Source organism: Pinus tabuliformis, chromosome J, assembly GCF_031772625.1.
Source record: "Pinus tabuliformis cultivar Carrire ecotype Pingquan chromosome J, CPIR1, whole genome shotgun sequence".
Lineage (NCBI taxonomy): Eukaryota > Viridiplantae > Streptophyta > Pinopsida > Pinales > Pinaceae > Pinus > Pinus tabuliformis.
In genome coordinates this window covers 1,048,778,650-1,048,850,738 of record NC_142295.1, presented here as the reverse complement: position 1 = coordinate 1,048,850,738, position 72,089 = coordinate 1,048,778,650, and the positions used below count along the sequence as shown (strand labels likewise).

The window sequence follows — 72,089 nt, the reverse complement described above, 5'->3', positions numbered from 1 at the left end:
AAACTTAAAGAGAGAGCCCTCTCTGATTACAGGTAGGCTAGGACCTATAATCCAAAGCTTGGTTAGTGGTTACCCCGGTCGTATTCCCTTGGGAGTCATAGGGAACAACCTGGGTGTTAACACAGACTTTGCATTTTAGGGGGCAATTTGTTACACATCATTTTGTCACCATGGCACTTGACTGTTAAAATGGATCTCTCGCCATTGATAAACATGTTCCATTACACTCCCTTAGAAGTCAAATAATCAAAAACCCTTGAAGAAGATGTGAATTTTGGGTAAAATGGCTTTATAGCTTATTTAGTATGACCTGCACGCTTTTCCTAGTCAATTTCCACGCATTTGCAGCATCTCTCCTTGAAACCTGCATAGAAATGTGCTCTGTCTTCCACTATAGACTGCACACATAATTCAAAGAAAAGTAAAAATAAAAAGTGAATTCCAGAAGCATTGTTGGGCAAATATATCCCAACTGAAAGCTTCTAGGTCATATCTATTCGAGCCATACCCCTCAGATCATGGAGCTAATTCCCTCTCATCAAGGAACCCTAATCCCCCAATTAGAGGATCTCATCCTTCTCTTTTGGATCTAAGATTCCTTCCTCTTGGCCTATAAATTGACTACACGCTAGAGGGATTAGGAGGTTCAAAAAACATAAACTTATGTTGTTGGATTTAGATTGGAAGGCTTATCATCTAAGGAGAGGGTTGGAGGCATTTGGGAGGAACCTCATGACATCAAGGCAGAGGTTGTAAGGCTCTTCTTTATCCTTAAATTAATACAAATGAATCCTTTTTTCCATTGTATTGTCTTATTGAAATGATGAATGATTTATGTCTCTTTTAGTATTCATTAAGATGATTTCAATTTCTAGTCTCCTTGATCGTTAGATTAAGCTTGTTTGAATTGTTATATTGCATATGCCTTTGATATTTCTTATGTTTGTGATTGCAGTTCTTTTTTAGAAATGAGACGCTGCATCGGGATGGAGTATGGATCTCCATCAAGCATTTTGCAAATAGGTAAGAGGCTTATTTTCCTTCTCTTGTATTTACAATTCAAATGAGGTAAGCTTAGGAAAAGAGTTATTTAATTGTTTGTTTGTTTCTAGTTTCCTTTAGGATCTAGGGAGATCACTCTTGTCAGCAAGAGGGATTTATCCACCTAACAATATGCCAACATATACTCACAACCCTTATACGCAATGTCATTGAATTCTTCTGATGGCTCTTCTTTGCATGTTAGCACCTATTTGAAGACATTCAAGGATGGTTGTCGTAAAACAACTTGAAATATACCAAAATGAAACCTTGAGTTGTTATAAGGAAATATTAATAATTACTCACAAAATTTGAAATCAACCCTTTCCTCCTTGTCGTCCTATTTTATGTGCTGAATGAGTTCCATCTTGTTTTATTTTCTGCAAGAAAATACTTGAAAATTAATATTTAATGTTGAATTGTTTTTTTAAATGTACAAAGTCAATCATGATTACATACATTTGAAGCACGTTGTTATTGAGATGGCTCCTCCTATGATGCAATTATGTCCATTCCTACTAGCATGTTTCACATATTAGCGCATTGACATTGATCTTTTGAGATTTTCATAATCTTCTTGAAAAAAGTAATAAAATATTTTTATAAAGATATATGAAAACTGAATATAAAAAAGACTATATTAATAAATTAATGGTTGGTAGAAATATATACATATAATTCTAGAAAATCATTTTATACAATTAGGAATATTACCTTTTGAATGATTCTTTTTTGTCGTTGTATGTTTTGGCTATTGCAAGTCTGACTTGTCTCACTGACCATTGCTCTGGAAACGCATCCTGTAGTTAAGATATAATTTGATTTTTAGAATCATTGAATTGATTTTTGTATTTTAAGTGGAAAGTAAGTCTATACGTTCATTCCACTAGATCCCCCATAGTTATGTAAAAAAATTATCCTCTTTCATTAACCTCTAGCACCACTCCAAATGAGCTACGGACCAATTCATTGTCATTTACATGTTCTATAATTTTTCTTTTCTTAGAAGGACATTGATCTTTTCCTTCGTTGTTGTTCCCTTTAGAATATTAAACATATATGAATTAATAGATTGTTTGAAACATGTTATCTAATATTCAAGTATATTATTAATGAAAATTTGAAAAAAAAATCATATTGAATAGTATTTTTTCATTCACCCGATTCATCATTTTGAAAATTTTCTATTAGGCTTTTATGCTCTTTTGTATTTAGATTAGAAATAATCTTATTGAACTTATTCATTTTGCGGCTCTGCATAACACACACCAATCAATACATATGAATTAAACTTACATATAGCACAAACATATTATTTTTGTAAAGAATTTACAAAGAACTTATCTTCTCTGCTTTTTTTTATGTGTCTTTTTTCCCCTTGGAAAAATCGTAATTTTCATTAATATAGGAAAATTACATATTGTAGATGTGATTCACATATTTTGTATGCAAGGCTGAGTGACTATCGAGTAAGAGAGTATCAAAATAGCTCAGTGCTCTCCACGCAGGGAGGCTCTGTCTTCAGTATTGTTCATAATAAAGATATGCAAAAAGACTCCTCACAAGGAGTAAGTATGTCTATCATATATATACGTCTGATAATTTAAATCAAAATACTATAAACATGTGCAAAAAGACAGGCTCCTGTTGAGCCATTTAATCTATATAATCCATATATGGATGGTGGTAATACTGATAATGGGCACTGTCCCTCTACTCCTGGATCAACCATGTGCCATAAGGCCAGATCGCAGCTTCCTTGGATAATTGGTCGGCAGTTTGGTTGTGTTCCCTGTAGATATGACGACAAACAAAGAGATCAAAATGTGTAATGAGTCTATGTGCCTCCTCCAGAATAGGTCTCAGTGTGTAAGCAGAACAATTTGTTGTTTTGTTAATCCAGTTGCAGACAATTTTTGAGTCCCCGAATATTTGAATATTCCTGCAATGTTTTTCCAAAGCAAATTGTATGAGATGTTTTAGAGTGATCAACTCTGCAAAGTTGTTGGTGCCCCTTCCTAGGCCCATTTGAATTTTATAGTGGTGGGAATTAGATAGGTATAGAATTGCTCCTCCCCCACACCCAACGTCTTGTGTTGAGCCATCAAAAAAAGCCCAGGGATGTTCTCGGTTGATGTCTTCAGGAACAATATGCCTGTGGGGGGGGGGTGTAAGGCGTCCGGGCAATAGTGCGATGGGCGCCGGGCGAAGTCGCCATGCACGAGGGTGCGGGCGGGCGCACGACGGGCGCGCGCTGAACGGGCGAGCGCACGACGGGCGCGAGCTGAACGGGCGAGCGCACGATGGGCACGCACTGAACGGGCGAGCGATGTTTCTGCGAGCTGAAATGCGACAAAACGATGAACGTGTGCGACACTTGAAAAAACAATGGAACGATGGCACCTTTATACAACGACTTGGAGGAGGATTGCGCTGAGGCAAGGCCGACTCGTAAAGGAGCGTTTTAAGGGTGCGTTGAAGCTGTTTTGGGGGTCGGCCAAGGGGCTACCACCCACATGTAACCCACACGAAAACGTATAAGTGTATGAGCATTGGAGCTCATAAGGCATCAACGCATTCACTCACACATCTTCGCAAGGGACAAGAAGACAAGTGCGCAGTTAAGAGGGAGTTGCGCATATCTCATGCGCACTGCTCTAAGAGGATTGTATGCTTGGGTGTAGTCTTGGAATTAAGTCGAAGGTTGGGCAAGTGTGCTCGGGGTGGATTCTGAAGTACGGTTTTGGTGTAAGACTTGGCATGGGATTTTAGGTGGCTCGGGTGAGCACCGTCCTTTGTGCAAGAGGTGCACAAGACTGTTGTAAAAGGCAAGTTTGCCTCTCTTTGTAAATTTGGTTAAGTGTGAGACTTGGTTCGGCCAAGACACACTTGTATGTTGTAAACTGATATTCTTAATATATTGTCGGGCAAACTCACATTACGGGGAGTTGCCCCTCCCCTTTATACTTGTTGCAATTGTTGATGTTCTTGTTATAATTGCATGATGATAATGAATGAGTATGGGCTTCATTAAGTATAAAGGATAATTGCATGTTTACTTTGTTGCGAAACACAAGCTAAGTAATTTTAATCTGAAAGTAGGCGTAGTCCACGGATGTTAGTATTGGTGAAAAGAAAGCGTTCGGTGGTGCCGCACCTTGCTACAAGCGGTTGGAAGACTACCGTAGGTGTAGGGGCGTGACAGGTGGTATCAGAGCTCGGTCTAGAGCCGGTGAGCAGGGTTGCTCGTGACAGGTACTTGCAGGTGAAGGAAACCGTTTCACACAAGTGGAACAAGGGTTGGTTCAGGTTGCAGGTGACTCGGTGAACATGGAGAAGGCTGAAAAGGCAGTAATGGTAGATGAACCTACGAAAGGTGAATCTAGCCATAGTGCAGTTGAAGCTCTCCAGTACGAAGTGTTGGAACATATGAGTCGATGGAGTTCTAACTGGGTTTCGATGAAGGCTGAGAATATGAAGATTTGGGAGAGCTGTTCGGAACTAAGGAGGGAACTTGAAGAACTCAAGAGCCAATGCGGAAGTACGACAGATGTTGAACTCAAGGAACTTGATGAGGAGATCCAACGAAGTGGTCTTGATCTTCAAGAGCTCTTTGATGAAAGAGCCCGGTTGAGGAAGGAAAGTGCCAGGGTGGAGGCCGAAATCAAGCAAATTGAGGAAGAGATAAAGAAGAAGCTTCTTGGTAAGAAGGTTGTTGTGATTGAGCAGGAAGAGCTCGACTACATTGACAGGTTGGGAACTCAATACCGAGAGCATCCAGAGGACATTCAGAAGTTTAGTTCTATGAACTTGGTCAATGGACACTTGGTTGGTGCACTTGAGCAAGATGCGATGAAGGGCAAGCTTGAAGGGAGTCAAGCTAGACCAGGATCGAGTTGCCTAGAAGAGCCAAGCAAGGAAGTGAAGTACCTTAGGAGGAATGTCAAGGTGGAGCATGAGCCAATTGACACTTCTGAGGCCGAATTCTTGAAGAAGGTTGTTGATGTAAGGCGCAAGACAAAGCCAACAAAGGAAGGTGATTCCTTGAAGCTAAGTTTTGTGCAGGTGACCGTGAAGGGCAAGAGATTTGCAGCTTTGGTGGATACGGGGGCTACTCATAGCTTCTTAAGCAGGAAGGCAGCAAAGTCTTTTGGGAAGAAAGAAAAGATGGAGAGGGAATGGAGTGCTTTCAAAGCAGTCAACTCTACCATTAGAGCTGTTGATGGGGTGTTGAAGGACACTCAGGTGAAAGTAGGATCGTGGTTTGGAAAGTTGGACTTGAGAGTTGTGGACATGGATGATCATTCTATGGTGTTGGGGCTGGACTTTATGGAGCTTGCACAAGCCATACCAATGGTGGACCGGGACATTCTCTTGATCACAGCTGAAGGGAAGACCATGATGGTACCGATGAATAGAAGAAGTTGCTTGGGGTATAGACCAAGGATGGCTTCTATGACTTTGTATCCCAAAGATCCGAATGTGAAGCATGAGGATGTGGAGCAAAGAGGACTTGGGAGTGTGACTCAAACAACGAAGGAAAGGAAGTTGGTTGACTTCGTTGCAAGAGCTGGAAAGAAGGATAAAGGAAGTGAGAAGACAACCTCACGAACATGGAGACACTTGTTGGGAGCATCTTCTACTAATGATCTTCACGATGGAGTTGCAAATGAAGGGAGTCCGAGTACTACTTCAGAGGCAGTGGTTGATGAGGATTATGGAGGTAGAGATCCTGCTGGGATAGTGGACTTTTGTAGATATGCTATGGGCATATATGACTTTCATTTGACAAGGGACAAGCTAGGTTAGCTTGGATGTACATGTGAGGAGATTGAGGCTGTGCATAGATACTTGAGGACACAACATCAATCTGACACATGGGTGGATGAGAGTCAGGGAGGAAACTTCCTGGCCTTCCTTTCTCTATAGATAACCTTGGAGGAAGGTTGGTGTGGAGGCCTTGGTAGGGAGGAACCACACCAACTTTGAAAGGGGCCTTGGGGAAGGCTTCTTTATGACAGATTGCAGACTTGGATATAGATGGCCAGAGGTTGGGATGGAGTCTACATGGGTTGGACATCATGGACAACTAGAGTCATGAACATCAGGTTGATTATGTGGAGCATGTTGCAGATGGGATGGAGTTTCCATGGACCTAAGCATGGAATGAGTGATAGATTCTTGATGAGTCCGAGATGTAGCAGAAGTCAAGGAAAGACTTGTGATGGCATAAGGATGTGCATTCTTATGGTTTGGGCATATGGTTGGACTGATCACCCGACTAGTTCGAGTCATGAGGGGTACCAATGTGCAGAGATATGTTGGCATTAGTCGAGACATGGTAACACATATGTGTTGGCATCTGACAGGGAGACTACATGGAGGAGGGACACATGATGAGGTCGACACGAGATGTTGCAGTGGAGATTGTGGCAGAGGGGTCGATGATCATGGATCGAGATGATATCTGATGGAGAGCATACCGTTGAGGTGCATACCTTGGTATGGTGAGCTTGGTGGCAGTTGGTCACTAAGTTGAGGCATGATGGAGATGAGGCTCTACATATGTTGCAGGGATGTTTGCCTTATGTGGAGAAGTCAACATCATGGATGGTGATGATCTTGGTGGATGGCTACCAAGATGGTATGTTGTCGAGGACGACAATGATTTCAGGTGGAGGAGGATGTAAGGCCTTCGGGCAATAGTGCAATGGGCACCGGGCGAAGTCGTCGTGCACGAGGGCGCGGGCGGGTGCGCGGGCGCACGACGGGCATGCGCTGAACGGGCGAGCGATGTTTCTGCGAGCTGAAATGCGACGAAACGGTGAACGTGTGCGACACTTGGAAAAACAATGGAACGATGGCACCTTTATACAACGACTTGGAGGAGGATTGCGCTGAGGGAAGGCTGACTCGTAAAGGAGTGTTTTAAGGGTGCGTTGAAGCTGTTTTGGGGGTCGGCCAAGGGGCTACCACCCACATGTAACCCACACTAAAATGCATATAAGTATATGAGCGTTGGAGCTCATAAGGCATCAACGCATTCACTCACACATCTTCGCAAGGAACAAGAAGACAAGTGCGCAGTTAAGAGGGAGCTGCGCATATCTCATGCGCACTGCTCTAAGAGGATTGTACGCTTGGGTGTAGTCTTGGAATTAAGTCGAAGGTTGGGCAAGTGTGCCCGGGGTGGATTCTGAAGTACGGTTTTGGTGTAAGACTTGGCATGGGATTTTAGGTGGCTTGGGTGAGCACCGTCCTTTGTGCAAGAGGTGCACAAGACTGTTGTAAAAGGCAAGTTTGCCTCTCTTTGTAAATTTGGTTAAGTGTGAGACTTGGTTCGGCCAAGACACACTTGTATGTTGTAAACTGATATTCTTAATATATTGTCGGGCAGACTCACATTACGGGGAGTTGCCCCTCCCCTTTATACTTGTTGCAATTGTTGATGTTCTTGTTATAATTGCATGATGATAATGAATGAGTATGGGCTTCATTAAGTATAAAGGATAATTGCATGTTTACTTGGTTGCGAAACACAAGCTAAGTAATGTTAATGTGAAAGTAGGCGTAGTCCATGGATGTTAGTATTGGTGAAAAGAAAGCGTTTGGTGGTGCCGCACCTTGCTACAAGCGGTTGGAAGACTACCGCAGGTGTAGGGGTGTGACGGGGGGGTGGAGGGGGGGGAGGTTATCATCATCTTCAGGTAAGGAGCCATAGTCTTCCAGAAGACGGGAAGTGATTGAGGGCCAATGAGGTATGATGTCCTGAAAAATGCAGCGATTACGGGCAATCCAGATCGCCCAACAAATGAGGAGAGGAAGATTCCTAGCCTTGGTCGGGGTCGCGGTGGTCCACCATGTGGTCCAAGCTTCCATTACTGTCAAGCCCTGCCATTTGCATTGGGGGATGCTTGTTGAAAGGATGGATTTCCAGAGGTCCTGAATGACCGGGAAGGTAAGAAAGAGATGATCTATTGATTTGGAGTTGTTCTTACAAATGCAGCACAAAGTAGGTCCATGTTGAGCTCTTTTGATTAGATTGTCTCCCGTGGGTGCCTTATTTCTTAGAACTGTCCACATGAATAATTTAGTTTTGGGTGGCGCCTTTAATTTCCACAGGTTTTTCCACCAGTGTTTAATAGCCCGTGGTCTATGAACAATAGCTAAGTAGAGATATCCCTCCTTAGGAGAGTATACCCCATTTTTAGCATGCGCCCAAATTATCTCATCATCCCCTTCAACAATTCTGGTGTGTGATTCTGTCAGTGCTATTGTATAATCTTTCCATTGTTGATGCCAGATCTGTGGGATGTGTAGTCTATGAGCAGATTTCCAGGCCTGATAAAATAAGGTGGTGTGCTCCAGATCTACAATGTGACTGATATGTGTGATGCCCGAATTAGTAAGGTGTAGCATGAGGTCCTGAGGTAGTCTGTGGGCATTACCGCATCCTATCCAAGGGTTTAATCTGATGCAGACTGATGTGCTAGATTGGATTTTCCATGTGATCCCTTCTTGGATAATAGGCATGGAATTTATCGCAGCTTTCCAGATGATTGAGATCCCTGTTTTGTTCTAGATTAGCTGTCGGAGCCAGTCCATCAGATTTAGGGGGGATATGTATTTTGAATAAGCCACCGTTGTCCATAGGCTGTTTGTGGTGTGTTAGTGTCAGTCTTTGCAGCCTTCCACCAGTGATCAAACATGCTCTTACAAAGTGGTCTTAGGGTGTCAAAGTCAAATTTTGTCATTTTAGTGAGTCTTCAAGTAAAATTTGGTTCCTCCTTGTCCCATTGGGTGGTTTCAATTCACTTTCAATTGCATTGTAAATTCCTTCAAGCTAAACGTGGATGCATCCCAAGATGCCAAATAACTTGAAATTGACCCAAAGGAATCCATTGCAGGAAGTCTTCCAACCATCCATATCCACAACCACAATGTCTTGAAGGAATCCACACACTTCATGAACAATGTATCCCACTCATCCAACAAGGTTCTTGTACCAAATGCAAACTTCATTGCCCAAAATGCTATGTGGGAGCACCCATGTTGTTGTTGAGAGTCAACTATAGAGAATGCAAAGGTGAGGTGTTTGGTCCATCGTTTGACCATGCAACATGCATAACCAATTCAAGTGCCTCATGCCTTACCCAAAACTATGGAAGCCCATGTATCCATCTCAAAGCCCATGAAACAATTGAGTCATGCGATCCAAATATATGCCCACTAAAAACATGCACATTGGTTCATTTCTACACTCATCCAAGTTTCATTTAGGCTACCAACAAATGATCATAAAATCATACCACTGGATTGGGCCAACTCATTCAATATGCAACATTGGTAGGCTAGTTCCACTTAGTCACAAAGGCCCTTACAATCTCCCCCCCCATCTTTTTGTTCACCACCCTTGGTGAACATAATTGAAGCCTCTACATAATTATGTTATTTTGCTTAGACACACAAATGTACCATTCCTTTGGGAAGTATCGGTGCCACAAACCCTGAAAAACTCATATGATCAATTAGTTGCATTATCAATGATTTATTCACTAATAACCTTCATTGAATGGGTAACTCAACCCTTTCATTTAAGCCATGGAGATGCATAATTCTCATGTTCGTTCAACACCAACCTTGCATATTCTATTAGGCCCACATGAGTTTGTCACTACACCTTTCCATTGCCACACCTTAACAATGAACATGTGTGTCCATCTTCCATCTAATACAATACATTATCATTTCATTGGCACACCATCTACAATACACTTTTAAACTTGCCTATTTATTTGTCCATCTAATACCATGCATTACTATTCCATTAACACATCATCAACAATAAAATTTTGAAACAACTTGCTTACTTGTTCATCCAAGACAATATATTGTCATTCCATCAACACATCCTCAAAGCACCACGGGACAAATTGAGCTCTCTAAACCAATAAGGTGATCTATCCTAGACCAACCTAATAAAGAGTCACTAAGTGTTCATCAGACTTAGGCAACCATCCCATACTAGTTCCCTAAGTGCATCGTCACACTTCTATTGGTTTGCCCAACCCATCCATGTTCCACACACCTCCAAGGATATCCTTTTTTACCATTCATCATTCATCACTTTTTTTTGGTCTCTTCATACATCTTGTCCAACTTTGGTGCACAAAGGTATCATAATGCTGGGAAGCTCTACTAGGAACCTTGCCTTAATCAACTACGGAAATTTGTGCACCATCCAAAACTACCCCTTTTGTTGGCCCCATCCATTAAATGTATTCCATTAATTTTACTATAGGAACACACCAATATCCATTTTTTATTCACTGGTTTTGTCCTAACCTGTTATAGACATTTTTGTGCCTTACAGCATGAAGCATGAAATGTCAATAATCTAAGGGATCCAAAGTCCCTAAACATGTTGTTCTTACCCCTAGAGGAACAAGGTCAACAAACCACAGCACTTCAGATCAGTTCTCCACCTGAAAACACTCAAAAACAAGCAATTTCAGGATCATGTCAACTGCTCCACTGAGCATCTGCGCTGAATGTCAACTGCTCCACTCTGTACCTGCGCTGAATGTCAAATCTAATGAAGGCTACCTGCACTGGGCGAGATTGGCCAAGTGGCACAGTCATTCTGCAAGGTGTCAGGTGCCCAGGAAGCTTCTAAAATGACACTTGGATCAGCAAATTCGCCCTATGATGAGTAAGAGGTCCTTAAACTCCAAGTGGAAGCTAGGATCTCCAAGTGGACTCAAGAACTGGAGTATAACTGAAGAGGGAGAGGACACAAGTCAACTTCATGTCAGTCTCAAGCTGACTCATCCTTTCTCCAAATATCCTATATATAGAGCTCTCTCATGAGGTCTAAGGGGGCTGGAATTTTGTGAATGTAAGGAAGTGCTGTTGGTTTGTGTATAGAACTATTGGGTGATTGCTTTGAAGGAGGTGAAGAGGAGATTTCTTTCTGCTGGGAGGTGTTGCTGGATTGGGCCTCTTATGGTTGTAACACTCTCAGAACTTTACTTCTTCCATTAATAAAGCATTTGAGGTTCTTCTATATGCATGTGTCTTTGTGGCGTATTGATGCTTGTATATTTGATTTATTCTAATCCTTGAATCAATTATGGATGTATGCTTCTTGTAGTTTCCTTTTCTTGTGCTTTTGCAGGATCTTTGTGTAGCTGGGCCAGTGAAAGAGCAAGGAGCTGGGAGTAAGCAGCAAAGAGGGAAGATTGGATCAACCATTAGCGGAAGATAACGGTTAGTGGATCTCTTCCTCCTCTCTCTTACATCTCATAAAGAAGTAATCTTGAATAGCTTTGCATTCAGTTGTTGCTGAGGTACTATCACCCTTAGAGTGGGATAGGGTCATTCCGTATTGGATACTTTTCCCTACAACATAACCTTGCTTAAATTGCACCATCACTAGGATCACCTTTTACATATCATCGTGTGCTCAAATCATCACAACCATCTCATCGTGCACTTAGCTTGCCTCTATTACACTTTGGATAATCGCAAACCATCTAAAAAGTCTTGGTTCTCTCTTGTAAGTCCAAAATAACAACCATCTATCATTGTTTCATTTCCACATCTATCCATCACCACTACAATAAATCCACCAATCACATCCATCCTTCATGTTGTTCCAATAGCCACCACCTTTGCTCCACAACTATGTTCATCACTTTAACTTCGACACTCTAAATCCATTAGTCAACACAAATGTTCTCAACATGTAGCTTCCACGTGCAATGTCACTCAACCAACTAGTTTGACCATCAAATTGAGCCTCCTCACCAATGACATATACCTTTGTTGTTGCTAAAATAAATGTTTCAACACCATGTCTCACATGAAACACTTTCTTCTACCAAATTCTACACTAATTCCACAAAGGCGGCAATTGTGAAAAAAAAATCACTTAACTCTTTTTCTCCTTTGATACCACCTGCCACAGAGATGACAATGGTGAAGATCAACCCACACAAATCCTTTTTACTTAGTGATGATACCACTTGCTACATAGGTGTTAATGGTGAAGAGTAACCATCACAACTCTATTTTCTACTCTCATACCTCTTGTCATGGGTTTAGACAATTGTCTAGTATTTTTCCCTTTTTCTTGTCTAATTCCATGTGGCATTTGCTAGTTGAGTCAATCTGAGTAGCTCATGGACCCCAATCCACCAAATTATGCCCACTATGGGCCCCACACTTCACTGAAAATCCATGTGCACTAAGTTACATCAACAAACACTTAGATAACTATCCATCATAGTAGTTAACCATTCCATTACACAAACATAACTTAACCAATATATGTTCCAATGACGATTTGCTAATATTAGCTTAGTCATTCATGAGTAATAATTCTGCCAAATCATTGTGTATTAAAACATGAACCAATGACAATACAATATATGACCATTTATAGTGGGAATTTATTGTTTCATCTAGGGGGAAATTTACTCGAACCATTCAATAATCAAGTCCATAAATAATTACAGTAACTAAGGTGTTGGCCTTTGCTCAAAGTACACAAAGGCCAAGATTTCTTTACAACAATAAATAAACAATGACTTGAACATACTCTGCCAGAAGTTAAATGGTTGTTGCAACAATATTTCACATAGCTAACAATGTTTCACAAAACAATCCTATACAACAAGTATGTACCTTGCTCCAATGAACACAATTCATTTGATAAAGGAACTGTTGAGGATCGCCATACCCAAAACTCAATCTTAACTCTATGAAAACCTTGCCATACACTTAGCCCATCTCGTGAAAACTTCATTCAACCATTTAATGCATTATCCATCACTTGAACATCATCTCCACTTCCTCCATCCAATTTACAAAAGAACTCTTAGTCCACTACAAAATGTGGATATCCATATGTTTTTTCCCTCAAAAATGAACTAACCCATATGCTTTGCTCAAAGCATGCCAACTTGGTTCCTCTTTAGCCCATTCATAGGCCCTCGCCTACTTTCAAGCGTATAGTTTCCTTGAAGTCAAATCTTGACTTGTCCCAACAAGCCCAACATCATGGCGCTGACTCCAACGATGGTGCTACAAGACATTATCTAATTGCTCGCTCCACAACTACAACTCCAAGGAAGCAATTGACAACAAACACAATGGATCCTACTCATCCCATCGAAGAAGGATCTTACACCCAAGGCAAGCCTCCTTAATATGTTAGGTGGGTGTGCCCAAGTTATTGCTGAGAGTTGCCTAAAGCCATAACCATAGGTTAAATGTTTGATCCATTGTCCAACCATGCATGCATCACCAAGTCATGTGTATCACAACTTAGCCAAAACCATGGCAAGGCCAAGCTTTTGTCTCAAAACCCACGATACAAATATCTTGTGTGGTTCTAAGGACCACCTACAAAAGGCATGCACATTGGTTCCTTTACATGCTCATTCAAGTTTCATTTATGATGCCAACAAATGCTCACAAAGTTATCTCACTTCATTGAGTCAACTCATTTAACATGCAACTTCAACCAACTAGTTCCAGGTGGTTATAAAGGCCCTTACAAGGAGGGAGAGGCCAAGCAAGCACACATATTAACCTTGTAACTAGTCAATTATTATATTGATAAGGGGGGCACCACCTTTATAAACACTCATTGACATAAATATCATAATATATTAATACCTATATAATGCAACACACCACCATATCAAATTGTGAAACATGTTTAAGTGCTATTGACAACTCTCTATAACTAAAAAACCCACAATGTGTAGAGTAGTTGGGTTGTCTGGGCTTTAGTCCCTATTAGGCCATTGGTTCAAATATAATGGGGACGGGTTGAGTGTGGGAGCTACATGTGGGGGATAAAAACTATCTAATGGGGCATCCAAGCTCAACTGAGTTTTAGAGAATACTAAAATGTTGCAAGTGGGTAGATTGTTCTTCTATGCAACACCGGGGTCGTCCGTGACCTAGGCTTAGCCTAGTTGAAAAACAAAAACAAAAACAAGACAACTCTCTATAACAAATCCTCTTTTACATTAAAATAATAAGGAGACTAGTATGTATTGCTATCACACTGTTATATGATTTAAAAGTTAAAATAATGCAACACAATTAATTTTGTATGATTAACTCATACATATTGATTATAATATTTGTAAAATCAATATCACTCATTTATATATATATATTAATTTATCAAATATCAAAAAAGATTAAATATAAATTATATTTAAAATATAAAAATTTATTAAATGTTTTTTTTAATCTCCTTTCAAATTGATAAATTATAGGTTAAAATGAATCTAGATAAATGCTATCTCATTGTTTAGTCATATCATTTTTTTTAAATAACAAAAAGTATTTTATTATCATCCACTTAAATCACTTTGACTTGTATAACACCTTAAACCCAAAGGAAAACAAGTCCTTTTTAAGGTTATAAGTTTGAATTTGTAAACATAGACATTAATGGAATGAATATACAAAAGAAATCTTTGTTCTATAACACTAGGTTTAATATATAAATTTGATGTTTTCTTACTTTTTGTTTTAAAATTAAATTATTATTATTAAAATATTAAATTAATTTAAATATTATTATTATTATTTTATTATTATTGATATATAAATAAATGAATAATATTTTAATGTTTACGGAACTAAAAATAGTTTATAAAACTAATAATCTTTTTTTTTTTTACAATAGTATATAGTTTTAAATATTGCGAGTTTTATGGAACTAAAAATAGTTTATAAAACTAAAAATAGTTTATAAAACTAACAATCTCTTCTTTTTTTACAATAGTATATAGTTTTAAATATTGCGGGTTTCATGATTATCTCTGATGAAAAAAATTACCTATCATGAAAATGATCATAGATGAATGACTTACTTAAATCAGTTAAATCCCAAAAAAATGATATCTAATATATAGTTTGTGTTATTTTTACAATAGTATATATTTTGTGTTTAATTAAGAAAAAATTGTAATAATATAATTATACTTGTCATTAATTAATTATATTATCATTTTTAAATTAAATTCAATAATTCGTGTACAAATCTTAATATTTCATAAGTCGATTTCTTTTAGTGACACAAATGCTATTATCGAACGTGTTGAAAAGCGCCAACAGTCTTGATTCAAACCTCCTCCTATCAGGGAATCTTCATGGTCAAGATCTTGATTCCAACGGCTATATCTAACGTATGTAATCCTTAAATTCTCCTCTTTCTCTCTTTTCAACCAAATATTATATCAATCAAACAAATTCGAACGCTTTGATCCTCCTTTCCCTCTCCTACCAACACATCGCTGAAAGTTCTGCAGGACCTTATACCCTGTTCCGAGTTCGCTTAATCTATCATGGCTGATGCCGGTCGCTCTAAATCCAAGTCTCGCAAAAGGCTAAGAGCATGCACTACACAGAAAAAACAGAATGCCAACACTTCAGAGAAGGTAGACATCCAAGAACGAAGGAGATCCGCCAGGATTTCGGAGCGTGGTGCAGAGCCCAGTAGTGATAATAACAATGAGGAGATGGAGCCTGGTTACTTTGCAATTTCGGAGATGGAGCCTGGTTATTCTGCAATTTCGGAGAGACCAAGAGCAGCCATGAATTCTTCCCCAAGCTCACAGAGTCTTAAAGCCCAGAAAAAAACAAAGAAGAAAAAGAGAAATACGGTTATCATAAATGCGGTTTCTGAGTCGGATTCCGAGAAAGAGGTAATAGAGGTAGCAGATGAGGGCGAGTGTTCGAATCCCGGAAGCAGTGATTTAGGCAACGGTGGGTCAACGAATAAAACACGAGTGAACAAAGGCGTGCCGCTGCTGGGAGGGACGAGCTGCAAGGGATGGACCAAGGATCAGGAGATTGCACTGCACAATGCTTATTACACAATCAAGCCAGTACCCAACTTCTGGAAGGAGATAGCTAAGCTGGTATGCCCAAATCTACGCAGTGCCCTCTTCCTTGCAAATTTTTTTTTGGGGGGTCTTTCGTCTTTACCCCATTTTTGTTCATGGGGTGTGTGGGGAGCGCTTATAATCTAATTAATAATTAAAAAAAAAAATTACACCTGGCCAAGAAAAACTTAACCAACAGCTGAAACTTCTGCCGGACCTTACTCCCTGTTCCGAGTTCGCTTAATCTATCATGGCTGATGCCGGTCGCTCCAAATCCCAAGTCTCGCAAAATGCTAAGAGCATGCACTACACAGAAAAAACAGAAGGCCAACACTTCAGAGAAGGAAGGCGTCCAAGAACGAAGGAGATCCGCCAGAATTTCGGAGCGCGGTACAGAGCCCAGTAGTGATAATAACAATTCGGAGATGGAGCCTGGTTACTCTGCAATTTAGTATAGACCATGGTTAACTTTACTGCTGAGATGCTCGAATAGATATTTAGCTAGTCTTGTAAGCACTATTCATCGTCCCTCATGGTGATCCTTACATACAATCTGCATTTGTTTAGGTATGTCTTCAGGGACAAGCTTCCATGTTAAAGCTCAAATTTCAGCTGGACACTTGGTGGGGTCCTTGTTATACTGATGGCACTTCCTCAAGGGAAATGCTATTTCCAACATTATAGCAAAGTTAGTCATCACTGCGGGCGTGTTATATCTGGGTATCGAGCGGCCATGTTAGGCCGCATTAACTTTGCTATAGGGTTGGATATCCGCATTAACTTTGCTATAGGGTTGGATATCCACATTAACTTTGCTATAGGGTTGGATATAAGAGTCGCCCTTCCTCGATTTAAACTGTGGTCAAATTCATTGTGAACTTTTATCATTTCAATGTCCTGCTCGATACCCCGATATAACACGCCGTTTTTTTCCCTAGTCATCACCGCGCGTGTTATATCTGGGTATCGAGCGGTCATGTCAGGCGGCATTAACTTTGCTATAAAGTTGGATATAGGAGTCGCCCTTCCTCAATTTAAACTTTGGTCAAATTCATTGTGAACTTTTATTTAAACTTTGGTCAAATTCATTGTGAACTTTTATCATTCCAATGTCTTTTAATACCACTAGTTGATTTATAAGATATATGATTATTTTTATTTAACATTATTTGTTCTGCAGGTTCCAGGCAAATCATCCAAGGAATGTTTCAACAGATTTTATTCAGCCTATCCTACCCCACCTGTTACTCAGCCACGTTCAAGAATGAATAGGAAAAATTGCGACTCTCCTATCAGGTCAATTGCAAATGACTTCAATACATTGCTGAAGTCAGCTGGGTCTAGTGGTGGAAGGTCTGGCAGCAGTAGACAGAAAATTTTGCATGCACGAAAGACTGTGAGGCAGATACTAAGGCAACATAAGAAGGCTGATAAAGGGTATGAAGCTGACTTATTTTCTGCAATAGAAAATGTTGATCCATCAATGCAGTCTTTCTTGCTTCCAACTACTACACCTGTCACACCAGATGGTGATCATCAGGCTGGTGGGCATTCAACGTCTGACCAGACTCTATCATGTTGTAGGCCAAAATCATTGTCTAGATTTTCAGCAGATTCCCACCGGCAACTTCAAAAGAAGCTTCTGAGCCCTGAAGTGCTGAAACAAATAAAGAACCCTGCTCTTCATGATAAGTATATTGATTTGTTACATTCTAGGGAGGCTGCACGGAAAAAGGCTTGGGCCCAGAATACAAAATTCCAGTCAAATAATGTCCAAACATTGCCACAAACAGATGCCGTTGGTGCAGCAAAAGCTGCTGTAGTTGCCGAGGCTCAACAGGTGCTCCGACAGTCACAGACTAATGAAAAAAAAAACTGGTTAGGTATTCAATATCACACATGCGGTGAAAACGGTGAGGAAGAGTGTGAGGAAGATAATGAAGATGCTGATGAAGAAGAAATGGAAGATTTGGATAAAAACTGGTTAGGTATTCAATATCACACATGCGGTGAAAACGATGAGGAAGAGTGTGAGGAAGATAGTGAAGATGCTGATGAAGAAGAAATGGAAGATTTGGATCTGAGTTAAAGATGTATCATAAGTTCTACTGTACTTTATTTGTAAATGGAAGATTTGGATCTGAGTTAAAGATCTATCATAACTTTTACTTGTACTTTATTTGTATTGGTCTCCGACTAACTTTTTAACCAATCCAGATTATTACTGGCCATCGTCTAAAAGGGGCAAAGCTAGGTCAATAAGATTTTTAAATTGAAAAAATTTAACTTTAGTTTTCAAAATTGAGCAAATAATAATTGATATATTAAATTTAAGTTTTTTAGTGTTTTGTTTAATGTTTTTAAATTTTTACATATTGCCAAGTTTTAATGTAGAAGACTGTCTTGCAGTATAAGATTAGTTTTTTGTCTATTTTTGTGTCATGTGGCAAAATGAGGTACATTTTCAGAATTTATGCTTAGATTATCATAGTGGAAGACGTTGTCAGTGAATGTCTCGAAGCCAATAACGAGATTCAAACGTCACCTGAAAATGTCTTCCACTGTTCAAAGCATAAATTTTGAAATAAAATGCCCTGTAGTTGGGTATTACTTGAGATTGTGCTTGCCATCAAGTTTTGGGACAATATGCTCCCAAGTAGTGAACTTATTTTCTTGAGCTTTGATGCAATTCTTACATATCAATCTAAAATGTAGTGCTCAAGTTGAAAATAGTATGCAATGCAATTACATAATTTATATGAGATAGAAGCAATCAATCACCCTACAATTCTGAAATAAAATGCCTTGTAGTTGGGTATTACTTGAGATTGTGCTTGCCATCAAGTTTTGGGATAATATGCTCCCAAGGGGTGAATTTATTTTCTTGAGCTTTGATGCAATTCTTACATATCAATCTCCCTATACCTAAAATGTAGTGCTCAAGTTGAAAGTAGTATGCAATGCAATTACATAATTTATATGAGATAGAAGCAATCAATCATCCTACAAGACCCCTCGAGTTTGGTGATAGAATATGGCTATCAACAATTTTCCCATGCAACTAAAACTGGCATTGCCACTTTGATGTTCATCACTTCTTCACATGTAATCACAATTCGATTGTTTCAGCTCATTATTCCACGGCTCAACTAACTTACCATATCTACACTCACTCTAATGTAAGTTTGTCCATAAAAGAAATAACTCAATTACTAATCATTAGAGGCTCTATAATATTTGAACATAAAATTATATGGAAAAGAAATTCCATCATCTATCCAAATGTTCTCCTTGTAGCCTCTCAATATGCAATACTATAAGATTATATATAAAAAAAAAATCCATCATCTATTTGAATGTTCTCTTATAAACTCTCAATATGCAAAACTATAAAAGGGATACAAATGAACTTTGAAGGAAATGAACTTAACAAAAAAAATACAAGGTTAGCATTTAATGGAGGTTTTCAGTGTTCAAAAACTGCACAGTGGTATTTTCAGATAGCTAAAAGCAGAAAAAATTAGTACCATTTTATCCAAATTAGTACCATTTCATCAATTTCCTAACAAATTAAAAAACACTAGTAAAAAAATTAGTACCATTTCATCAATTTCCTTAGACAGGGAAGTTAGGGCCATTTTTAGTTTTTATTACAGCGTTGGAATAATAATATTATATCAATCAATGGAAAGTTGCAGCGAAAAGAAAATAAAGGAAAGTTGCAGTGAAAAGAAATTTGAGAGGGAGGCAGCTCACTTTGTAAGAGGGAACTGCTTTGAAAATTGTGGAGATGTGTCTCATTTGTGAGGTATAAATGGAGTTGTCCACTGAGGCGGAGGAATGGTTTGGATGGTCAAACGTGGCCGGAATCTGTGTAAAATTTTTTCAAAAAATCTTGTAGAGGAAGTGTTTGAATAGTGTTTTTGATAGTGGAAATGGATTCAGCACCATCAAAAACGTCTAGGACACCTAAAATTTTGAAGTTTAACAGCTATAACTTTTGTAAATCCTTGCTAGATTTTCTCTAAATATGACTGGAATTTCTATAACTTTCCGGACAATTAGCCCAGCTAATTAAACTACACGGTACAAATAATGATGTGGCTTGGGAAAAAGCCAACCCCACCTTCCGTTTTTCCCAAATTGCCCTTTTCCCAAGTTGGCCTATCTTTCTTTTGTGCAATGTTGTTCTTATGTGCATAGTTCAATCTCTTTCGATTTCGAAAAATAAGTCTTTATGGATAAAAAAATATTTATTTTTGAAGTGAAAGCTTCAAATCGCTAAAATAAAGACTAGCAGGAAAAAATTAGTACCATTTCATCAATTTCCTTAGACGGGGAAGTTATGGCCATTTTAGTTTTTATTACAGCTTTGGAATAATAATATTATATCAATCAACGCAAAGTTGCAGCGAAAAGAAAATAACTGTCACTTTGAGAGGGAGGCAGCTGACTTTGTAAGAGGAAACCGCTTTGAAAACTGTGGAGATGTGCCTCATTTGTGAGGTATAAATAGTGATGTGGCTTGGGAAAAAGCCAACCCCGCCTTCCCTTTTTCACAAGTTGGCCTATCTTTCTTTTGTCCAATGTTGTTCTTATGTGCATAGTTCAATCTCTTTCGATTTCGAAAATGGGTCTTTATGGATAAAATAATATTTATTTTTGAAGTGGAAGCTTAAGTAATATAACTATTTATTTAACAAATAATTTTGATTGAAGAGGTACCATGAAATTTTTAATCAATTATCCCGCAGTTCCAAATTTGGTGAAATAGAGTTATCATTGACACGTCTTTCCTGTCCTGCTTTCGAAAATCTTTTTTTCTTCAGAGAGAAAAAACATCCTAGTTTATATTCTCTTAATATAAAGTTCAACTCAGTTTCGATTTTTTTTTTTCTTTTCACAGAGAAAATCATGATATGGCCGAAGCCCGCAGATTTTTTTTACATATGGCCGAAGCCAGCAGATTTTTTTTACATATGGCCGAAATCAGCAGATGAGCAGATTCTTACAGCATAGCCGTTACATATATCACCATAACGAAGGGCCTCAACGAAGCACCTCTGCAGGAATCGAGCCTGGCTGGGGGGTGCGAAAGCCACAGGCAAAGGGGCAAATTTCATCGGTCATCTACAGTTGCAATTTTTTTCTGAAAATTAGAAATTACATGAAATTTTAACAAAATTTGAGAGACCGTGATTGCACCGGATCAAATTTTAGCTTATTAATGGCCGAATCGAACCGAATTGCCAAATTTTCGAATTGTTCAACCCGATTCGATCGAATTTGGTAACTATGGCTAACCCATTAGGCCTGTCTTCTGTGTATGAATAATCAACACAACTTACCAACCTTGACATCCAAATTCTGATGCCATTAGTAAGTTCCAGAATTTGGTATCATAAATATAAGGTGATAATAACACAACCAATGCACTTTACAATAATGATGCAATCTTTAACATCATATAATAATTGTAAGCAAGAAATTAACTAACAGAATATAGTACATTGTCAGAAGTAAAGGGACAAATCACATGCAATATCAAGAGATTGTTGCTCACATGCATTTGTTGTTGCCTGCAAGCATTTCCTTCAACAAAGCACATGATTTCCTAGTCAATGTGATTCTAAAAGAAGGATAAGTCATTGTTCACAACGTCAGTTCTTCATGTAAGTTTAAATAAGGCAGCAATAATGGTGGAGGTGGAGCTAGGTTGAGATCAATCCTGCCTTGTCTTTACCTTGGTGTAAATCCTTCATGGATCCCAGGATATCATAATATCCAGCAATAGTTGTTTTTAAAGTGCCTCCATAATCACACAATTTTGTCACAGAATATACAAATATTGCAGAAACACAACTTACCAACCTTGACATCTAAATTCTGATGCCATTATTAGTTCCTGAATCTAGTATATCATAATTGTGAGGTGATAATAACATTGTTTGATTCACAACCGATGCACAATACAATAATGATGCAATCTTTAACATGTTATAGTAATTGTAAGCAAGAAATTAACTAACAGAATATAGTACATTGTCAAAAGTCAAGGAACAGAACATATGCAATATCAAGAGATTGTTTCCCGCAAGCATTTCCTTCAACAAACCACATGACTCCCTAGCCACTGTGATTCCAAAAGAAGGCTATGTCATTTTTCATAATGTCAATGTCTTCATGTAAGTTTAAATAAGGCAGCAATAATGGTGGAGCTAGCTTGAGATCATTCCTGCCCTGTCTTTTCCTTGGTGTAAATCCTTATTCAAATTCTTCCTCAAAAATTTAGAGCATGAATCCAAGGATATCACAACATCTGGATCTGTCATTAACGGAATAACTAACACATATCTGTGACAAACGAAAGAACTTAATATTGAATTCCAACTATAACTAATAGAACCGGAACTCAGTCCTTCCATATGCTGGAGTCCCAAACCAATCCCACTTTCTTCATTGTAGATCTGGCTATACTTCTAGCGAAACTCAAATGAAGGCATTCTAATTTGGGGCTCAAGGAATCGTCAATTATTATTTCCTGGTAATATTAGATGCAATAAAGCTTCCACTCAGTGCTTTTTATTGACAAGCTTCTTTAGACAAATGATCTAGTTTTTGTCCAATTTCCTTCGTATCCTCGTATCTTTTCAAAATCCTTCTAGGAATGGTTCTAGTTCCCAGTTTCAGTTTCACATAGTGTATAAGCTTGACTTAGTCTTCATTAATATCACAAATAAAAAGATATTATTTCTACAGAGTTGCCTCAGCTCAGCTCACATTATATGAGCTCACATTATCATATAAATGAAAAATTAAGTATTTACGGGGCATGATCCTACATTTTGCCAGTGACAACAAAACCAATAATTTCGTCCCTATGAATAATGCATAGGGAGGAATAAAACCAAGAAACAGTCTGGGAAAATTTAGGAAAATTGTTCGAAAATTTGTTAATTAGGTGCCAAAACACTATTCCTGGGCCAAAATAAGAATTCAGTAATAATAGTATTGTAAGGGAAAGTGACCATAAACAACAAATCTCGAAGAAATATCTCACTCAAGCTTTATTCTCTGTGGCATTCCTGACAACATTTGTTAGTGAAATTTTACAAGTTCCTCATCATTTGAAAGATAGGAAATTGCACAATTTTAACCCAAGACAAACTTCCTCAACATATGTGCCCTCAAACTTGAATTCTCTTCGCCCAGTGTCCAATGAACTGCTTATAAAGCGAATCTAGCTTGCTTTTGCATGTTGTTTGCCATCCCTTTCGGCAGGGCGTTCTTCAAACAGGACAAACAAGTGTTAGATCTAAGTGCATCAAAGGCTGATAATGAACTGGGAAAGCATTTAGAGTATCCTCTTCACTACAGGAAGTACTAACTGTGCAATATCCCTTCACCAGATTCAAAATTTAGATCTGATCGTTATTTAATATGAGAACTTAAAAGTAGTGGGCCGATTTGCTTCATGAGATATGGGAATAATGCTGCCAGCAAATCATGTAAATAAACAGATCCATATGAATGTCTTCTTATGCTAACATTTCCCTCAAACTCAATTTCAGAATGCTACAATGGAGTATGTCTTGGAACAGATCTGCAGAAGGCTTATTCTTTAACCAATCCATTAGAGTCTCCAATCATTCCTACTACAGGCCCCCTTGCTGCTATAATAGTCTACAGGATTGGAAATAAATGATCCAATATGTGAAAGCATTAACAAGCTTGTCACTGCACTGATCAGAAGTGATTTTCAGTTTGACCCTATTCTAATATCGACCATAAGGACACCTATTCATTGTCCTCTTCAAGAATTTCAGGTTATAAGGTCATGATTCTAGCAGTTTTAGTCACCTTAAATAATGATATGCTTCAAATTAAGAAATTTGTCATGAAGTTCGCTATGATGCAAATAGAGCTTGCTGAACTCATGATTTTACAGGTTTACAGTTATAACCAAATTCGTGAATCTAGAAAGCAACTATCCAAAATCCTAACCATGTTCATAAATGAAGCCATCAAACTCGAGCAGCTCAAACAGTCATTTGTCCAGAGGACAACGGGAATTTTAGTCGCATTGCCATCCTTAAGTCGATTGCTGATTCCCCGAATATTCGGGAAATCAGCAATCGATTTAAGCTCAGGGTTTCATAGTGGGCCTCTCTTGCCTCGTCTCCTGCAAACAACTCATCGATAAAAGCGCCACTGCCTTCATGCTTTCCAGAATAGCTTGCGAAGCGTTCTCCTTCAACCGACGATCGAAAACATCCATGATCCTTCCCTGTTCCAATATATTAACCACATAGACTGCCGGATTCACATCATCGGATTCCCTGCAGAGATTAATGGCCTTCTGCGATGTCAGCAGTTCCAGCAAAACCACACCGAAGCTATACACATTACTTTTATCAGTGAGCTGGTAATTTTAATACTCAGGATCCAAATACCCCACAGTCCCTTAAGCGCATGTGGAGATATGTGACAGGTCTGACTCTGCTAGACCGGATAGCCCAAAATCCGAAACCTTGGCATTCATTTTATTGTCAAGCAAGATGTTTGTAGACTTAACATCTCTGTGATATATTGGAGGGTAGGCAGCGGAATGGAGATAAGCCAGTGCTTCTGCAGTTTGAAGAGAAATATTCAATCGAGTTCTCCAGTCCAGGAACCTTCCTTCGGAGGTCATGTGGAGATGTTAAAATAATGTCTCGTTGGGAATGTACTCATATATCAGGAGGGGTTCCTCTGCATCAACACAACAACCCAACAATCGAACCAAATTTACGTGGTTTACGTGAGATAAAATCTGAATCTCGTTCAGAACCTGCTCGATTCCTTTGATATTACCTACTTTGGCAGTTTCGACAAGGGTGCCGTCTTTGAGTATGGATTTACTTCAGGGAATTCACGGCGCTGGTGGTCCCAGTCCAAGATCTTGCGATTGAAGTTGCATGGCACGTTCAAACCTTGCTCCGTGTCCAATTTTCCTATGGGGTCAAAGGTTGTGAACCAGAAAATTCGCTCGCAGAGTGATTGAATTTGCTACAAATGAGTCGCCCCTCAGAAAATGGAGCCACAACCACCGTAGTGTAAATGTGGACAAATGTCATTATAAAGTTATTAGACAAATTTCATCGGCTCAACAAAAAGGTATCAGATTCACTGATTCAAAAGAAAGGCTGATAGCCTAATTAAACTAGCATCTTTAGTTCCAATGGTCTCCCATGGCCATTTTTCTAGATGGCTTTAAAAAGAATCGCATGGAAAAATATCTCAGATGTTGATTCAAAAAGTAACATGGATATGTAACAGGGATATGTATGATTCGAATTTAAATAGAAATACAACAACTTACAGATATAATCATAAACACAGAGATGCGGCAGAAAAATATTTCATTTCATTAATGGAAAAATACTGAATTATGCTCACTAACAGAATAGAAATAAGATAGCTTGGATGATGGTAGCTTATCTCTAAGGAGAGATGTGGCAGCTATATGCCTCTGAACTGTGTTATAATGAGGCGCAAAGGCCTATTTATTATTGAGAAACAATGGAAAACCCTAAACATCCAAAAACCTAACCCTAGGAGATGAAGCGCCAAAAATGTGGATCCTGTTTGGGTAAATTGGTACATCAACTTCCCGGGGTCGTAACTTTGACATATGATCTCCATTTGGCTATCATAATACCTCGTTTCAAAGATCTCGAAGAAAAGGCCAAAAACAAACTAAAATTTAGTTTGGAACATTTCCGATCTCACCGTTTTCCCTAAAGACGTCGTTTAGGGCCTCAAAATGGCCCCTGAAGTTCAGGACCCGAAAAACTGCCAAAAATAGTAAAATGTGTTACAATTAAGGAAACTGAAAAACTGAAAGAGATAGTGTTGGGGGTCCAAGTGGAATAGGCATGTGGCCACCAATATCCACCTGGATCATTCCTTTCCCTTTAGGAAGCAATGGTCCCCATTGCGTTGAGTGCCTCCATGAGATGGGTAACCTTCTGCTGAACTTGGTCCCTGGTGAGCCACTTGCCTTGGTGAAGGAGTTGGCAAACTTTGTCAACCCGATATAGTTGGATATTCTGCTCGCGAGTGCTCTTGATCTGTGTGTCCATGATCCGATCAGTGGTGGCTTGTTCCATGCAGTCTGGGTTTAGCTCTGTTGGTGTGAGTTGTTCTGCAATGTTAGATGTGTCCAACAATGGTGGGAAGTATGGCCGAAGGCAATCTACATTAAACACTGGGTGCAGACCAAGGAACGGTGGGATGTTAAGCTCGAAGGCATTGTCACTAACGGCCTTGGTGATGGTGTATGGCCCATATCGGAGCGGGCGAAGCTTGCAGTGGGGCCCAACAAGGCGCTCTTTCTGCAAATGAAGCCAAACTTTGTCGCCCACTTGGAACTTGTGCGACACTCGATGTTGATCATGGCGTTGCTTGTACTTAGCATTGGATCTGTCCAATATATCATGGACCTATTGGCGGATGTGTTGAATGCACTCAATGAAGTTGTTAGCCCTTTCAACTTTAGACTGCACGTGAGACGAATCTACCTGAGTGGCTGTAAATGGTATGGCCACATCAATGGGGCATAATGGTTGAAATCCCAGCCCTACCTGAAAGGGGATGTGGCCTGTTGAGCTGTGGAGAGCTCTGTTGTAGCTGTGTTGGACATAGGGGAGACTTTCATCCCATGTGCATGGATGCTTCGAGTTGTACATGCGCAGAATGTGTACGATCATTTTGTTGACAACCTCTGTTTGGCCATTAGTTTGGGGATGGAAAGTCGTGGACTTAGTGAGTTTTGTATCCAACATCGACTAGAGACTTGACCAAAATGCACTCAGGAATCTGCTATCCCAATCTGAGATAATGGATTGTGGGATCCCAAAGTGTACCCACACTCGCTCAAAGAAGAGCTTAGCAGTGGCCTCTGCTGAGATACTCTTCTTGCAGGCCGCCATGATGGCCATCTTAGAGAATCTGTCGACGACCATGAAAACAAAATCGTTGTCGTGCTTAGTAGAAGGAAGGCCCGACATATAATCCATGGAGACAGATTCCCAAGGCCGACTAGGAGTAGGTAGAGGAGTATACAGGCCTTGCTTCTTGATGGTTGGTTTGGCAATGGCGCAGGCAATGCATGATCTAATGTGTAGAAATTTTGAATAATATGACACTTATTCACAGAGATTATCCCGATTATACACTATTGCGGAATACATGCACAATACATAATCTGCTCTACGTTGATCATCAATTTAGCAACATTAAAAACAATGAAACATCAATGGCATGCACACATTAACACAGTATGTAACCTGGGGAAAGCTTACAGCCGAAAACCCCACACTATCTGTATATTAATGATTGAGAACATGTAACAATACATAGTACAATACTCCTCACAAGTATCCAGCACTATCTCCACCTGTTACACACAAAACTAGCTCAGATCCAAACAAGTCACAGGTTCAAATCTCCTCCGCTGCTTTGTCTGCCTCTATTGCACAATACCAAGTGAAAATCATCCACACTGAAAATCACGTGAGCACAGGCTATTTCACTGGGCATATACTGCACAATCCTCATGGGCATACTCAATCCATTGATTGTGCAAGATCTCATGCACAACTATAGTCACAACTGATAGCAATCTCAACCTCTAACACCTGTCTCCACTGAACTGTACATGCACTGACATGCAACTGAGTTAAATGATGTATTCTTTAGTTGCTTTATGAGTTAATAATTAATTCACACAACTCATCACTAGTCTATTTGCAGTTAGACTAATTACAACTAGTTCAACCAAGTCAAACTGAACACAACTCCATCAACTCCACATCCAACTCCACCAAACTCAACTGCTTGAGTTCTAACTGAAGTCCTGCATGCAATAGCTCAACTGACCCACAAAGAAAGCGTATTTCCTTCTGACAGCTGCATGTGCCACATCTGTAGCTCAAACTGAAGTGCTCCAAGAGGATAAGATAAAGTTTATAGTCTAAATATTATTATGAGACAATAATATTTGACTTTTCTATTTTTAGCCTGGTAGTCTAAAAATAGACTCTGATCACTCTGCTGTGAACTAGAAATAGAAGTCCGTCTATTTTTCCCAACATGACCAATCATCTACAAATAACATATTGCAACTTATAGACCATGATCCATATGTCTAAAAATAGACATAGTCTAAAAATAGACTTTGCGCCATGATTTGCCTGCGGGCCCACTTAGTGAAGGCGACTCCTTTCCACTAAGCTCCATCATCTTGTTGCATTCTCAACACTCCCTCTCAACAAGATATGGATTATCAACAACCCCTATTCTGCCTCGGTGGTATTCGAATTTGCTCCTGGTGAGCGCCTTCGTCAAGATATCAGCATCCTGATCCTCCGTTGGAATGTATGAAAGTAACATGATTCTCCGCTGCACACAATCTCTGATATGATGGTACCTGATGTCAATGTGCTTAGATCTATCATGAAATACAGGGTTAGCCGAGAGTTTAATGCAACTCTGGTTATCACGGTAAATCACAGTAGGCTCCAAGTAAGAATCAAACAACCCAACCAGGATTTTCCTCATCCATATAGCCTCGCATGCAGCCAAACTTGCTGCCATATACTCGGCCTCCGCTGAACTGAGTGCCATGGATCTCTGCTTCCTGCTGTACCAAGAAACTGTTGTCGACCCGATACTGATGTGCTCTTTCTATCTGTTGGGCTCCCTGCCCAATCTGCATCCATGAAGCCACATAGCTTCACCTCATCCTCCTGTCTATACCACAATCCATATCCCGATGTGCCTCTCAAATAACGCAATACATGCTTGCTTGCCTTCCAAAAGAGCTTGGTTGGCTTAACCATAGCTTGTAAAAGTTGGTTAACAGCATAGCATATATCGGGTCGTGTATTGACTAGATACATAAGCGACCCCACCAACTGTCGATAAACAGTGGCATCCACTTCTTCTGTCGAAGTGGCATCCTCCTTCCTCCAACCTCCAGGAAGAGGAGTATCAACAGGCTTGCAGCCATGCATGTTGAACTTCTCCAGTATCTCCCGAGCATACTTCCCCTGAGAAACAAATAGTCCATCACTGTGCTGCCAAATTTCCAATCCTAGGAAATATTGAAGGAGGCCCAAGTCCTTCATCTCAAACTCCTTAGCAAGATCATCCTTGCATGAAAGTATCAACAGCTCATCACTCGTTAGAATCAAATCATCTACATACAGTAAAATGATAAGCAACTTACCCTCCACCACAATCTGGTATAGGTTAGGATCCACCTCACTCTTGGAGAATCAAAGTCTCGTGAAATAGCTGTCTATCCGTGTATACCAAGCATGTGGTGCTTGTTTCAACCCATATAGCGCTCTCTTGAGCCTGCACACATGCAACTCGCTACTGAAGATCTCGAAACCTTCGGGCTATTCTATGTACACCTCCTCCTCAATGACTCCGTTGAGGAACACAGTCTTCACATCCATCTGATGAATGTGCCATCCCATCTGCACTAAGAGAGCAAGAATCGTCCGTATGGAAGAATACCTTGCGACAGGTGCAAAGGTCTCCTCATAATCGATCCCCTCTATCTGTGAAAAGCCTCGGGCAACAAATCTTGCCTTGTACTTCTCCACACTCCCGTCAACTGCCTGCTTAACTTTGTAGATCCATCTCGAACCCACCATTGATTTCCCTTCCGGTCTAGGAACAATCTCCCATGCACTGTTTCTGACAATCGAATCATACTCTTCCACCATGGCGTCTACCCATGCGGGATCCTCCATAGCTTCCTCGAAAGAGGATGGCTCAGTCACAACACATTTGCTCACAAGAGCCATGTATCCAGTGTACTGATCAGGTGACTGTCTCTGCCTGCATTGGGCTGTAGGTGGTCCTACAACTTTCTCTGCATCTTGAGCCAGTCGCTCAGCTTATGTCAAGCGCTTTCGCCCTCTGATGGTTGGCGCTGCATGAGTGGTCTCTTCCACTCCATGAACTTCGTCCTGTGGCTGATCCACGTCCTGAAGCTCATCTTTAGGAACTAATAGCTCCTCATCTGCATGCAAGTGTAGCTCCTCTCAAGCGAACATTTCATGGCTTTCTCCTCCTGAAATTTTATATCCCGTCGCACAACAGTCTTACCACTGTCTGGAAAATACACACGATAGTTGTGGGGTGTATCAGTGTACCCCACAAATATCCCAACCTCTGCGGTCGACTCCAACTTCTTCCTGGCATCCTGTTGGGTCCCTATAATACTAGTGATTACCCCATTACTATTGTAGTTATACCCCTTATTTATATTGTTGTGCCCCTATTACCCCCATATTGTTATTTCTGTGCCCCATAAAATCCCTCTATTGTTATTTTTGTGGCTTTATATTATTATTGTTAGGTCGGCTGGATTATATTGTGACTCCTTAGACTCCTATATATAGAAAGGAGGTTTTGTCATTTGTATCATCCAAGAATTGTTCATTTATGTAATGTAAAGGAGGTTTCCCCCTCGAAGAGGCTGAATTCTAAGGCGTGGATCTCTCTTTTCTATCTTTTTGTGAGCTGGTTTCATAACATTTGGTATCAGAGCTTTGGATTCTAGGGTTTCGCTGCTCCAAACAGGTCATCGTGGCATTTTCGCTATAACTTTTTTTCTGTGACGTTTCAGAAGTCGCAAAAAAAACCCATTTGAGAAGAATTGGCGCTGAACCTTGGGTCTGAATTTCAGAGCTTTTCGCGCGATATTTTCGGAGATATGATCTGAGGAAGTTGGCCTTTTTGCAGACTCCTGAATTACATTCAAAACAGGTGACCTGGGGAAAATCATCATAACTCTCTCTCTGAGGATCGGATTGAAATTTCGTAAAAAGGTACAGAAAGAGGACGGACTGTAGTTTCTTTTTTGTGTGTTTCAGATTCAAAGGTTGAAACAGTGACTCGTGGCACGTCGTACAAGTTCGCTCTACTGAACCAGTCTAAAAGCAAGTCACTGTGGGAGATTTCACATAACTCTTCCTTGGAGAATCCAATTTGGCTCAGACTTGTGGCATTGGAAAGAGGACGCACAAGGCTACTACAGGTAGCAATTTCAGAACTGGATGATCCGAAATTACAGAGATACATCAGATTCAATATCAGGCTTCTATAAAGTGAAAAAAGGTGTGTAGTTTTTTTTTTAAATTTTTGTGTAAGCTTGGTTTAACGGAATTCAAAGGGCATAGTAAAGCATTATTATCGGTAACTGATGCCCCGAGGAAAGAAAATGCAAACACCTAGTAAGGAACCTGAAAGCTCTAGCATGACTCATGAAGAAGAGGAAGAAATGCTACATGATATATCAAAATTACAAGAACAAGTGCAACAAATGTCACGCTCACAAAAGCTAACAGAAGCTAAGATAAGTGGCGTGGAATCTAAGATAAAGGGCATGGAAGCTAAGATGGATGATTCGAAGATAGATTTGAAGAGAGACATGGCAGATTTGAAGACAGACATGGCAGATTTGAAGACAGATTTGACAAATTTTCTACAAGAAATACTTACTAATGGTGAAAAGGTTGTAAAGGAAACTCATGATGTGAACAAAAGAAATGTTAATCATGATTCCATAGACGCTAATGTTGGATCGAAGACCCACCATATTCCAAAAATCGATATGAGGAAGTTTGATGGCAAGGATCCCGCCACATGGATATTACAGATGGAGCAATTCTTCGATCTCAATAATGTGCAAAACACACAAAAGGTACGTATGGCAACTGTATATTTGGAACCAAATCAGTTTGTATGGTATCAATGGCTTTGCTCTCGTAAAAAATTTATCACTTGGGCAATTTTTACGAAAGAATTGATAGCACATTATGAGGATACAAAAAGCAACACTTTTTTTAGCCAATTGATAAGTCTCAAACAAAAGGGTTCAATAATGGAGCACATTGAGGAGTTCCAAAAATTGAACATAAGGGTAAAAGATATTCCAGAGGAGCATAGGATTGATGTGTTCATAGGGTCTTTAAAGGATAATATCCAACATGATGTTCGCCTTTGGGAACCTGATTCATTAGAGAAGGCATTCAGGTTAGCAAGAAAAATGGAAAGCAAAATTATGGCAACTAGGAAGCATACCATTCACAACTATAAAGACGGAAGTGTTGTTGCCCATAGTCTTCCACAACCTACAAGGTTGACACCACAACAATTGGAAGAAAAAAGAGCAAAAGGGCTTTGTTACAATTGTGATAGCAAATACACAAAAGGTCATAAGTGTGCTGAGAAGAAATTATTCTACATAGATTGTGAAGAGGAAGAAGAAAAGGAGCAAGAAAGGTCAAAAGAAGAGGATATACTCCAGGAACAAAGCCTAGATGAAGAACAAATAAATCCGACCATATCTTGTAATGCATTGGCGGGAATTACCACTCCTCAAACCATCAAGATAGAAGGACAAATCAAGAAGAAAAAGGTAATAGTGTTGATTGATTCAGGAAGCACCCACAATTTTATTCATTGTAGGGTAGCAAAAGAATTGAATTGCTTCCTATATCCAGCACCAGAGTGTCAAGTGATGATTGCAAATGGAGGAACAATAAATTGCTCTGGAAAGTGCCATAATATCAAGCTATCCATGGGAGAATATGTATTGACTAGCCCAATGCTTTCCATTCCAATGGGAGGTGCTGATGTTGTACTAGGAGTCCAATGGCTACAATCCTTGGGTACAATAGCTTTTAATTTTCAAGAACTTTTCATGAAATTTTCTGTGGAAGGAAAGGAAGTTGAATTAAGGGGTATTGCAGGGAAACCAGGAAAGATAATCAGCTCTAATGGCATGACAAAGCTTCTAAAAAAGGAGCAAAGAGGTGTAATTGCACAATTATGTTCGCTAGATGTTTCCACATTGGAATCATCTATTTCTCCAGATCTCCAAAAAGTCCTGGACAATCATTCCAAGGTATTTGAGACTCCCAAAGGTCTCCCACCTATGCGTGATCATGATCATGCTATTCATCTGATTCCAGGAAGTGTTCCTCCAAACATCAGGCCGTACAGATATCCCTATGTCCAAAAAAGTGAAATTGAACGTATGGTTGCAGAAATGCTAGAGGCTGGTATAATTCAACCGAGTCAAAGTTCTTTCTCAGCTCCAGTAGTATTGGTGCACAAGAAGGATGGATCATGGCGCATGTGTCCAGATTATAGGGAGCTCAACAAGCTCACTATTAAAGATAAGTTCCCCATTCCTGTCATTGATGAATTACTGGATGAATTGCATGGATCAATTTACTTCACCAAGTTGGATCTTCGTTCGGGATATCATCAAATCAGAATGAAGATTGAAGACATTCCGAAAACGACATTTAGAACTCATGAGGGTCATTATGAATTTTTGGTCATGCCTTTTGGCCTTACCAATGCACCTTCAACATTTCAAGGTTTGATGAATTCAATTTTCAAACCATTCCTTAGAAAATTTGTGTTAGTATTTTTTGATGATATACTAATCTACAGCAAGTCTTGGAAGGATCATGTTGAACATGTTGACAGGGTGCTACAACTATTGGAGGAGAAACAATTATATGCAAAAAGATCCAAATGTTTCTTTGGAGTCCAGGAGGTGGAATATTTGGGTCATATTGTATCTCATGAAGGAGTTAAGGTAGACCCTAGCAAAATTAAAGCCATTAAGGAATGGAAAATCCCCACATCCATAAAGCATCTGCGAGGATTTCTTGGGTTGACAGGGTATTATCGCAAGTTTGTTAAGAATTATGGGAGAATAGCAGCACCTCTAACAACATTATTGAAGAAAGATTCATTTTCATGGACTCCGGAAGCAACAAAGGCCTTTGAACATCTTAAAGAGGCAATGTGCCAAGCACCGGTCTTAGCTACACCGGACTTCACAAAAACCTTTATTGTGGAATGTGATGCTTCAGGAAATGGAATTGGTGCTGTTCTAATGCAAGATGAAAGACCCATTGCTTTTGAAAGTCGTCCAATCAAGGGAAAGTTTTTAAGCAAAGCTATTTATGAGAAGGAAATGTTGGCAATACTCCATGCACTTAAGAAATGGCGACCCTACCTAATGGGAAGACACTTCAAGGTAAAAACGGATCATGATAGCCTTAAATACTTTTTAGAACAAAGATTATCCTCTGAAGAGCAACAAAAGTGGGTCACAAAGATGTTGGGTTATGACTTTGAAATCATCTACAAAAAAGGGAAGCAAAATGTGGTGGCAGATGCACTCTCAAGAAAGGATGAGGATGTGGAAGCATTGTTGTGTGCCATTTCTATTATCCAACCAGATTGGATAAACGAAGCAAGGGAGGAATGGAAGAATGACGAAGAAGTGTGGGCACTTATTCGAAAGCTACAACAAGATTCCAGTACTTCTGATACATTTAGCTGGCAAAATGATTCGTTATGGTACAAAGATCGCTTATACCTCTGTAAGAATTCCCAGCTAAAACAAAAGATTCTTATGGAATTGCACACTTCTCCCTTAGGAGGGCACTCAGGATTTTTAAAAACTTACCACAGGGTTAAGAAGGAATTTTTTTGGGATGGCCTTAAATCAGATATTCAAAAGTTTGTGGCGGAATGTTTGGTTTGCCAACAAAATAAAGTTGAAACAATTAAGACACCGGGTCTATTACAACCTTTATCCATTCCAAGCCAACGTTGGGAGGAGGTTTCAATGGATTTTATCACAGGTTTACCCAAGTCTGAGGGAAAGAGTGTCATCATGGTGGTAGTTGACAGACTTACCAAGTATGCACACTTTTGTGCATTATCACATCCATTTAAAGCCAGTACAGTTTCTACTGCATTTATGGAAACAGTTCAAAAGCTACATGGAAACCCAAAGATTATTGTAAGTGACAGAGATCCCATTTTCACTGGAAATTTTTGGACAGAATTATTTTCTTGTCTTGGTACTCAGTTAGCTCATAGCTCATCTTATCATCCTCAATCTGATGGGCAAACTGAGATAGTAAACAAATGTTTGGAAGGATATCTTCGTTGCTTTGTATCTGATAAACAGACACAATGGGTCAAATGGTTGCCTCTGGCTGAATGGTGGTATAACACTTCCTTCCATACAGCAACAAAAATGACCCCATTTATGGCACTTTATGGGTATCAACCACCATCCATCACATCATATTTAAGAGAAAATTCTAAGGTTCAGGCAGTGGAACATCACATCGAACATCAACAACAAGTCCTCCAACTCTTAAAGGATAACCTCGTGTTGGCACAAAATAGAATGAAACAACAGGCAGATCAACATCGCAGTGAAAGAAGTTTTGATGTAGGTGATTGGGTATTCCTACGGCTACAACCATATAAGCAAATGTCCCTAAAGCAAGCTAAGAAGGATAATAAATTATCACCAAAGTATTATGGTCCGTACAAGGTGTTGCAAAAGATTGGTACTATGGCATACAAATTGGAGCTTCCTGCAGCTTCTCGATTGCACCCAGTTTTCCATGTTTCATGTTTAAAGAAGGTTATAGGCGACAAGCTCCCAGTTCAAACAATATTGCCAGAACTTGACGAGGAAGGAAAAATTATATTGGAACCGGAAGCAGTCACAGAAACAAGAACTCGACAGCTACGAAATCGATCAATTTCAGAGTATCTTATCAAGTGGAAGAACTTATCCGCTGAAGATTCCACATGGGAGGATGAGAATTTTATGCAGAAGTATCCAGAACTACTCAAGCGTTGAGGACAACACTTTTTTGAAGGAGAGGGGCATGTTGGGTCCCTATAATACTAGTGATTACCCCATTACTATTGTAGTTATACCCCTTATTTATATTGTTGTGCCCCTATTACCCCCATATTGTTATTTCTGTGCCCCATAGAATCCCTCTATTGTTATTTTTGTGGCTTTATATTATTATTGTTAGGTCGGCTGGATTATATTGTGACTCCTTAGACTCCTATATATAGAAAGGAGGTTTTGTCATTTGTATCATCCAAGAATTTTTCATTTATGTAATGTAAAGGAGGTTGCCCCCTCGAAGAGGCTGAATTCTAAGGCGTGGATCTCTCTTTTCTATCTTTTTGTGAGCTGGTTTCATAACACATCCTTCGTCACATGCATGTAAACGTTAGCACCAAAAATCCTCAAATGACAAATATCAGGCCTCTTACCAAAATAAGCCTCCTTGGGTGTACTCATGCCAAGTATCCTGTGAGGACAACGGTTCTGCACATATACTGCTGTATTGCATGTTTCCGCCCACAAGTGAAGGGGTAGGCCCTGATCATGCAACATCGCCTGTGCAGCACCCATGATCGTCTTCCGCTTAGCAACCCCGTTCTGCTGTGGGTTATGGGGAGCTATGAGCTCTCTTTGAATCCCTTCTGCACTGCAAAAGTCCTTGAACTCGCCAGAGATGTATTCACCACCATTATCGCTCCTAAGAGCCTTCACCTTCTTCCCCGACTCCTTCTCGACCAGTGCTTTGAACTCACAAAACTTTGAGTATGTCTCGCTCTTCTTTTGCATGAAGAAGATCCAACACTTACGAGAGAAATCATCAACAAAAATCACATAATACCTATGCTTTGTTGTCGAAGCTACTGAGAAAGGTCCACGCACGTCTGTGTGAATTCTCTCAAGGATCGTCATGGCGCAACTATCATTCTTGTGAAAGGTGGCTTTCACAAACTTTCCCAAAGTACACCCCTTGCACTGATCTGACTGCGCAAGAGTGCCTTTGGGAAGCCCTGTAGTGCTTTGCTGCAGTGTCTTCAAGGCTCCATGGTGAAGGTGACCCAATCTCCCGTGCCAGAGCTCGCCATCATCCCGACTCACCAATCCTTCTGCCTTGCATGCCATTGTTGCATAGCCATCTACATGCAACTGATAAAGGTTCCTCACTCGAACCCCTATCTTCCGGGTTTCACCAGTTGTCTTGCTGCGCAGGAAAGCCTTTCCCTTGCTGAAAACAACATCATATCCCTTGTCTTCTAACATCGCCACAGAGATAATATTCTTCTTCAATCTTGGAACATGCATCACTTCCTTCAATATGTAGGGTTTACCAGACTCCCTCTCAAAGGAAATGGTACTGATACCGGTCGCACTGTATCTACCATCATCGCCCATCTCGATGTGCACTCCAAGATCTTTGTCCTCCAGATCAGAAAACAATCTCGATCTCCTGTCATGTGAAAAGACGCACCACTGTCCAAGAACCACACTGATCCCATCACACTTGAAACCAAGCATGCGATCAATGAAAAATCAAGCTCAAACAGCGAGGCTAGAGCCTCTCCTGCTGCAGGTCTAGCAGCTTGCTTGTTCTTCTTCTTCTGCGACAATTAGTGGCATAGTGTCCATGCTGGTGATAGTGAAAACACTTCACCTTGGACATGTCCTGTTTCTTGCCTTTCGCGCCGGACTGAGAAGCCTTCTTGTTCTTCCCCTTCTTTGCTTTGGCAGCTAAAGCTAAATTTTCTTCATCAGGTCCCTTTGATGAAGATCCTTCCCTAGTATTCCGCCTGATCTCCTCCTGCACAAGATCTGACCAAAGTCTTTCCCATCCTGGCAATTTCTCCCGACCATTGACAGAGTCCTGATAGGAATGCCAACTCTTCGGAAGACCAAAGGGAGCCAAGCTCACCAAGTCCTCATCATCGATAGTTACCCCCACACTTCCCAGCTCATCCCGACACTGAGTGAACTTCGTAGATACTTGGGCATACTGTCTCCCTTCTCACATTTGATGTTTCTAAGTTTATCCTTGAGCGCTAGCTTCCTCTGATTGCTCTTACTTTGGAATAGATTTGTCAACGCTTTCCACATCAAGTATGGAGAAGCCTTTCCATGCAGGCTGGACACAATGTGATCCTTCACGCCCTCCAATAGAATACTTCGACACTTTGCTGTCTTCTTTTGCCAAGCATCACCCTGTGCAGTATCAGTAGGCTTTGGGACCTCAGCCTCTATGAACTCCTTCAACTCATTATCATCCAACACTGCCTCCATCTTGTCCTTCCATGCAATATAGTTCGAGCTGCCCTAAAGAGCATACTCCAATCGCAATCCGTTGAAAGACATTGCCACGTTGATACCAAGAAAACACTGCTGGAAATTCGAATTCCACCAGATCCAAACTCAACTGCCTCCGATCTAGAATTCGTGAGAACAAAGTATTTCTCGTACAGAGATTGACTGTATGGGCTTTTACCGGATATCTCACCTTCCAAAAGAAGGATGAATCTAGAGGCTACCTGGCCCGATTACAGACTCTGCCTGAAGAAATAGAATGTAAACACTTTCTGAATAATAGATCTGATGATCAACAACTCCGATACCATGTAGAAATTTTGAATACTATGACACTTATTCACAGAGATTATCCTGATTATACACTATTGCGGAATACATGCACAATACATAATCTCCTCTACGTTGATCATCAATTTAGCAGCATTAAAAACAATGAAACATCAATGGCATGCACACATTATCACAGTATGTAACTCGGGGAAAGCTTACAGCTAAAAACCCCACACTATCTGTATATTAATGATTTAGAACATGTAACAATACATAGTACAATACTCCTCACAAGTATCCAGCACTATCTCCACCTGTTACACACAAAACTAGCTCAGATCCGAACAAGTCACAGGTTCAAATCTCCTCCGCTGCCTTGCCTGCCTTTATTGCAAAATACCAAGTGAAAATCATCCACACTGAAAATCACGTGAGCACAGGCTATTTCACTGGGCATATACTGCGCAATCTTCATGGGCATACTCAATCCATTGATTCTACAAGATCTCATGCACAACTATAGTCACAACTGATAGCAATCTCAACCTCTAACACCTGTCTCCACTGAACTGTACATGCACTGACATGCAACTGAGTTAACTGATGTATTCTTTAGTTGCTTTATGAGTTAATAATTAATTCACACAACTCATCACTAGTCTATTTGCAGTTAGACTAATTACAACTAGTTTAACCAAGTCAAACTGAACACAACTCCATCAACTCCACATCCAACTCCACCAAACTCAACTGCTTGAGTTCTAACTGAAGTCCTGCATGCAATAGCTCAAATGACTCACAAAGAAAGCGTATTTCCTTCTGACAGCTGCATGTGCCACATCTGTAGCTCAAACTGAAGTGCTCCAAGAGGATAAAATAAAGTTTATAGTCTAAATATTATTATGAGACAATAATATTTGACTTTTCTATTTTTAGCCTGGTAGTCTAAAAATAGACTCTGATCACTCCGCTGTGAACTAGAAATAGAAGTCCATCTATTTTTCCCAACATGACCAATCATCCACAAATAACATACTGCAACTCATAGACCATGATCCATATGTCTAAAAATAGACATAGTCTAAAAATAGACTTTGCGCCATAATTTGCCTGCGGGCCCACTTAGTGAAGGCGACTCCTTTCCACTAAGCTCCATCATCTTGTTGCATTCTCAACATAATGTACTTCCCAACATCCTAACGAAGTTTCAGCCAATAAAAATACTTCTGCAATACTGCCACTGTTTTCTCTACTCCGAAATGTCCAGCGACCTGACTGTAGTGCACCTCCCAAATCATCTTGGCATGCTCACTTGAAGGAACACATGTGTCCCAAGTGGCATAATAGTGCATCCTGAAGGTGAAAATTTGGAACTTTCTTCCCGTCCAAGACTGTATGGTATATGCTGTTGAATTTTGGATCGCTCTTGTAAACATGCGGCCACCCCGATGTCTTGTGCCCACAAGAGGTGAGCACATTGATCAACGCCATGATCGGTGGTCTGCCGAGGCAATCAATGAAATTATTGGTGCTTCCCTTTTTATACTTAATGTTCAAATGGAACTGTTGCAAATAGGTGGACCATTTTTTATGGCGATCGTTCTGCAACTTCCCTTGTGTCTATATGAACTGTAGAGGCTGGTGGTCTGTGTGGATGACCGTTTCCTTCCCCAGAATGTAATGCTTCCATTGACGATAGGCCTGCACAATGGAATACATTTCTTTGTCGTAAGTGGGGTACTTTCGGACTGTGTCTGAAAGTGTTTCACTGTGGTAAGCCACTGTATCCCCATGTCGAGGAAGAGCTGCCCCAATAGCATAGTCGGAGGCATCTATCTCAATCTCAAATGGTTGTTGCAGGTTTGGTGATATGAGCACTGGTGCAGAACAGAGGCGATTCTTCAACTCAGAGAATGCTCGCTGTTGGGTTTCTGACCAAAATAACTTTGTTTTCACTCTGCCCTTGGTGACTTGACTTAAAGGCCAAGCAATATGAGAGAACCCCAACACGAACCTGCGGTAGAAATTGGCAAGACCCAAAAAGCTGCGGAGCTCTGTTAGAGTGGTTGGGGCTGGCCAATATTGAATGACTTGTATCTTGGATGGGTCCACATGTACACTCTACTCATCAATGATGTACCCCAGATATTGAACCTGGGTCAGGCCAAAGGTGCATTTCTCCAAGTTAGCACACAACTTTTGTTGTCGAAGGGTTTGAAGGACCTGTCGAATATGGTGGTGTTGTAGCAGCTACAACCACCCTCCAAAATTTTGGCCTGCACCAATTCTGGAGCCTCCCTTGAGAGTTTCAATTGATGACTGCACACACGCGGGTTCGCTCTGTGAGCTCGTGTGAGTCCTCGCATCCGCCTTGCTTGTTCATTTCAGTTAATTTTTTGCATGCTGGTGTCTAAGTCATGCTTGCGACCATGTTCTGGTTATGCTCGAAGTCTTCGCTTCATATGTGCTTATTGTGTTTGCTATGAAAGCATCTGTCGCACTCACACACAAAGTCACGTTCACTGTCGCGCAAGCGTCATCTTGATCAATGAACGGTCAATCACAAGTGCCGCGCTTGTCACTTGCATCGTCGGTCAGTCATGTTGAACATGTGTGTTTGGATGGTTTGAGTCGTTTTGTCATCGATTCATGCGAGTGTGTGTTTTCATGATCACCTATGCACCTTTCGATTGTTCACACACTTAGTCATTTTCGCTTACTCCTGACGACCAGACTCCCCTCTGACAACCGAACCATCACCCTGCCATTGACTTGATCGACTGTTAACAAGAACAACGCAGAAGCACCAAGCTAGTATTTTCAAGATGCGCTGCCCACAAGCAGTTCAATCAACTTCCATGTTGACCACTGATCCAGGAGGATTTCGTCAGATTAGTTGCACAGGTTCATCATCAATGTTCAATGTCGTCGTCAGCATTCAGTTTGGTATCATTCAGTTTCAATAGTGTTGATCATAGTTTAGGTTGTGCAGGGGAAGTTAATGGTTTTCATGGTGATGGTTTTGTATCTAGTTGTCGACAAGTGTTCATCGAAAGTTTTTCCAGATTTGATCATCGACATGGGTGTGTCGTCCATTGCAGGGGTTCGATATGGGTTGTCGTCGTATGATTGGGTGAATGTCACATTGTGACAATTGTTGTAAAAGGGTTTGTTCTTAGATCTAAAGATCTAAAGACCTACACCTAAACCATAACACTTTGACCCTAAACCTAATACAAACCTAAACCTAGAACCTAATGCAACATTCACAAATGCATTAAATCCTAAGTCTACACCATTAAACCTAAGTTCTAAACCTATCGCATTGCAAACTATGTGTTAAACACCTAAACCTAACTCTAAAACCCACTCTCGGCTTGTTTAAAACAATACAAAACATAAAACATTGCAAATACCATAACACTGTCCTAAACCACTGATAGTAACCGCGAGCGGTTAAGGCTCATGTGAGTGGATGTGATTAACCACAGTTAGCCTTCACCGTGAGCAGGGATAACAGTTGGTGGAGTCGCATTAACCATATCTGCGTGTACATGTGAACAGGTAAAGGAGTTAGCTTGGAGATAACTGCAGTCCCTAACTACATCGAAACCGCAACAGTCAGAGGTAGTTGTCACATGTTGCGGAAAGACCGCGATGGTAGCTGTAACCGCCGGGCGGATAAGCCACTAGGTGGCAATCAGATAGTCGACCGCCAAGAGAACCAGCTGTTCACATGGAAACAGTTAGCCAGTGCATAGTCAACCTAACCACCAGCAGTTCTATTTTTAATATATGGTTATATTTGGGTTTTTGCGAAGTTTGTTAAAACAAATTAAATCGAAGACCATGGCCTAATGACCCTAAGTGTCATTTCATGGTTAGACCGAAACCTCAAACCCTTCAATTCAGTAAATTCATGCCATGTTTAGTCCAAAGGAGTTCACATGTACCTGCAGGCCTATAAGAGGCAATTTTTGTTCATTGAACATGAGAGAGAGTGATTTTGGTTTTTGTATGCAGATTCTGGAGGTTAGAGGTTGTTTTTGTTTTTAGTGTAACAGGAGCATCCAGAGTTGGAATTGGGAACTGTGACAGGCGTTGGAAAGCTGGTTCAGAGAGCTATCCTTTGACAGTGACCAGAAGTTCCTGTGTGCACATTCAGTTTGGTCAAATCTCTGTGTAATCGACCTCTTATGTTTCAATCCTAATAAAGTGGTCGCCCATCTTGAAAGCAGACTTGGAGACGTAGTCCATCAGGGACGAACTTTGTAATCAATTTTATTGTCTAGTATTACTGTGTATTTTCTGTTTTCACTTCTGTTATGCATCTTACTTATGTCTAATCAGTTGTCGTAAAGTCTTTCTTCTCAAGCAGTTTCCTCAATTTTTGCACTTTCAGTTAACAATCAATTCAATAATGGCTAATCAATTCTACATCAGTTTTAACTTATGATCATTTCAGATCATATAATTTGGTATTAGAGCAGGTTGCGTTTGTAGAATTTGCCATTGAATGTTAACTAGGTCAAAGTCGCAACGTGGAGAAGGAATCCTTGAGCAGATTGATACAGAGATTGGAAAGCGACGAGTCGTTCATAATTTGACCATGACAGGATCTGATGCAGGTGAAAATACTGAAACTAAGATGACTGATGAATAGTTTCAACAAGCATTCTTGACTATGCAACAGATGTTGGGAGAAATGTACGAAGACAAGAAGGCGAGAGATGCAGCTTCTTCAAAGACATCGAAGAAGGACAAAGGTAAAGGCAAGGCTGATAAACCACCTTCACCTCCATCATCTCCATCATCATCATCATCATCTTCTTCTTCTAGTGCATAATTTGAAACATAAAAGAAACCTAAGAAAACATCTCTTTTGAAACTTGATGTAAAATTTGAGTTACCTATTTATGATGGCGAAATGAATCCTGAAAAGCTAGATAACTGGATTAAGCAGTTAGAAGTGTATTGTCATATTCAGAACATTTCTGACGATAAAACGAAAATTCAGTTAGCTACACTTAGAATGGGGGGAACAACTTTAATTTGGTGGGAAAGTAAAACTCAGATAGATGTAAAGCGTAAAGGAAAAGTCATCTCTTCATGGTCTAAGTTTTTAAAAGCTCTTAGGAAACAATTATATCCTTTAGGATACATGCAGCAAGATGTTATTGATTGGTAGGATATGAAGCAAGGTAAAGGGCAGAGTGTTCATGAGTTTACTCAGGAATTCAGAAAGAAAGCATTGGTGCTTGGTATTTTATTAGATGCACGTGAAACTTTATGAAAATGCATTGGCATTTTACATTCATATTTGCAGCAAACATTATTGATGTTTAATCCTGATGATTTTGATGAAGTGTGTGTTCAGGCCATACATATTGAATCAAGTGGCAGACCATTCAAGTTTTCATTGCAGTCATATAAAGATTTAGAAATCAAATATTCCAATGATAGTAAGGGTAAGAACAATTCGAAGAGAAAGAAATCAGTGATAGCTCAGAAGGAAAGACCTACTTGTTCTCATTGCTAGAGAATCGGTCATGATGAATCGAAGTGTTGGAAACTTCATTCAGAACTTAAGCCCAAAAAGTTCCTTAAGGAGAAGGATGAAAAGAAGGCAATTGTAGTAGTCCAGCAAGATCTAGGTTCAGATTCAGGTGATGAAAGGAGGATCACTGCTATGGTTACAACAGGTAAAACTTCTGACACTGGTTCACGTTCGAGTACTATTGCATTTTCATCAAACATAAATCCTTCAAATGAGGATAAAAGAGTTGAATTCTTTGACATAAATATAACTTCTAAGCATAAAAATATAGATACAATGTTTGACAGTGGATCATAGGCGAATTTAATCTTTGAATATTTAGTTAAGAGTTTGGGTTTGGAAACACGGAATCATCCAAGACCTTACCCATTAGGATGGCTAAATAAATCAACTCAGATAAAAGTCACCAAACAGTGTCGATTAAGATTTGCCATTACAGCTAATTACATTGATGAAGTGGAATTATATATGGTTCCAGTAGACATATGTGGATTTGTCTTAGGAAGTCCTTGTCCTTATGATTGTGATGCGGTATTTTACAGGAGAGAGCATAAATATCACCTTAAGAAAGATGGGGTTGAATTTATTGTCAGGGCACATAAAAAAAAAATCACTTGAATATAGTTAATGCTAATTAGATGAAGCGATTAATAAGTTCAAATAAAAGATTTGTAATCATGTGTGTAAAGGAACAACATAAAAATCAACATGATGTTTGTTCAGATTATGAGACTCAGCTTAAAGATGGTTTGATCAAAGAGATAGAAACTATTCCAGTTCTATGTAAAACCAAACATCTTACTCATAAGCAGGGAATACAACATGAATTATAGTTTGTGCCTAAAGTTCCTCTTCCTAATGTCAAAATGAATCAATTCAATTCAAGTTTGGAAATTAACAGTTACAGGGATACAGGTCAGTATTGGGGAAGTCGGTGTTAAATTTCTCTTATATTGTGTCACCATTTCATGTTTTGAACAGTTTGGAAACCTCTTTTCAAGTGGAGAGGAAACCTCTTTGTTTTCATCTCAAATCATTTTCTAAAGCAGTGTCAAAGTATCTAATGGAAACTTATGCATCAGGAGAAAGTGACAATCAATGGAAACATCATTTAATGAATAAGGAAAAGTGATTCAAACAAATCAACAGCTAATTCAATACTTTCAAAGACAAACTAAGTTGCAACAATTTCCACCTTACAGTTTGATGGGTTTATGGCAGCAAGTTCACTTAGTAATCAGGAAGCAGGAAAGTATGTCAAGTCAAGTCGCTGGTTTGATGTCAAAAACATCTTTGATTGCCTCTGTTATTCCAAAAAATAGATTGTTAATACATGTTGATGGTATTGAGCAATATCCAGTAGAGACAGTTTTCAAAGATGATTATGAATCACTAACTCATGGTTATTCATGGAAAGAAATCAATTGCCATGTTCATAACAGGTTGTTTGACCATCTTCATAAGTTGTCCATACTACAGATGGATGGAACAGGTCACCGACTCAAAATGTGCCATGGTCAGCATCATCAAGGTCATCACTTTCAGGTGATTGATCGAATGTATTGGTACATCATCAGGGCAAGTTGGAAAGTGAGGGAGCTCTACCCTCATCAACTATTTGTTTAGTCAAACTTTTGTGGTCCAAAAGCTTTCAAGTGGAGAGGATTGATCTAGGAGGATCTCATCAGATTAGTTGCACAGGTTCATCATCAGTGTTTAGTGTCATCGTCAACATTCAGTTTGGTATCATTCAGTTTCAACAGTGTTGATTATGGTTTAGGTTGTGCAGGTGAAGTTAATGGTTTTCATGGTTATGGTTTTGTATCTGGTTGTTGACAATTGTTCATTGACAGTTACGCCAAGGTTGATCATCGACATGGGTGTGTCATCCGTTGCAGGGGTTCGATATGGGTTGTCTTTGTATGATTGGGTGAATGTTACATTGTGACAATTGTTGTAAAAGGGTTTGTTCTTAGATCTAAAGATCTAAAGACATATACCTAAACCATAACACTTTGACCCTAAACCTAGAAGTTAATGCAACATTCACAAATGCATTAAATCCTAAGTCTATAGCATTAAACCTAAGTTCTAAACCTATCGCATTGCAAACTATGTGTTAAAGACCTAAACCTAACTCTAAAACCAACTCTCGGCCTTGTTTAAAACAATACTAAAGATAAAAACTTGCAATTACCATAACAAAGTCCTAAATCGTTGACCATAACCACATCAGAACCGCGAGGGGTTAAGGCTCATGTGAGCGGATGTGATTAATCGTACTTAGCCTTCACCGCAAGCAGGGATAGCAGTTGGCGGAGTCGCATTAACCGCATCGGCGTGTACATGTGAGTGGGTAAAGGAGTCAGTTTGGAGATAACCACAGTCCCTAACTGCATCGAAACCACAACGGTCAGAGGTGGTTGTCACATGCTACAGAAAGACCGCGATGGTAGTCATAACCACCAGGCGGATAAGCCACTAGGTGGTAGTCAGACAGTCGACCGCCGAGAGAACCAGCTATTCACATGGAAACAGTTAGCCAGCGTGCAGTCAACCTAACCACCAACGGTTCTATTTTTAATATATGGTTATATTGGGGTTTTTACGAAGTTTGTTAAAACAAATTAAATCAAATACCATGGCCTAATGACCGTAAGTGTCATTGCATGGTTAGACCAAAACCTCAAACCCTTCAATTCAGTAAATTCATGCCATGTTTAGTCCAAAGGAGTTCACATGTACCTGCAGGCCTATAAGAGGCAATTTTTGTTCATTGAATAGGAGAGAGTGATTTTGGTTTTTGTATGCAGATTCTGGAGGTTAGAGGTTGTTTTTGTTTTCAGTGTAACAGGAGCATCCAGAGTCAGAATTGGGAACCGTGATAGGCGTTGGAAAGCTGGTTTAGAGAGCTATCCTTTGACAGTGACCAAAAGTGCCTGTGTGCACATTTAGTTTGGTCAAATCTCTGTGTGGTCGCCCATCTTGAAAGCAGACCCGGAGACGTAGTCCATCAAGGACGAACTTCGTAATCAATTTTGCTGTCTAGTATCGCTATGTATTTGATGTTTTCACTTCTTTTATGCATCTTAATTATGTTTAATCAACTGTCGTAAAGTCTTTCTACTTAAGCAGTTTCCTCGATTTCCACACATTCAATTAACAATCAATTCAATATTGGCTAATCAATTCTACATCAATTTTAACTTATGATCATTTCAGATCAACCACCCGGATAGTCGGACCCGACAGTCACCCCGGGATTGACTCCCTTCAAAAATTGCACAGAGGCCACTAACCTCACTCGCTCAACTGACTAAGGAAATTGCACAGACAAGTCGGATAGACACCAAGTGCTCGTCCATGTCTCCTTAAGAAAATTGCACATTTTTCCTAGTCAGTCATCCGGACATTTGACCGGTTGCTCATCCAAGAAATTAAGTAGTTTTCATGAGTAGGCTTTCTGCTATCCAGCAGCTCGCTCAACTTAGAAATTGCGTAGAGATGATCAGAAGGCTGACTTCCCAAATTCAGTGCAATTTCCCCGCCAACGGCTCCTAGCAGCAGACTGCCAGTTCCCTCCAAGAATTGCACAGTTTCTGCTGCCAATGACTGAGAAGCCAACTGCCAATTCCCTCTGGGAATTGCACAATTTTGGTTGCCAGTGACACCAACAGCCAACTACCAGTCTCCCGGGCAGTTCCTCCAAAAAACTGCTCAATTTTTTCCTGCTGACCCTTCATGCATCCCAACCCGTTCCTATGGGAAATTGCACAAATCTAGTTGTCCAGCCCTCGTTGCCTGTTCATTCTGAAAAATTCACAGAGCATACCTGCCTTGCCTTCCTGCAGCCTGGACTGTCCCTCCCAAAATTTGCGCAATTTTGCCTCCCAGCTGAGCCAGACCTCGCAGGCAGTCACTATTGACTCAGATCGTCTGTCTCCATCACTCAGTGACTCTTGTGTAGTTTTCATCAGCAGTGCCCGAAGCCATCATCCCGCTTCACAACCTTGCCACCTCTCCCAGTCACCTGCATCTGAAATGATCATGTGCCATGGTAGACTAGGAGGTTTTGGATTTGATGTCGTCTTGTCATGAGTGATTGTAGGTACAGGTACACCAACAAACATGGCAAGACGACGAATGGGATGAATGAAGGGAGCACATGCAGAAGGACAGGTTCACCAACAAATGAACGAATGAAGCATGCGAAGCAGATGAACGCAACGAACATGCACCTTCGTGAACAGATGAGCCTGTCAAGCCTTCCAACATGCAAACAAGGAACAACATGCTAAAGCTTCATTAAGCGAACCAAGGACCATCGAAGACTCCGCGCACTTCGCCATGCGGAGGTGAAGCTATGATACACCATGAAGACATCCATCACCCAACAACACTATAGCTCGACATGCACTCCAACAACAGCATGAATGTACCAACACCGTCATGTCAAGTCTTGTCAAGTCATGTAATGAGTCATGTCGCCCACATCTCCACTATGGGCTATGTTGTCAATCAATGTGATGTAATGTGGAAGTCCAAGAGACCCACTTGTTGAAAAAAGAGTCATGTAAGTTGAAAATTCATGGAAGACAAATGATCATGAGGGTGGTCAAACAACTAGAAGGGTTAGTTTCACCCTTGGCTATAAATACCCCCTCATTTGTACATGCAAGGGAGTTTTCACCTCAACTCCTCCCACATAGCCAAGCGCGTCTGAATCTTTTCTTTGAGGAGTAAGTAGTGGCTCCAACGCCCCACACTCGGGGTTAGTAATGTATGGTGTAACAATGTCCTTGGAACTTTCACTTAATTCAAAAGCCTACTAACATGCCAACACGTTTTCACACATGTATTGTATCTGTCGTAAGACTGATCTTTAACTCTTGTAATGCATGTTGCTTTTACCTGTGTTCTACATCTGAACTGTTTCATTTGTTGTAATGCATAATCTATTAATGGAAATTTGTTGTATATGTTGTTAACATTGTCTCGCCCATGTAGACTGCTCTCCGAGACATCAGAAAAACCTTTCACATGAAGCTTGTTGTAACAACTGTTGCACTCATTCGGATTGATCCGTTGAGTGTTGTACGTGTTATCTTACCTCATACCTTGTGACTACTGCATCCGTGTCGACTGCTCTCCCGGAAGCTATGCATGTCCTATTGTGTTGTGTGTTCCGAGCAGTGTTGGGACTACTCCCAATCGACCTAGAACTCACTCTCACCCTCTCCCTCAACATTGAAAGATCCATTGACACAAGTGACACTTACACTCACAAGGCACACGAATCTCACTTCTCAAAAACAAAGGAAACCACTCTCCTATGCTGACAAGCAAGAGTTGAGGCAGATGTTTAAGATAATGGCAACTGGGCCATCATACCAGATGGGATTCCTACACCAAATGATGTGAGGTCTAGTTGGGACTTCATACTGGGGAGATCCCCTGATGTTGGCGGGTCTAACACTGTCAACATTTTGGTGCTAGAAGGAGGGCCAGATGACAAGCTGAGTCCTCACATCTGTTTTGAATCTCTACATATCTATCATGACTAACTACCGAGTTGCTCTTCCAGAGTGTATGTCTTATGGAAATGATTTCATCATCTTGGAAAAGCTCTCAGATAACTTGTCTCATAAAACATTTGATGGTGGAGGCTACATAGCCTTGGTTAGGCACGTGGTCGGCGTGTAGGCTCATGTGAAAGACATGGATTCTTTGAAGAATACATGAGCTGCACGCTATTCGTCTACACGCTTCGAGGGCACCCCATGCATTGGTGTGCCATGTTGCCAGAAAAATCTATTCATTCTCTTGCTCATCTGGTTGCAGAGATAGACCGTGCTTTTAATCACTTTAACTGGAAAGCACTTGATCAAGAAATTTTGAAATTACGAAAAGCACCCGATGAATCCGTTGATCAGTTTTACACACGCTTTTGTAATCTTGCATACCGATTCCTTGAAGATGAAATTGATTGGGAATTTCTTTATGGAAGGTTTGAGTATCTTCTTCACATATCTGAACCCCACTCAACATGCTTCGGTGATGGAGCTGTGCAATCACAGGCAGGCACAGTCGCTGTCACAAGTGACTGTCCGCCTTCACCTCATCAAATAGCTCCACCACCACAGAGTGATGTGGGAGATCATGCACATGCCTCTGTTGAACTGTCACACTCTCCCACCCCACCTGCTCTTGAGATTTGCGCAGATTTGGCTTGCAAGCTTGTTGGTTGTCATGTGGACTCTTTCCCTCGACCTCCGTCCTCACGTTCTGTTGATCCTCCGGATTGTACTGTCTTGTGTTCTCCCATTCTGGACTCCTCACCTGTTGTGAATGAGGATCAAGCTGTCGACGGAGTTGGTGTTATGCAGCCAACCTACGCCATCATTCATGATGAGTGTGTGTGGGAATCTAAAGAAGAACCCACGATAAAGGATGACTCCCTTCTAGCCGTGCCTCATCCGCTTCATCCTGACATCCCTTGTGATTCTGCCACTGCTAATTTCCCCTGTGAAAACCCATTTCTGGATGTTTCTACTTCCGATCATTCACAGGACACCTTGAATGTCAGTTTGTCATTATAGTGCGGAGAGGACACATATTCCTTGGAAAATACATTCAATTTGTCATTTATCTTTCTTGAAAACACAAAGGGTGAACATCTTTGCTTCTCATCTACCCATCTGCCCGATTCATCAAATCATGAGGATGTCGACAAACATCTTGAATTTTCTTATCGTTGTTGTTGTGATCTATACACTTCCTCATCCGATCACGATGTTGATTCAACCATTGTTAATATATCCAAGGCACTGGTCTGTGATGATCTATCTGTCAATGAAGTCGAAACCCCACAGGCTGTCGAGGCACTTCAACCCGAGTTGATGGTTATGTCAGGCCCTCGCTGTCCTAAGGTTGGTTTCACTTCCAATCAGGAAATTTTTGAATCAAGGCTCCTCATCACTCTCTACTTTGCATTGAAGATCAACCAAACACCCAGATTTCACTTCCTCCACTGAAGCTACATGATCCCATCACTCATGAGTTGGAGGAACCTTACACAACAAGCACTCATGCACAACATAAGTGGCCTACCTTTCTCACTTTTTATTGCACGTCACAATCAAGAGAATGCACACACTCAACATCTGCATGCAGTGTAACACAACACCATGGCAGCTCCACAGAATGCATGTCATGCGCGTTCACTCATCTCTGTTCTGTGGTCGCTCGTAAACTCAGAGTGTGTTTGTCTTCACTGTTATATCTTTCTTGTTTGCTGGTTCGCATAGCTGTCTTGTTTGTGAACCATGCCTTCACCAACATGGGTCAACCAATGCGCCGATGGTTGCATTGGAAGTATCACCTCACGTGAGATGGCCCATGCACTGTTAGCTTAGGAGTAGGAGTAGTGTTTTCTTTTTCGCTTGTCTTTGCTTTCTGGTTTGCATGATTGTTTGCTTGCTGACTTGGTTGCTTTGCTTGCTTGTTGTTGTTTTCACTTTGTTTGCTTTGCTTACTATTTTTGTTTACGTTGTTTTGTATGCTTGGTATATTACTATTTTTGTTTCCGGAAATAAGTGCTACCAACTACTACGTTCTAGCTTTTGAATAGAGTATGTGGTTGAAATTTGAGGAAAACTCGTGACACTGTAGCACTTGGCCAGTCTTGTGTCCACCTTCTCTGTGCTTGGTTGTAACCTTCGGTCAATGAAGTCCTAACAGAAAATATGAATAGTTTGCAAGGGAAGTTTCGGTCCAACCGTGAACCTGTGTCCACACTGGGAAGCCCCATATTTATACTTAGCCTTCTGTTTTGTGTGTTCAAGCTCTTCCAACTAGTAGAAATAGAGAAAGGGAAAATCTAAACGAGAAAACCTATGTTAGAGGTCTTACATGCTTCTTTGAAGGAACAACCTCTTCTGCTCTCAATAAGTTGGGATCCCTCTTCTGCCCCAAAAATAAATAAGTGCCTATGCACAGTCCTCTTGAAAAATACAAAGGCGAAAGAAGAGAAAGGCTTCCTGCGCAGAGAGGTGAAGCATGCAACTCCACCAGGGTACTGATCAGGCTCGCTGGTAGTGGAGAAATGTGTGTGTTCCTGCGTGACTTCGTCAGGGTATTTTCCAGGCCTACTGGCATCGGAGCAACAATAGAGATGAAAACTTATACTCTGAAAATCTTCAACTCGTGAGCTAAACTACCCTTCCCGGATTCAAAACATTGAGATATAAGCTAAAATTTTGATTTTGTTTGACTGAGTTGGAAAAGGGTGAACCATGTATGTCCATGGGGTAAGTGGGGAAGCTGAAGTAACTCGCACAATGATTCAATACTCCCCGAAAGACCAAGGCCCTATGCTAGCAATGAACCAAAACAGAGAAGCTGGAGTTCTACCAGTGTGTCACCAAGTGTTGTAGCAGCTACAACCACCCTCCAAAATTTTGGCCTGCACCAATTTCAGAGCCTCCCTTGAGAGTTTCACTTGATGACTGCACACATGCCGGTTCGCTCTGTGAGCTCATGTGAGTCCTTGCATTCGCCTTGATTGTTCATTTCATTTAAGTTTCTGCATGCTAGTATCTAAGTCATGCTTGCGACCATGTTTTGGTTATGCTCAAATTATTCACTTCATATGTGCTTGTTGTGTTCACTATGAAAGAATTTGTCACACTCACACACAGAGTCACGTTCACTGTTGCGCAAGTGTTAGCTCGATCAATGAACGATCAATCACGAGTGTCGCGCTTGTCACTTGCACCGTCGGTCAGTGATGTTGAACATGTGTGTCTGGACAGTTTGAGTCGTTTCATCATCAAGTCATGTGAGTGTATGTTTGCATGATCACCTATGCATCTTTTGATCGTTCGCACACTTAGTCATTTTTGTTGAAGTCCTAACGACCAAACTCTCCTCTTACAGCCGGACCATCACCCTGCCATCGACTCGATCGGCTGTCAACTAGAAAAACACAGAAGCACCAAGCTAGTATTTTCAAGATGCGCTTCCCGCAAGAAGTTCAATCAACTTCCATGTTGATCACCCGGACAGTCGAAACCGACAGTTGCCCCGGGATTGACTCCCTTAAAAAATTGCGCATAGGCCACTTACCTCAGTCGCTCAACTGATTGAGGAAATTGCGTAGACAGGCTGAACAAACACCAAGTGCTCGTCCCTATCTCCTTCAGAAAATTGCATTATTTTCCTAGTTAGTCATTCGAACAGTCGACTGGCTGCGCATCCAAGAAATTGTGCAGTTTTCATGAGCAGGATTTCTGCTGTCCAGTAGTCCACTCAGCTCAGAAATTGCGCAGATATGATCAACAGGCCGACTTCCCAGCTTCAGTGCAATTTCCCCTCTAGTAGCTCCTAGCAGCAGACTACCAGTTCCCTCTAGGAATTGCGCAGTTTATGCTGCCAATGGCTGAGCAACCAACTACCAATTCCCTTTGGGAATTGTGAAGTTTTGGCTGCTAGTCTCCCGGGTAGTTCCTCCCAAAAAATGCGCAATTTCTGCCTGCTAACCCTTCATGCAGCCCGACCCATTCCTCTTGAAAATTACACAAATCTGGCTGTCCAGTCACTGTTTCCCATTCGTTCTGAAAAATGCGCAGAGCATGCTTACCTTGCATTCCTGCAACCCGGACTATCCCTCCCAAAATTTACGCAATTTTTCCTCCCAGCTGAGCCAGACCTCGTAGGCAATCACTGTTGACTCAGATTGCCCGTCTCCATCATTCATTAAATATTGCGCAATTTTCATTAGCTATGCTCAGAGCCATCATCCCGCTTCACAGACTTGTCACCTCTCTTGGTCACCTGCATCTGAAATGATCATGTGCCATGGTAGACTAAGAGGTTTTGTATTTGATGTTGTCTCGTCATGAGTGACTGTGGGTACAGGTACACCAAAAAATATGGCAAGACAACGAATGGGATGAATGAAGGGAGCACATGCAGAAGGATAGGTTCACCAACAGACGAACGAACGAAGCATGTGAAGCAAACGAATGTGATGAACATGCACCTTCACGAACAGATGAACCTGTCAAGCCTTCCAGCATGCAAGCAAGGAACAACATGCTAAAGATTCATCAAGCGAACCAAGGACCATCGAAGACTCCACGCACTTCACCATGCGGAGGTGAAGCTATGATACACCATAAAGAAAACCATCACCCAGTAGCACTATAGCTCAACATGCACTCCAGCAGCAACACGAATGTACCAACACTGTCATGTCAAGTCATGTTGAGTCATGTCACCCACATCTTCACTATGGGCTATGTTGTCAATCAATGTGGTGTAACGTGGAAGTCCAAGATACCCACTTGTTGGAAAAAGAGTCATGTAAGTCGAAAAGTAATGGAAGCCAAATGGTCATGAGGGTAGTCGAACAGCCACAAGGGTCAGTTTCACCCTTTGCTATAAATACCCTCTCATTTGTACATGCGAGGGACTTTTCACCTTAGCTCCTCCCACATAGCCAAGAGAATCTGAATCTTTTCTTTGAGGAGTAAGTAGTGGCTCCAACGCCCCGCACTCGAGGTTAGTGATGTATGTGTTATCACTCAGGTTGTCCTTAAGCTCCGGAAAAGGATACGGCCGAGGTAACCACAGACCAACTTTGGACTGCAGGTTCTAGCCCACCTGCAGTCAGAGAGGGCTCTCTCTTTCTAATTTAGCTTTGTTTGGAGATGATTTTAGGCTAGCTATTAAGTTCAGAGGTTTTTGTATTTTGGTGGGAAGGAAATGCTTTCAAGTAGAGAGGCAACGCATAGTGTGGTAAGTTTCAAATCATTGGGCATGGAGTCAAAGAGTAAGACTACTGGCGTGTTTTCTTGGTCACAAGACAAACATGGAGCAAGATAGCTGCATACGAAAAAAAATTTCAAGCTAAAGGATGGAAAGAGAGTTAAGGAATCAGAGGCAGCAAAGAATCTCCCAAACAGGTTAGCAGAGGGAAGATGAATGAGCTCTGCCTAGGAGCAATTAAGAATTCCTAGTTAACAGTCATTCATATGTGAAATAGGTTAAACATGAGCCATAAAGGAATTCATATTCATGCCTAAATCAAGAAGAAAACATTAAGAAACCACAGAAACTGAGCATAGAGTGTAGGTATGCAAATTCTAAACCAATCTTTCTTTCTGTGATTTATGCATATATGAAATGGAAATAATAGAGATAAGGAACACTTATTGTTTCATACAGCAGTGCAAGAATCCCATATTCACGTCTTTAAACCATTAAACACAATGCAGACAACCATTCCTCCAAGCTTTTCAGCAGTCTTTGATTATAGAAAATAACAGGTATGCAGTGCGAGTCTCTCCTGGAATACATAAGCCGACCAACCCTTTTAACGATGCAGAGGGTGGTATTTATACAAAAATTGAATACAAAAATATCTAGACGAGAAGTTAATAGCTGATAACTTCTCTACCAACTCTTAAGGAGTGGTTGATGAAAAGTAAATGCTGAAATAAATACAAATGCAACAGCTGTTCTCTTCTGGCAGTAAATGTTGACTTTTGAGTCGGCTGGGCTGCGTTCTCAGAAATCCGAGCTCTTAGGTTTGCCATCTCAGCGTTTTTGCCTTGTAACTGCTCCCACTGGTCCTGCGCGTTCCTTAATTGCTCTGTCCGGTGCATTCTGCGCCTTATCCTGTGCTTCTTGCTGACCTGTAGCTGACATAGATTTTGAAATGAACAAAAAGAGGCAAAAACTGAAATCACCTGGTGTTGTGGGGGAAAGTATCCAACTCGGAATGACCCTAACCCACTCTAAGGGTGACAGTTCCTTAGCAACAGCTGAAAGCAAAGCTATCTAAAGTTTCTTCTTTATGACATGCAAGAGATAAAAGGAAGAGATCCACTTACCGATGTCTTGCGCAAATGGTCGATCCAATCTCCTTTGATTGCCGCTTGCTCCCAGCTCCAAGTCTTTTCACGGGCCCAGCTACACGAGATCCTGCAAACAAGACAAAGAAAGGAAACTACAAGAAGCATGCATTCATAACTGATTCAAGGATTAGCATAAATCAAAGACGCAAGTAAGACAATACACCATTGAAACACATGCGAATAGAAGAACCTCAAATGCTTTATTAATATATGGAAGTAAGGTTCAGGCGGTGATACAACCATGAGAGGTCCAATCCAGCATCACCTTCCCGACGGAGAGAAATCTCTTCTTCACCTCCCTCAAGCAATCACCCAATGCTCACAACTGTAAACCAACAGCAATTCTTTGCACTAAATTCCGCCCCTTCCTCTTGATCCCATGGGATGAGATCCTTATATAGAGTTTTGGAGTGAAGATAAGTCAGCTGGATGTGTGACTTGTTGTCCTCTTCAACTCCAGTTGTTCTTCAGTTCTTCACTTGGAGTTTCTGTCTTCCACTTGGAGTTTTAGAAGCTCTTAACTCATCATTAGGCGAATCTTATGATCAAGTGTCTTTTTGGAAGCTTCCTGGGCACTGGCACATTGAGAAAAAGATTCCTCCACATGTCAAAGTGCGCCCAGTGCAGGTAGCCTTTGTTGCACTTGCGATGCAGCGCAGGTAGCCTTTGTTTCACTTGCGATGTAGCGCAGGTAGCCTTTGTTGCACTTGCGATGCAGCGCAGGTAGCCTTTGGAGCAGCTGCTTTGATCCAAAATTGACCTGTTTTTGATTGTTTTTCAGTGGAGAACTGATTTGCAGTGCTGTGGTTTGCTGACCTTGTTCCTCTAAGGGTAAGAACAACATGTTTAGGGACTTTGGATCCCTTAGATTATTGACATTTCATGCTCTATGCTGTAAGGCACAAAAATGTCTATAACAGTGGCCCCCTAAAGTATGAGGTTGTTTATCGGGTGAAATGCTTTATTAGGAGGATCCGAAGTTCATTCAATCGCCGGGAGGTGACCTGTAACAAAATACAATACAATACATTATCTTTTCATACTTTCTTTTCATGATCTAGCTGATGCGGGCATTTCCCATGATCAGCTTTATAAATACATTTGCTGTACATAAACAGACGACCGTCTGATAAGAGACGGATAATTCTCTGCTTTTAATTATCATCCTTTTAGTAGGATGCTCATCTGCTGCACATGTCTATGTTTTTATCTCCTGAATATATATCGCAGCCCGGATGGATGAAACTAGATCCGGGGTCTTCAAACTTGTCCGATCTTCACTCTAGTACAAGTCGATCCATGTGAGAATTTCTTGAAGTCGAACATGGAAAGACATCGCTTGATTACCAGTCAATAATGTAAACTGTTAACAAGCGCGAGAGGAATCACCGATAATGATGATGACCCTCAAGGTACTGCAGCACAATTCACGTGGTGTGAATATAGGATCTGACGTCGAACACCACGCAAAGTCTCCTGGTCGAAGGTCATTAATGTATACCTATCGCCGGGAGTGAGAAACTTGCCATTGAGGCATGCAAGCTTCAAAGTACTGAGGGGGTGTTCCTAGATCAACTTCTTGGATAATGAGCTGATGTCGACAAGAAGTGATCCGTCAAAGGAGGGCCTTAATGAATCCCACATCAGTGACACGGAACGGAGCTAGCGATGATGGTGAAAACGATCTGTGAAATATGATTCAGGGTGGCAGTCATGGAAGGATGAAAGATTATGTACGGTAGTGGATGGGACCCGGTTGACACTTTCTGAATGACATCTCTTGAACATATAACGACACTGATGTGATGGATCGGTAGCATTACCCCATGTATGGATGGTATGACGAGACCATGGTGAAGGGACTGGTGAATGATAATAACCCAACCCGATATTTACGAAGGCAAAAGTGTCATGTTCAAGAGCGACCTGCTACCATTAAGCTTTGAGGTTCTTCCCAATTTTTCCCCAGTCATTTCTGACCAGTACCTCTTTATTTTTGTCAAGCTTGAGGAGGATAACATATGCTTGATCTATAACCTGCCCTTCGGGCAAGCCCATCGCTATGTTTTAACGAGCCTAGCGATAGGGAAACTCGTTCTCGTCTAAAGACAAGTTTGTCGCTATCTAATATTTTTAACGAGCCCAGCGACAAAGACAACTCGGTCCTTTTCATTTTTAGAGAGTCTGAAAAGGGTACATAAAGTGGACTCCAGGGGTCCTTTTTCGTCATCTAATCCCTTAAGTCCGAAAAAGTATAAAACAATACAGAAGGGATGAATGTTCGATAGCTTTATCGAGCCGAACTAGACAAGCGCTCGATCTTTTTGTGCACTAATCCCTCAAGTCCAAAAATATTAAAATCTAGAGGAGGGATAGCTCTTCCGGTCCTTTTAACGAGCTGGAAGGCCAAAACTCGGCAAACTTTTCATTTTTTACGAGTCAGTGAAAAGAGCTCAAAGAAGACTCGTATTTTGAGGAACGAGTGATAAACAGGGATAGCAGCAGATTCCAGGTACAGGTTGGAATTTTCCAATCACGACAGTATTACAAGGATGGCTAGGTGGGATCACTCTTCGCAGCTGTTCCTCAAAATAGGTAAACAATCAAGTGGATGTGAATGATCGGCCAAATGAAAAGTGGAGGTGACGGTGCACAAACACGACCAAGGCTTTTATGGCTGATGAATTTACGGTCTCAAATGGTTATTTACCGGTTCATTTTTTCTGGATGAGCTTGAACTCCGGGGAAAGCTTGCTCACATGCTTATGTTTATTTTTTAACGAGCATGAATTTCCGCATTAAAACTGCTCGGTTCTTGCGTTTATTTTTTAACGAGCATGAACTTTGCCAAAACTGCTCGTTTATTTTGCATGCCCCCAGCATCATAATAACGCATGTCAAAGGAGGGTGCCCCCCAATCTTCATTGCATTCAACTTGGTGGTTGGAATGAAGGTTTACCTTTGAATTTTGAAAAGGGGATTTGTTTCATTTTTTAATGAGGTTGACATAGTACAAGAACTATCCTCATGATTCCTTGTTTCATTTTTTAACGAGGTTGACATGAGATAAGAACCGTCCTCGGGGCCCACTGTATTTACAGTATTTCCATTAGGGCGATGATCCATGCTGACAAAATATTTAGGAATCTTCCGAATCCGTTGGATATAGAAGATTTCATATTGTAGGTTTCCACTGTGGCTACTTCTGCTAGATTACCCGCCGGCGGTAGGGAAAAAGTACCCATTAAGGCAGGGTCTTTTAGGAAACCTACTCCAATATTTTGGAGCGGCTGATTACTTTCATGGATCATTGTGCTGCTTCCCGTAACTTGAGAACTGTTGGGGAGAAATGTTTGTTGGTCGACGATTGTAATTTTTCCTTGAAAAGGAAATACAATCCTCCTGAAGTAGGTCGACACAACTGCAGCCATGGCATATATCCAAGGCCTTCCCAGTAGGATGTTGTAATCGAGGTTTCCATCGATTACTTCAACATCTACTTCTACTGCTTTGCCCCCCAGTTCAACTTGCAAGTTACTTAAAATCCCGTATGGAGTGTATGATCGTCCATCAAATGCTTTTAAGGTCGTTGACGATTTCGACAAGGGTGGTGAGCCTAAATTTTTCCAGCAACTCATCGACATAAGACATGTAGATGCCCCCTCATCAATAATTGTTCGATGAACAGTTTTGTTGAGGGCTTTCACTTGAATAAGGAAAGCTTGTTGAGCTGGTAACTGAGGGTCATATCCTTTATGATCAAAGGTCACAAGATTGGAATCCATTGGGCCAATCCCACCGATGGCTGATAATAAAGCTTGCTCTTGGGAGGTGCAATTTTGCGCTACCTCAAGTGTCGACATAGCGGACGACGATTGGGCCAGGTCCTCTATTATATTATAATCCTGTGTTATTTTTTCACGAGGATTAAATGTCGATTTGTGTACTACTCCCTTTGGCGACTTTATCATTGGTTTAGGAACGATGGGTGGCACAACTTTGGTCAAAGTTGTTGTTGAACTACTAGGTTGTTTATTCGCCTTGTTGTTCAACTGCTTTGGATTCCTGTAATCTTTATTCCTTGTCAAAGCATTATTTTGCTGCTTTGAGGTGGACAACATAAGCACTTGGGATCGGGAAGCCTTTTGATTCGCAACCAGATTTTGTCTTGGATTAGGGAACGGATCAGTCAATACTGCTGGGGTTTTTGAACTCTTGAAGAGTTTCTTAACTTCAGCTATATGTGGACAATCTTTCGTCCAATGATCCTCATCGCATATATGACACCCTGTCGGGGGTTTCCCTTTCCTTTTCTTTTTCTTCTTGCCCCCTGGTTGCTTTAGTTGTTTTCCTTTGTCGGTCGACATGGCATTTACTTCTGAGGCAAGAAGTTCCTCATTTGCATTTTGACTAGAAATTTTGCGTTTTCCAGTCACGCCATTACTGGCGTGAGAGTTAGTATTCGATTTAGGAGGGGGAGGAATTGAAAATTCAGGTCTAGGGGCGTCAGGTATTTTGTCGTAGAGCGTGCCCGACTGAGTATATACTAAGTCTAAATATTGAGCGCGAGCAATGACTTGCTCCTCTGTTACGACTCCTCCCTTGGCCACATCTTCCGTTATAGCCGGAAGTAACGACTTTATAAACCATTCAGCTAACAGCTGATCGGGAACGTAAGTTTTCACCATCCTACGACGACATCGCCACTCATGTATATGATCAGATATGTGAGTGGCCGTTGTCTGTTTGAAGTTGGTAAGGAGTTCTGTTCCCGTTTCATACCTTATCGGTAATTGAAAATGGGTTAAGAAAGTCGTGGCTAAGGAGCTGAAATTGTCGAAAGAGGCTCTTGGCAATTCAATATACCATTTAGCCGCTGGACCTGTCAATGTCCTCTGGAAGAGGCGAAGTCTTATCGAATCATCATTCAGGGTGTTTGATGAACACCACAGATGAAAAGTCATGACGTGATTCGACGGGTCTTCACCTGGATTTCCATTGAATTTAGGAATGTCCGATGGAAGTTTATGCGGAATCGCTGGCCACTAAGGGGCATAAGCAATTGGATCATTTGTCAGCCGGTTTAGATCTGGTAATTCTAGAGTTGCTACAAAAGGCAACTGTTGGTTCAGATTAGGCGAAGCATACCCAAGATAAGATGGTATCACCTGAGCAATGGGTCTTTGCAGACTAGCATAATGCTGACAACTTTGACAAGGTTGATGGGCAAAACCATTATAGCATGGTTGCCCATTACTTACAAAGACTTGTTGCTCAGGTCCTTGATATGATTGCTGGAATGGAGGTTGTTGAGATTGAAACAGCTCTGGTTGTTGGACCATTTGCTGTTGACCAATAATGGATGATTGACCAAGATTAGGAGTCACAGTACTTGTTTGAGCCTGAGTCGCTCCAGATAAGGAGGCACCACCCTGATATTGTGATTGAGCCGCTGAGACAAGAGGTTGTTGTATTACAACAGGTAGCACTTGTACTTGTGACGCATTCGCCATAGCAGGTGTGGTGGGAATATTCGACTCAGGGTGTACTGGTTGCATTGAATATGCAACTCCTGATCGTTGAGGCAGTATTGGTACCCAACCGCTGGATGTAATTCCAGTTTGACCTGATCCTTGTTGTAAACTCTCATATGGTTGTTCTCTAGGAGGGAACAATGAAAGAGCATACTGCCCTCCACATGGTGGAAATCCAGTACTTAAAGGGTAAATTGGCCTTTGAAGACACATTGGATCAATTTGTTGAGTTTCAACATAAGAAGTACCAGATGATAATCCGGATGAAGAAGTAGGAACTAACCATATTGTCGTCCCTGATTGGATTCCGGCTTGTTGTTGACAATTTGCTGGGACGGATGGTATACCGGCGAACATCGTTGGAGTAGCAGCAGGAGGTTCTGCTGCTGCTGTGTCAGACGACACAGTCCTAGATGTCAACAGTTGTTCAGACATATCTAGTCTATCCAAAAGATTTCTTAGCGATTCTACAAGAACTTACGATGCCAAAAGACTAACTTCGAAGATCAACGCAGGAATAGGAAGTGATTATGTTCCGTTTAAAATGAATTTTATATGACGACGCTTTAGACACAACTTGCTTTTTCAATTTTTAAGAGTCGAGAAAAAGCTAAAGATGACTCTAGTCTCCTTCGATGTATTAACGAGCCCGAAGTGACAAATGCTCGGATGGACTTTTTTAGTTATAGAGTTTGAAAAAGGCCAAAAGAAACTACTCTGGAGTTCTAGGCAAGGGTGTGCCAAACCTTTCGCGAAACCACAGAATACGTTTTACGGTACGAGTGGTCGATCTTCGTGAATGCTGTGTTCACTGCATCGCGATCAGTAGGGCGGCCGACACGGCTTCCTATGGATAAAGGCTTTGTTCCTATAGGGGTCCCCCAATATACACGACGGTACGCGGGGGCACAAGTCTGTATTAGTGCTATCGTCCCTCAGGAGGAATCACCCACCTTCGTAGAGATCAACAGTCACTATGTTTAACGACGCCGGTTCACGTCTCTACCTAGACCTCTACTGTGTTTCGTTATGTTTCAAAGCGTTGTTAGATAAATTCAGTTCTTTTTAGGTTGATCTTGCTTAGCAGTTTGCCTTTATGGATCACCACGTGATGTATGAGACAACTCCTAAATGCAGTCTAAGAATGATAAGCAAGCTTTTTTTTCAATTCTTTCAACTTATGAAAACCTTAACTACTGAAGGAAAAGAAAGACATCATCTTTTCAAACAGATCATAGAGCACACACTGATGCACTTTTCCTAAATCGACATGCAAACTGTCAAAATGCACATGCACAATGCAAGTATTTCTTTTCTTCTTCCTTAATGTTGATGTATTACAAAAAGAAAGCTGTTGTATAATTTCGAATTCAATTTCAAGTGAAAGAAAACAAGTTTTTGTCCAATAATCAAAAGAACACCTTAAGATTCACTCGTTTCAACACAAGAAATACTGAAATTCGAACCATATAACGAAAGCAAATGCTCAAGCAGCTATGAATAGCAATAAACTAACTCTTAGAATCACAACGACACTTTCTCACAGGTCTAGATTCAAGAGGTCATAGCAAGACTAGTTCACTTTCGCTATGGGAAACTGTGAATGACAGCAAGAAATACAATAAGAACAATCACGGTTTCTTCATACAACTGAGGCGGAATGAAGGCAAAGAGAAGTGGTTTCAGCTGGGTATACAGGTTGACAACTGGCTGCAAAAACAATACTGAAAACTGGGCAACAGACAGTGGAGAATCCAAGTTGCACAAGGCAAAACTGGATCAGCGCAGGTGCTGCACTGTCAATCTGAGATGCAGCGCAGGTAGCCCCTTCGGGACCTGCGTTGCAGTGCAGGTAGCCTTTGTTGCAGCTGCACTGATGAGACAACTCTCGTCTCTCTCAGATTCCGGGTCACAGTTTGCTAAAAAATGAGCGGTTTTTGGCCAAATCAGAGGCTGTCAGTCAAGTATACACTAGAGGATGATTAAAGGAAGATGAACACTATCACAAAGAGCTAAAAAGAGTCCTTGTGGATCAGCTCTTCAAATCATAAACATGCCCAGCACTGGGCTAGAGTAGCTGCCCTCTACTTTGCATTCGAAGGACTCGAATGCAGTTCGATTCGGTACTCCCTTTGTTTAAGAAATGAATAGCAATAAACACAAGCTACCAACAAGACACGATCCCCAGTGGAGTCGCCAGTCTGTTGTGGGGGAAAGTATCCAACTCGGAATGACCCTAACCCACTCTAAGGGTGACAGTTCCTTAGCAACAGCTGAAAGCAAAGCTATCTAAAGTTTCTTCTTTATGACATGCAAGAGATAAAAGGAAGAGATCCACTTACCGATGTCTTGTGCAAATGGTCGATCCAATCTCCTTTGATTACCGCTTGCTCCCAGCTCCAAGTCTTTTCACGGGCCTAGCTACACGAGATCCTGCAAACAAGACAAAGAAAGGAAACTACAAGAAGCATGCATTCATAACTGATTCAAGGATTAGCATAAATCAAAGACGCAAGTAAGACAATACACCATTGAAACACATGCAAATAGAAGAACCTCAAATGCTTTATTAATATATGTAAGTAAGGTTCAGGCGGTGATACAACCATGAGAGGTCCAATCCAGCATCACCTTCCCGACGGAGAGAAATCTCTTCTTCACCTCCCTCAAGCAATCACCCAATGCTCACAACTGTAAACCAACAGCAATTCTTTGCACTAAATTCCACCCCTTCCTCTTGATCCCATGGGATGAGATCCTTATATAGAGTTTTGGAGTGAAGATAAGTCAGCTGGATGTGTGACTTGTTGTCCTCTTCAACTCCAGTTGTTCTTCAGTTCTTCACTTGGAGTTTCTGTCTTCCACTTGGAGTTTTAGAAGCTCTTAACTCATCATTAGGCGAATCTTATGATCAAGTGTCTTTTTGGAAGCTTCCTGGGCACTGGCACATTGAGAAAAAGATTCCTCCACATGTCAAAGTGCGCCCAGCGCAGGTAGCCTTTGTTGCACTTGCGATGCAGCGCAGGTAGCCTTTGTTGCACTTGTGATGCAGCGCAGGTAGCCTTTGGAGCAGCTGCTTTGATCCAAAATTGACCTGTTTTTGAGTGTTTTTCAGTGGAGAACTGATTTGCAGTGCTGTGGTTTGCTGACCTTGTTCCTCTAAGGGTAAGAACAACATGTTTAGGGACTTTGGATCCCTTAGATTATTGACATTTCATGCTCTATGCTGTAAGGCACAAAAATGTCTATAACACCTGGGCAATACGGCTAGCATTGCCTGCCACCAATTCTCAGAAGGCAACTGATGCCTTTGTATTTTGACAAGTGTTTCATCGGCCTCTGTGTACTTGTAATAACTGGGCGGAATCTCAAATAGGTGATTGACCTCATGCTCCAGGTAAAATAAGCTTTCCAACCTGTCGTAGAGTGTTTGTCCTGTAGGCGGCCCTGCCTCTGCTGTAGAACTTGATGCAGCAGTAAGCTGATTTGTGACAAAATTATTTAGCCTGGTAGCATATTGGTCACATGTCAATAGCTTTCCAGCGCTGGTCAACAGGCTGGGAAATCCTCTAATTTGTAGTTCTGCAAGCTTTACATCAAAATTGTCTACATCCCTCTATATATCCCGACATCTTGCCTCCAGTGTTTGCACCAAGCTTCTCAACGTGAGCACACTTTTTGCTGTTAATATGGCATCTGTTCTGTTCATGATATGGAGTGCTGCCAGCTCTTCCCTAGTCTGATGATTCAGAAAGTTGATCATTCTGTTAGCCTGCTCAGGCATGTTTCCTAATGCTGCCTTGGCTCTCTGGCTTTCAAGCTTAGCACGGCCAATCAGTTCCACCTGTTCATATATTGCCTGAATTGACCTCCATTGGCCAGTGATTGACTGATTTATTTTGGCCCATAGAAGTTTCTTTATTTCAGCCAAGGTCTTGTCCAAGGATAATTCTTTCTCCAAGGCTTTGATTCTGTCCTTCAGGGCCTTGATTTCTCTTGTCTGTTCAACCACTGTCATTTTGGACTTATCATATTTTTCTTCCAATTTGGCCAGCTTTTCTTTGGCCTCCTTTATCTCTGTCGCCTGCAGCTTAAGTTTATTGACAGCTTCTGTCAAATCATCCACGCTCATGCTTGCTTCAGGTGCTGTTGTTGTTGATGTTGTAGCTTCTGTAGCTATTGTTGTGGCTGGAATAATTGGAGGGGTCACTGCTGCTTGTGATAGAGGATCAGCAACAGATGGGATTGCTTGAGGAGGCTGGGAGGTCGACTCTCCATGCTTTCCTTGCAGTGCTTGCTCCAACTCTCCCTCCAAATCGATTACTCTCTGGTTCAACTTCATCATCAAATCCAATTGATCCTCAGCTTCATTTTCCTTCTACAGTTCTTCTGTTTGAGGATGCTCAGTAGGAAGCAACCTCAATCTCTTCTTTAGTGCAACAATGTCGTCATCTTTCTTTTTCATAAGGGTCCTGACACCCTTAGGATCCTTAGGGTCATGACCTAAGTCCACGATAATCTCCTCCAGTGTTTTAATTCTATTATCCTTGGCTGTGGAGGACAGTCTTTCAAAATCCAGCTGAGTGTTGGTATTCTTCAATAATTCTTTTAACTCATGGGCCAATGTGGCCTTTTCAGCGAGTGTAGCATAAAGCATTTCGGCTGTCTGCTTGTGTAATTCTATTTGATCCATTGGGTGGATATCCTTGGACAGGACCTCTAACCTCGTTTCAACAAAGTCTGTGGCCGATTGTGGCTGTTGAACCTTGGGCTTGAAGTGGCTCAGAATCATCTTTTCTTGCTTTATATCAAATGCTGTCATCAATCTTTCCTGCTTGGCAGTTGTTGCCTTCAGGAATTGCTTATACAATTGCACTCTTAGTAGCTCATTTTGAGCTTTGATTTCTTTGAAGCTGGCCTTGGTGCTGGCTGGTTTCTTGCCTTTTTGTGTGGAGGAGGACACCTCCATGCCGTGTTGTCTATCTTTCTCTTGCTGAAAAGAGCTTGTTGGTGTATGCAGGCTCGCTTCCCTTCTCGGGCTTTCCACGACCTCTTCACTGACCTCCTCCTCAACCGGAGAATCAACCCTTTGTCTCTTTGATTCAGGCTGCTGCACAGACCCACTAGCAGGTGTGGAATCTTGTCGGTCTCACTTCCTGCCCCTTTCCTCGTGGGAAGGAGTTTGCAAAGGTGGCACTTGTAGTGCCTCTGTTTGTTGAGGAGGGGTTTCCCCTTGAATTTGTTCCGTTGAAGTGACCGGCTGTTCCGTGACCGTTTGCTCTGTCTCCATCGGCTCCTTTCCTTTGGCTGTACCTGTTGCTGATGTAGAAGCTCCTTGGGTAGCTTGTGAAGCTGCAGCTGTAGAAGTGCCCTCTTCAACTTGGTATGGCAGCCTGAAATATACCTGGTCATCAGAATCCAAGTCAAGAGTCTTTTCAAGATCCTTAGCAGTTTGCTCCAAAATTTCTTCTTGAGTAAGTTCTTCAACTAAAGTTCCATGTGCCCATGCATCTTGATTAGCATATTTTTCAATGTCTGGGTATTTGCAGTGGTCATAGGGTGTTAACCTATATTTGACCCTCCTGGCACTAATGAAGCCAAGTGGGTCATAAGGGACCCACCAGAAACTCCTTTTCAATTTAAATTGATCCTTGAGTATCATGTCAGCCTCTTGCCAACCATCCTTCTTATTCATGATGAAGGGGCCTAAGTGGTCTTTGAATTTCAGTTGTGCCTTCTTCTTGGTGCTGTGGAAGTGAGTTAAATTTGAATTTATAAGCTGCCTGTAGTATTCTAATGCAAACAGCCTCATCGGCACATATCTCGGGAGCCTGTATGGACACAGCTCACAGCCATAAACTCTGATGACAGTATGGTCTTGATATAGGTACCAATCACCTAATTTGTAATTCTTAGACAACTATAAGATTTTTTGCATTTCATAGGTTATTATGGGAGGAGGAACCTTCATTAGGAGGCAGGAAACCGGATAGAAAAACTGGTCAATGAATTCACTGTATGAATAAGGAGAGTGCTGGACTTGATGAAATACAGATGACCAAAAGACAACAGACCTCCTTTTTCCCTTTGAGTCCAGTTTCTTGATAGGGCATTGGAAAATTTCAGATTGATAAAACATGAACAAATGATAGATATAGGAGGAATATTTGAAAATTCCCTGCCTATCTAGTCTAGTGAGCTAGTCATGGATTTTGTTTGATATGAACCTGGCATAATTATACTTGACAGCAGGAGGCTGTCCTTGGCTGAAAGAAGACAATATAACCAGCACTGTCTCGTCTACGAGTTCAGTTGTTGTGAAGCCCAACACATAGGATATCATATCTACCAGTAGCTGGCCGACCTCATTGAAATGGTCATAAGGAAATGGAGGTGGTTCCTTTGGTTGGCAATCTGCCCTCATAAATGTCTTAGCAATCATTTCAATCTTGGTACCAGGGAACCAAGAGGCATCTTCCAACAAATCATTCATGGAAAAGGGAAATAGTGACTGAGTCTCTTTGAAGTTCAACATCTGGTTGATGGAGTCAGGAGTAGTGTAGAAGAGTATGCTTCCAGATGAAGACTTAACAGCCCTCTGACTAGGTTCATAATTTGCAGCACAAAGGTGAACAATCTCAGGAAAAATATTCACAGAAGGGAGGAGAAAATGGGGTAGATTGGACTCCCATATGCCATATATGTCAGATTTGTTTATGAAATCGTTTCTCAGCTGGCAGTAGGTGTGTAGATGATTCCTTTTGGCAACAAAGTCTTGAATAAGATAGTCTGTATCGGCCAAGGGTATGGACTCAAGTTCTCTACTCGGCGGGTTGATGCGAGTAACGTTCAGAGCAGACGGAGTGGCCATTATACAGCTCTTGAATGCTTGAGCTGAAAGAAGGACTAATGCAACAAATGGCTATCAAATTTGCTTGCAATAACCAGCAGGAGTAGGCGAACTGAACTCAAATGTAACAGTAGCTGGACAGCTTGAGAATTTATGTTATAAGAGACCAATTTTGCAGAGTTTTGGGTCAATTTCCCTTTTTTCAGTGAATTCTCTGGAGCTAGAGATTGTGAAGAACAACACAGAGGAGCAGAGGGCAATTTACAGTTTCAGTGAACGGATTAGAATAGTGGAACAGGGTAAAAAAGGGGAAATGCCGAGCTGCCGCGAGATTTTTGCTGGGGGCTGAGCTTTAAACAGAATTCGCCCGCAAAAGTGTGAATGGGCATAAGGTTTCTGAGACTTTTCTGAAGTAAAGGGTTTCCAGTAGGTTTAATGGGGTCTCAGGCGCAACAGAGCTACAGATTGGGGAATTTTTGCAGGTTCACAGTATGTGCAACAGATAAAATGCAAGCACAGGAGCGAAAAGGGGAACATATGGCAAATACCTGGTTTTAACGGCGTCGAAAGTTGACGAATTGATGCGAAAGTAGACTATGAACTTGAATTGCAGGCCGCAACAGCTTAGTTGGTCGCTCTGAAGCTTTGGGAGTGAGAAAATGAATGAAACAGGGGACTAGAGCGTTCAAATGAGCGTTTAAGCAAAAAATTGACATTGGCGCTTTTTTGGGATGACGTCAGCATGACGTCATCGGCGGGTCCCGGGGTACAGTCGGATGACGCGGCGGGATGATGTCAGCAGATGATGTCATTATGTACAGACGGGTGTCGTGGCGGTATGGTGGCAGGGACACGATGGTAGGGCGAGGGTACAAAAGGTATGAGGTGGCGGTAACGTGGCGCAGTGGCAGAGGCGAGGAGATGACATCATAGGGGAGGACGTGGCGTTGACGTCACGCAGGCGAGGGTGGTAAGTAGTTTTGGGCGCACCGCCTTAGCGCCTGGGTGGTTTTGGAGGGAGGGGGCTCCACCACACCTGAGAGCTTGACGCGTGGCGGGAGTACGATGGCAAAACCGCCGAACTCCCGGACGCTAAGCCTCGGGCAGTTGGCGCGCGTTAGGGACCCGCCCACCGTAGATCTTGGGCGGGCCAGATCTAACGGCTGGCGGAACAATCAAGGTGGTGGAGGGTTATGAACGGGGCCCGCGCATTAGTACGTTTGTTTATTTATACAGCGGGGGGGGGGGGGGGGAAACATTAATAAAGTGGGTTTTTGGGTTTATACAGCGCGCGGGGGTTAAAGACTTTGGGAACATGGGTTTGTGGGCTATACGCCGGGGATTTAAACGATGGTGCTTAATGTTCAATAAAGCATATGAACGTTTAACTCTGGGAAATGACCACGGAAAGGTAAACATATGCGGGTTTTTGATGAGCGAGGGGTTAGATAAAGGCTATTAACCCAACGAGAGGTTAAGTTAATTCCAAGGCTAGGAGAGAGAGGGGCTAATAGGAGCCCCAAATGGGCTGCTATTTCCCAGACCAAAACATATGGCTAAAATGCCTATGGGAGGGCTATTTAATATTTTTGGGGTTTTTTATATAGTTTTTAGTAGTGAATGGGGATGGGGAATGATTTAGGGAGCTACATAATAAAATTAGGAGTTAATGTGAGTTTATGAAATGAAAAATGAAGGGGCAATGATTATAAGTCTGTGAACTGATGATAGACATAGAGAGTGTGTAGAAGATGAAAATATGACTTTTACAGAAGAAATGTGGCTTCTTTTCTTTTAAGAAAGCCAACACTTACCTTAATGTTTCACAGAAATGAAATGGAATCAGGACTTGTTGGGCAGATCAGATCCCAAGGTCCTTTAGGGGGATGTTAGTAAGAGAATTTGAAAGGGGGGAGTGAAGGGAAATTAGACATGCATCCAGATTTCAGTCATTAAAACACTGCTTTGGTACCTCTGCCACTGATGAGATGAGTTTCCTTTGTCAGGCCAGAACTGATGATGATCCTGTTTCTGCAACTCCAAGCTACCTACCCTTTTTACAACACCTAGCATTTTTTGTTACTTCAGGAAGGGTGCACTTAGACTTGCAAACCCTGATTGTTTTTTCTTTTAAACTGCCTTTCCTATCTAAAACTACCCTTATTTCTTCCAGGGGCCCAGATTAAGCTGTTGGGCTCCTTCCTTCTCTACCTAGTTGCTACTCTGCCAAGTTTAAGCTGTTTGGACAGATACATTCTCTATATTCTAAAGCAAAAAATTTAAACCTAGGGAAACCAAGCTTAAGCTGTTTGGCTTTCCCTTAACTGAGAAATTATTCAAAAATGGAACTTTTGCAGCTTGAAAAAGATGAACATTTTTGGCACTTCCACTGTCAATCATGAAATATGAAACCTGTTGCTACAGGAGGCTAACAGTATGGTGTAACGATGTGTCTTGGAACTTTCACTTAATTTAGAAGCCTGCTAATAGGCCAGCATGTTTTCACACATGTATTGTATCTATTGTAAGATTGATCTTTAACACTTGTAATACATGTTTCTTTAACCTGTTTTCTACATCTGAACTATTTCATTTGTTGTAATGCATAATCTATTAATGGTAATGTGTTGTATATGCTATTAACATTGTCTTGCCCATGTAGACTGCTCTCTCGGATATAAGAAAAACCTTTCACATGAATCTTATTGTAACAACCGTTGCACTCGTTCAGACTGATCCCCTGATGTTGGCGGGTCTAGCACCGTCAACAGGTGGAGGTGTTCTTCCCAACTCTAGATGAAGATCAAGATGTCATCTAAATACACCACCATGAATGCATTGGTGAAGGGCTGCAAGATGTCATCCATCAATCTCATGAAGGTTGCAAGGGCATTCTTCAATCCAAACGACATGACCAACCATTAGAAAAGGCCCTCCTTGGATTTGAAGGCAGTCTTCCACACATCGAAGGGTTCGATAGGCACCTGGTGATAACCTAACTTCAAGTCAATATTGCTGAAATATTTGGCCCCCTTCAGCTGGTCCAGAAGGTCATTAATCCGTGGGATTGGGTACCTATTCCAGACAATGATCTTGTTCAGTGCTCAATAGTCAATACAGAGTCTCTAGGTCCCATCCTTCTTCTATACCAATACAATCAGGCTCCCACAGGGTGATGAGATTGGCCTGATGTGCCCTTTCTGTAGTAGTTCCTGAATCTACCTCTTGATCTCATCGTTCTCTAGAACAGAGCATCGATAGATCGATCCATTGGGCAGTGACATGCCCAAGGTTAGATTGATGGAGTGCTTGACTTAACAGTGCAGAGGTACCCCTGCGGGTGAGGCAAAAATGTCCTTGTACTCCTCCACGACCTTGTCCATCTGTTGCTGCTGTGCAGAGGAGCCCTGCTTGGAAGCCGTGGCCACAACCTTATTCTTTCCTTGGGGGAGAATCATAAGGAAAACGAATTTCCTGGTCTGGGAAATGATCTTACTGCATTTCTTTGTAGTGATTAAAGAGATGGCGGTAGGCGGGGCTACCTCTGGTATCCTGTACAACTTATTAGCCAAAGTAATAATCACAGAGCAAGGTCTAGACTCATATACAACATGTCACTTCCACAAGTATGGTTTCCCTAACAATACATCAGAAACTTCAAGAGGAGCAACGTCACACAATACCTCATCCATGAAGGGCTTGATGCTATAGGGAAGGTGACATTGTTGGCTAATGCGAAGATCTCATCCTTGGTGAAGCCACCCAATGGTGTATGGATGTGGATGTACTGTAGTCTTTAGGCCTAGTTGCTTCACGGATTCTGCTGAAATGAGGTTCTTTTGGCTCCCACTGTCGACAATGAACTACAGCGGAGAACCCTTCACCCACATTTGTGAGTGGAAGATGTATTCACCCTCCTCTATATCTTCAGGCTCAATTTTTTG

General features: G+C 41.2%; 1 protein-coding gene and 1 pseudogene across 1 annotated transcript; one reads left to right on the top strand and one right to left on the bottom strand.

Moving 5' to 3' along the window:
* Positions 1-15,326: 15,326 nt before the first annotated feature.
* LOC149230518 (uncharacterized) lies at positions 15,327-18,229 on the top strand. The gene is made up of 2 exons (XM_089376067.1): positions 15,327-15,992; positions 17,137-18,229. Exons 1-2 carry the CDS (start codon positions 15,417-15,419, stop codon positions 18,043-18,045), a joined length of 1,485 nt encoding a protein of 494 aa, XP_089232193.1. The 5' UTR covers positions 15,327-15,416; the 3' UTR covers positions 18,046-18,229.
* Positions 18,230-23,819: 5,590 nt separating this feature from the next.
* LOC149230517 (wall-associated receptor kinase-like 20) lies at positions 23,820-65,637 on the bottom strand (annotated as a pseudogene).
* Between the last annotated feature and the right edge of the window lie 6,452 nt (positions 65,638-72,089).

Coding starts and splice junctions, on each gene's coding strand:
- LOC149230518 (XM_089376067.1), top strand. CDS start 15,417: ATGGCTGATGCCGGTCGCTCTAAATCCAAGTCTCGCAAAAGGCTAAGA. Junction 15,993..17,136: donor GGAAGGAGATAGCTAAGCTG/GTATGCCCAAAT, acceptor TTTGTTCTGCAG/GTTCCAGGCAAATCATCCAA.